This window comes from Sciurus vulgaris (genome assembly GCF_902686455.1).
Source record: "Sciurus vulgaris genome assembly, chromosome: 12".
NCBI classification, from domain to species: domain Eukaryota; kingdom Metazoa; phylum Chordata; class Mammalia; order Rodentia; family Sciuridae; genus Sciurus; species Sciurus vulgaris.
The window spans coordinates 109361199-109433287 of record NC_136473.1 but is presented as its reverse complement, the minus strand read 5'-3'; the positions used below and the strand labels follow the sequence as shown (position 1 = coordinate 109433287).

The following is a 72089-nucleotide window of genomic DNA, read 5'->3' as shown; positions in this document are numbered from 1 at the left end:
TCGCTCGCTCGTGGGAGCTGTAAAAGCTGATCTGAGTAGAGCCCAGCAGAGTCGTGGTCACAAGAATCTGGGCAGAAGGGAGGGTACTGACAGAGGATGAGTAACGGCCCCCAAATGCAGCTGGACAAGAGAGCTGGTGCTGGTGTTCTGCAGCACAGCAGGGTGGTCCACGGCAACCTACGACCCACAGCAAAATGACCGCAGGAGTCAGAGTTCTCCACCCGTGGAGATGGGACATGTATGCGGATGGAAATGCTGATTAAGCTGATTCGGTCGTCACACATTGTACACATATGTCGAATTCTAACGGACCCTATAAATAAGTATGAATATTGTTTGTCAAGTTAGAATTAATTGTTTTAAAAACATTAAAAATGTATAAGCCCTAAAAACCAGTAATTGCACAGTCAGGAATATATGCTACAGATTTACTCATGTTAAAATTTATGTACATGTATACACAAGGTTATTCACTACACTCTTATCTAGAAAAGCAAAATGCAATCTTATTTAGAGAAGCGAAATTTGGTCTGCACTCACATATGCAGCAGTACAGCACTGCTCACGTAAATTATCATGAAGACATCTGAGGGCGCAATAAGAGTAGTAAAGAAGGACTTTTGTGCGTGGATGTGGGATGATCTCCAAGGTACATGTTTAAGAGAAAAAGAGAACGTTGTGTACGGCATACGAAGATTTGAGTAGCAGTCAGTAGACAGAATGACTTCTGTGATTGGGGTCCTAGGCCACTCCAGTCACGAGGCACCTGTCACCCGCCATGGGCACCTTTCTGTGAGAGCCACCACCCTTGGGTTACCTTCTTCCCCACACAGAATGTCTTCCATCCTCATTTTTGACTTGTCAAAATTCAACCCATCTTTAGCTCTTCTGTGAATTAACATTACTCCTTGATTCTTCCAGCACAACCATCTAAACTTGGGTTCTTTTTTTTTTTTTTAATAAAAAGTAGTAAAATGTGTTAAGTCCACATAACACTGGAGGAAGAGGGGGCGATAAAAAGAACAGCCACTAAAAACACTCTGCAGAGCCTAACGCCCGATGTCACTTAATTCTGTAACAACCCTACCATGGGGGTCCGTTCCAGTCACAAACGTTGAGAACAGCTTGAGTAGATTAGAGAAAGTTCCCAGTGTCCCAAGTCTGGTCCTTGGAGGTGCAGAGGCTTAAACTCAGATAGCTCCCAAGATTTCTCATCCCACTGACAGCCTGTGCTGGATGGGATTCATGCCCCTGAACTTAAAGCCCAGACCTTTGAGACCTGAGTCCTGCACTCCTGATGCACAAACGAGGAAAAGCAGGCGGGGGAAGAGCTTGCGGATGGTTTGTGTCGTGGGCTGCAGAGCGGTCTGTGAAAACACGTGTGTGTGATTAGGGCCGGGACGGCAGGTCAGCTCGGTACTTCACACTTTTCTAATGGAGTTTAGAATTAACAGGATAATTGATAGTCTTTAAAATTAAAATGCTGGCACAAGCCGCAGCTGGGGGTGGGAGGAGTTGGGAACGGAAAGCACAAACATCTGAGAATGCACGACTATCTGTGAAAATTAATGACCACCCCTGACATTTATAAGAAGGCTTCGGGGTCATTAATTCTTTGCCAACCCTCCTTCTGTGGGAAAGGCACAATGAGTTTTTGACATTCTGATACAAAGTCCATGTGCCCTACAATAAAATCCCGAAGTCCCAGCACTTACTCGCCTCCTCCCTCCAGTATCTGGCTCCCATCCCGCAGCCTCTACCACACTGGCTCAGGAAGTAGGCAATTTCCTGCCCTGGCTGAGCCGGATATTAAGCCTTCTTTGTTCCCTTATCTCTGAGAAATAACACCTCTCTGTAGTGCTGCAATGGCCGCCCGGCTCACGCCCATACTTAGACTCTGCTGCTTTTTACCCGTCCTGTTGACTGGGGCAGAGGGATGCCCTCATTCTAGTTGTGAAATGCACGGGGATGTGGAACACACGGGACCATCCTAGTAGGTAGACTGGTGTCAGAAGTAGGGAGATACTTTAAAGAACTAAAACGCTGGGGGACCTTTCTCTCTGCCTCCCCACCAGCGCAGGCACAAGTCTGATTTGTGTTTCGGAAGCATTCTCTTGGTAACACTTCAGCGAAACATCCAGGCTGTGTAACGTGGGCAGCTGGACTCTTCCCCTTAGAGGCAATGCAAACAGAGATAACAACTGCTGACAACTTCCTGGTACATCCAATGTATAGAGACACGTGCGTATCGATCTGCGCACACAGGCTGTGTTCTCTGCCTGAGGATGCTTAGTAATACCATCTGTCACATCCGCCGCCCATCCAGTCTCCATGTTTCTTCCATTTGATGGAATGTTCTTAGAACAATGTTCCCATTCAACACTTCAAAGCCTTTTCAGACATTTCACTTTTCATGTAATGCATGCCCTACATTCCAGATTCTTCTCTTTGGAGCTCTGATAATAGACAAAGCTAAACAGAGTAAATAATGACAACTGAACACAGAAAATAAAATTTAGACGTAAATTTGCCCACAATCTGCCCTCCTTCACTGGAGGGCTTAAAGGAATCAAAACGTTCTTGGGCTAAAAAATCATAAAGATTCTAGTGTTACTGGCTCATTTGACAAGTGTGGAACTGAGGCTTGAGGAGAGGGACAGCATTTTAGTTTGTGGGATGGAGAAGGCTGCCCGTGAAGGAAACAGTAATGCCTAGACAAAGGGACGCTAACTGTGCCCCCAGGAGGACCTGGCTCGATGGACCCATGGGAAAGAAATAGAACAGGACTAAACCAGTAGCCTAGACAAGAGGACCTTGAGATTTCCACCCCCCACTTGAGAACCAATTTTCTGCTTTGCTGGAAATTTGGATATTGAATCACATAGGTTAGACTTGGAAAGGAACTTGGGATCTTGTCTCTCGTTTCTTTCCTTCACATCGCTTTATTTCATTGTGATTTATTCATTTATTTAACTTTAACATCTTTGCCAGACACTAGTTTGTGATCTACACAGCGTCTGGTACAATTAGAAGACAGACATCAAGTACTCAAAAACTATCTGCCGAGTGCCTGAGGTCATCTGAAGCGACCTTCTACAAGGAGACCTTCCTTACAGCCCCCGAAGCTGACTCTGCACCTGTGGTCTCTGTGCACATCCTCGGTGATGACATCTAGCTGTCACCAAGGTGTCCCGTGCCCCTGTCAGAACACTGTCACTGAGAAAGGCCTACTTCCTGTGGAAGAGGAGAGATGGACTCCAGGTTGACAGAATATTTTAGGCCAAAGAACATGAAAACATCGAATGTTTCTTATGGTTCTAGTAGGCACTGGGATTTAAGTGAGAGAGGAGGAAATGAAATATTTGAGGGCCTTTTTGTATTTATGAAAAAATCCCTGTGGAATTAGGCATGTCTATCCCCATTCCACACACGTGGTGACCGAGCTTTCAGTACTTTGTTCAAGGCCACACAGCACACCCTAGTGAAGTCGATTTGAAACCAAGTCTGGCTTCGAAGCTCAGATTCTTCCTCATTTATTATCCTGCCTCTATTAAAAAGTCTCAAACAGAATTGCTACTCTCAAACAAGTCCCCATCTAGCTGAAGAGACAGATTCATAAGCAATCATTTTATTAATTATCACCGGTATGTAAAATGCTCCAAGCACAGAGACGAAAGCTATTATCTTTGCCTGGAGTTTGGAAATGTCAGGGAAGGTTTCACATGGCTCTGTCCTGAGTCATGAAGGTGACTGTCAAGACTGAACTTGACTCATCAGAAGGAGTCTTTCAGAAGTCCCAGAACGTGGTGTAGTCCGGGAGTTTTCTCACGTCCTAGCAGGGCTGGCCTCTCAACCACTCAATAAGCAGTATTTTTAGGGAGTTTTTTGCGAGGTTTTGCTCCCCCTGCCTATGTACACCCCCCCCCCACCATGTCCCATTACCACTTACCACACCTGGACATGTGGCTTCAGTGTCTTTTCACTACACTCACTGCCTCCGAGAATTAATAAATAAAGCAATCAGTGTATGTAAATATAAAAGTATAGCAGAAAGAATTTTAAATGCCAGACATGGTTAATTTCACTGACTTAAATGCTGCAGACCCTTGTCTAGTACCAAAATTTTAGTATAGGGAGTAAATACTGTCTAGGCAGCAGTAGAGAAATTTCCTGGACTTCTCAAGTTCATAATAGAAATTGGCGAATGTCCTGCAATTTGCTTTTAATGTGAATGGAATTAGTCTCTCATGGAAACACATACCTTCCTGTACATTTATTGTATGAGAAAAAAAAAAAGGCTTGTCTGGCTTTAAGGCAGCCACAGACCACCTTGCTCTCTTAGTTAGAGAAAATTCAATTAGAGAATTTAAAATTAAAACTCTAACCTGTTCATCACACAGGAAATCATCCAATATTAACAGGGCAACAGCGAATCAAACTGACAGGTATTATGGTATTCAAACACCATAACAGGAGTTATTTGAGATATTCAGTAAGTGATTGATTTGTAATTCTTGCTTGGCCCTTAATAGATATTGTGAAAACAACGGCCTTTCAGAGAGAGCATAGCTACTCCTGAGTAATGTTTCTGGTCACTCAATAAAGTTTGAGTCTTTGGAAGAAAACATTAAACTTTAAGTTTCTTCCACCCAACATAAATCCTTGTAGCAGCCAATGAAGCAGGCAGAGACTGTGTCCAGGATGGATGCTCGTCAATGACAGTGAGGCTGAGGGTGTTGTGTGTCAGGGGCCTGGACTTGGTCCTGCTGCCAAGCTAAGGAAAATGTTGGAAAAGGATGGTGGGAAGTAACAGGAATGGTGTGCGGAGCGACAGCTGACTTGAGAGTGGACCTGATTTCCGTAGTCTTGAACTCGATGTGCCTCCAGTGTCCGTCACTCCATGGTTTGTATGGGGGTAGTCCTAATGAGATCATCGGCTACCATGTGGTAGTGCATTAAATCTTCCAGATGTGTCCTTAGAGAGCAAGTTCTGCTGTTGCTGCAGAGACCGAGAGTTTTCTAATGCACAGAGCTTTACCATGATCAAAGGAACCAAACATACTTTTGTACAAAAGTTCCCCAAAATGGGAACCACAGCAGTAAGTGTTCAAGAAGATGGGAAAAGTTCTGACCTGTAACGAAGGACTTAGGAAGAGAGGATAAAAGAGACTAGATCTGAACAAAACAAAACAAACGAACAAACAAAAACAACTCAGTTCTATCTAGATTTGCAGAAAGAAGCAGAGTATGAGCCCTGGAAGAAAAGGTTGAGAAAACTATGCCACACAGCGTGGTCTTCAGACTCTTCACATCCTACGGTGTGGGGGTTTCAAGACTGGATCTAGTCCTGGTTCCTTCGCCAACTAGCTATTGTGTATTAAGTAGACTCTATCAACTTTCTGTGCCCAGTTTTCTCATTTTATCTGCTTCATAGTTATTAGAATAAAATTAAGACATGGCTTGTATATTCTTTATAAAAGGCAAGTAGATCTATCCAAAAATAAAGTGTTCCTATCAGATGTTATCTCTTTTGAAGGTTGAGATGGGTATTAACTAGTGTAGACATGATAAAAATATCAAGGAAATAGACTGAAATGTCTTCCTTTATATTAACTCAGAACGACCCACTTGTATCCAACAGGGAACCATCCAGCAGAGTTGCCTCCAAGAGGCTATATTATGTTGTTAAAACAAATGTCCTCTTTAGGGAAAGCAATACCCATCTGCAACACAGTTCTAGATCTGGTGGTTATAAAAATGTATCGATAGAGAGCTGGATTGAAAAAAATTATTACAGTTCCAGACTTTGGAAACAAGCAAATAATTTTTAGCTATTAGGAAATTTATTTTCTTTAGTTCCCTATTTCAGAAGAAAAAACCTATTGAAACAATTTTTTATATTAATACACTAAATAAATCAAATCTAAAAATACATAGGACTACTCAGATGGTCTGGTTAATTCAATGAAATTAAAATCTACTTTAAAATAATATCAGCATTTACATACTGACTCAGTAATTAAATAACTTAGTGAAATTATAGTTCAGTTTAACCTTGGCAATTGAATTTTCTAAAAATAGAATCTACTCCATAGATACAACCCAACCTGGTTTCACTTGTCTAGTTTTAAGTGGAAGAATAGGTATTTGAATTCATAAAAGGTTGATTTTTAAAATGTTTTATTTCTATTTGTCCCCGCAGCTTCTTAAATATTTGTTGTTAATCAGGACATCAAATGAGTAATGCTAACACTTATTCTTTTGCATCATCTCAGAGGATATTTATCAGCAGCACATAAAAATGATACCCTCCCTCATTTCAGAAGTGGCTTAATTTCAATGGTATGTTTCCTGAAATTCAACTGTGCTGGAGCCAGTACTGTCAGAACAAAAAACTTGTCCAAAATGCCGGACTTGGCTTCACTTCTGAGCTCTAGAGTATAGCAACACAAGTTAACTTTTAAAGTTCCAGGACCAAATCCTACCAGGTGAAATGGCACTATTAAAAGGAAACAGGGTACCTGAAACATGAATTTGGTTCTCAGATTAGGTTTTCCTCACTAGAGGAAACTTCTAGACCTCATCAATGAATTCAGCAAAATAGCAGGCTATAAAATCAACACACATAAATCTAAAGCATTTTTATATGCAAGCAACGAAACAGCTAAAAGGGAAATGAGGAAAACAACTCCATTTGCAATAGCCTCAAAAAAAATAAAATCAATCTAACCAAAGAGGTAAAAGATCTCTACAATGAAAACTATAAAACATTGAAGAAAGAAATTAAGGAAGACCTCAGAAGATGGAAAGATCTCCCATGTTCTTGGATAGGCAGAATTAATATTGTTAAAATGGCCATACTACCAAAAGTGCTATACAGATTCAATGCAATTCCAATTAAAATCCCAAAGATGTACCTCATATAAATAGAGCAAGCAATCATGAAATTCATCTGGAAGAATAAGAAACCCAGAATAGCTAAAGCAATCCTTAGCAGGAAGAATGAAACAGGGGGTATCGCAATACCAGAACTTCAACTGTACTACAAAGCAATAGTAACAAAAACAGCCTGGTATTGGCACCAAAATACACACGTAGATCAATGGTATAGAATAGAGGACATGGACACAAACCCAAATAAATACAATTTTCTAATACTAGACAAAGGTGCCAAAAATATGCAATGGAGAAAAGATAGCCTCTTCAATAAATGGTGCTGGGAAAACTGGAATTCCATATGCAACAGAATGAAACTAAACCCCTATCTCTCACCCTCCACAAAACTCAACTCACAATGGATCAAGGACCTTGAAATCAGACCAGAGACCCTGCATCTTGTAGAAGAAAAAGTAGGTCCAAATCTTCAACTTGTTGGCTTAGATCAGACTTCCTTAACAGGACTCCCATAGCACAAGAATTAAAAGCAAGAATCAATAACTGGGATAGATTCAAACTAAAAAGCTTTCTCTCAGCAAAAGAAACTATCAGCAATGTGAAGAGAGAGCCTACAGAGTGGGAGAATATCTTTGGCACTCATACTTCAGATAGAGCGCTAATTTCCAGAATCTATAAAGAACTCAAAAAACTCTACACCCAGAATACAAATAACCCAATCAACAAATGGGCTAAGGATATGAACAGATACTTCACAGAAGAAGATCTACAAGCAATCAACAGATTTATGAAAAAATGTTCAACATCTCTAGTAATAAGAGAAATGCAAATAAAAACTACACTAAGATTCCATCTCACCCCAATTAGAATGGCGATTATCAAGAATATAAGCAACAATAGGTGTTGGAGAGGATGTGGGGAAAAAGGTACACTCATACATTCCTGGTGGGACTGCAAATTAGTGCAGCCAATCTGGAAAGCAGTGTGGAGATTCCTTAGAAAACTTGGAATGGACCTACCATTTGACCCAGCTATCCCACTCCTTGGCCTATACCCAAAGGACTTAAAATCAGCATACTACAGAGATACAGCCACATCAATGTTCATAGCTGCTCAATTCACAATAGCCAGAATATGGAACCAACCTAGATGCCCTTCAATTGATGAGTGGATAAAGAAACTGAGGTATATTTATACAATGGAATATTACTCAGCCATAAAGACTAATAAAATTATGGCATTTGCAGGCAAATGGATGAAGCTGGAGAATATCATGCTAAGTGAGATAAGCCAATCTCAAAAAACCAAAGGAAGAATGATCTCGCTGATACACAGATGATGACACATAATGCGGTGGGAGGGGGCAAGAATGGAGGAAGAGAGGACTCTATAGAGGGAAAAGAGGGGCAGGAGGGGTGGAGGGGTAGAGAAAAAATAACAGAATGAATCAAACAACATTACCCTATGTAAATGTATGATTACACAAATGGTATGCCGTTACTCCGTGTACAAACAGAGAATCAACATGTATCCCATTTGTTTACAATAAAAATAAATTTTAAAAAAATGTTCAGAGGAGGTAGGTCAAGTAAACTGATGGGCTCCAGAAGCATTCATTCAATGAGCATCCACAGAATGTTGTAAGATAATGGGTCAAGTGTCACTTCTGCGGGCTACATGGAACCTGCAGACTACCTCAGTGGGCTGCCATGAAGATCAAGGGACACGTGGGGGAGTGCTGGACCCAGTGCCTGGCACAGAACGGGAGCTGAGCAGATCCCTGCTCCAGGGGATCAGTGGGTGACCAAGGTTCTACTCAAGGTTCTGTGCACTAAGCAGAGAGCAGCAGTAGACTCTCATTACGAGAGGGTGTGACAGTCCAGAAACCTCATTTCAAGCATTCTTTAAATTTTTTTATTGGGGCGTACCACTATACAGAATGGTGGGTCTCACTGTGTGTATTTCATATGCATACAACATGATTTGATCGATCTCACTCCCAAACACTTCCTCATGCCCTTCTCCCTCCCTCCACCTCCTTCCTCTACCCTAAGCGTCTCCCTTCTACTTTAGCAAGATTCCTCCTTCTTTAGTGAGATTCCTCCTTTTACCCCCTCTTGCCCCCACTAGCTTCCACATATGAGAAAAAACATATGACCCTTGTCTTGATCTGGCTTATTTCACTCAGCATGACATTTTCCAGTTCCATTCACTTTCTTGCAGTTGACATAATTTCATTCTCCTTCAAGGTTGAATAAAACTCTGTCGGGTATATATGCCACATTTTCTTTATCCATCATCAGTTGATGGTTCCTTAACTTGGCTACTGTGAACTGTCCTGCAATAAACATGGGGTCATGTGCATAGCTAGACTGTGCTGATTTTATTTTAATTATAGCTGGGTCAGATAGTAGCTCCAGTTCTAGTTTTCTGACAAACTGGACTCGAAATGGTAATCATCAAGAATGCAAATAACAATAAATGCTGGAGAGGAGACTGGGGGAAAGGAACCTTTATACGCTGCTGGCAAGAATGTACATTAGGGAATCATCTCTTTCTCTAAGTGAAATGAGGGCTTTAGCCATATAAACCGAGTTCAAGACTAGACAAAGAAGTTGATTGCAGTAATAATTGGAGGTGATCCCAAGAACTCTGTGAGTAAAAGGTCAAGATGTGCTGTCATCAGGCAATAAAGAAGTTTATCAACTAAAGAAAGCAAAAATAAATGAAGGAACAGAGTAATAGCAGCCAGTGGTCAATGATAGTATCAAGACCTCCCAGGAGCCCTGGGGTTGTACTTGGCTACAAAGGGACAGTGATGCAGTGACTTTTCTCCTGTCTCCTGAAGCCACCAGCTCCCAAAGTCAGTAAATAGTTATAAACTACATTATAATATTGAGGTCTCAAAATCAAAAGTTTATAGCCAAATCAATATATTTATCCCAAAGGGACTAAAACATCCCCCCATTTGGTTTATTTTAAACATTTGAGAAACAATGCTACTTTATTTTTTAAAGACAAGCCACATACCTAGAAAGGACAATAGAACCTAAGAGTGAAACATAAATAATTTGAATAAAGCAAGTTCAATAGTGAATTTTTTTTATATTCAGAAAGATAAACAACAACAGTTTTTCCAAAGTAACAGAAAAAAAAAAAAAAAAAGGACCTTTTTCTGATGTAATCTTGACTGGTCGAGGGACCCAAGAAGCAGAAAACAACTGCAGCAAAGATCTCTCCCTATCTCCTTGCCCATCTTGGGTCTTCCTTTTCTGCAGGCAGGGAGTAAAATAATTTCCAGAGAAATATGAGATTCTTCCCTACCAGACAAGGGCAGAGTCTATAGGAAGGTCAAGGGACACCTCTGGAAGCCCACCAGCTGGGAGAACTGTTTAAGCATCCCCAGGGACAACATATTCCCCCATCAGCATGCTCAGGAGGAGGAGCGGAGGCCTGTCATCTCCCTTTGGTAAATGGAGCCAGCAAATCAGATTCCAAACACTGGAATACGAGCTCAAGTGGCTACACAGTGACTCTGCCAGACCTTCACCGTTCTCTCTTAGAGCTAGGGGCAAAAGATCCCCGAAGAAGGATTTGCTTCATTACAGAACTTCTAATTCTACAATTCTATAGTCACTTCAAAAGTGAAAATGGAAAAACAAGTGTACCTCTTATAATTGCCCACGTTACCCTTCTTTCTTTTTACTCTTCTTGTCATTCACTTAAGTCAATCTTGTACTTATCTGTCAATTTTGCAACAAGAACAAAGTATTTTTGTTTTGTCTATACTGAAACTGGCTGCCTTCTACTAAGAAGTCAGATACCCCTGATTATATTTTAATTTCTTGGTATTATTTGGGTATTTACTTGGTATGTCTTCAACCTCATTTCTTAAATATGGCCCCTCATTAATGTTCAGTTTTTTTAATTGCAATGATATTTCACCAAAAGAAAAAAAGTCACCTTTCTTTGTTAATAATGACCAGCTCAAGACTGTTTACACGGCTCTGAAAAGCCATCTTGGTTTCTTACCTGCCACCATATTCAGGAATGATTTAGAGAAGTTTGTTAATGACAGATCATGGTTATAAGTACAAAATAATACTGTCACAATTATCAGTTGGTACTTGAGCTTACTCAGGTTGGTACTTAGAACCTCTGCACTTTTAACTTATACAGTGAATAAGCATGCTAGAAGCAATTAACTCACATCGGTGTGAGTGATTGTTGAGTAGGTTGTGACAAGGGCTTTGGATATTGCTAGTTGCAGGACCTGGTTGATAAAACAGTTCTACTAAGGTTGGGCTTGAAGCCATGTGGATGTAAACAGTGTTCAGTATTTCCAATAGCAGTGAAGATTGCTTGTAGAGAAACGTAACACCAATGCTTCTGCAGTTCAGGGAGCCTGTGACATCTCCTTGCATAAAGATACATAAAGACAGTGCTTGCTGCAATTGCTAAAGCCCCACTGAGTATGTACCAAGGCTGGGACTGACAGACTGAAACTGCAGTGCACAGCCATTCTGCAAAAAAATGCTAGAAAAGACAGCTATGTTCATCCAGAAATGCTGAGATGAAGGTATGAAACCAGTCATGGAAAACAGATCCTTTGGATCATCTGCAGAAGCTGTGGTCATCTTCTCATCAAGTCCCACGGATAACTGCAAACTCCTTTTTTAAAGCAGATGCTTCGTCCCAGTGGACAGCATAGGACCAGGCAACAACCAAATGAAGTTCAAGGCAAACTCATGTAAAGGTCAAAAGCAAGTCACCTATATCCAATATATAAAGGCATAGAGTAAATATTTCCAATCCAAAAGGGAGAAAGAGGGGCATAAAAAGAAGTAGTGGGATGAAAGACTGAAATTCAGATGGACAAACAAATCCTGTAGCTGCATGTCCAACATCTGGGTCACATGGTATTGTAATGTTTTCTCCAAAGTGCTGTGTAGCTCCACCCCTACGGCCTTGCTGATTGCAGCTCATATGGCCTCTCCACTTTTTTCTGCTCAATTCCTACAACTTTCCTCATCAGACATTGCACATTACAGCCCCTCTTAATCTTGGGAGTCTACACTGCAGTTTCATCTTCCACCTCACTTCTTCATGCGTCATCCTTTCAGGGACAAACTGCAGGGACACCTACCTTGTTACACTTTGCCTGGCCCTGAGACCTTCCTTTGAAATCTCAGTTTAAGCCTCCATGACCCCTAACACCAGCCTCCTGTATACCAAAGAACCTGTACCACATGGTTGCCACCAAGGTCTGTCACCATCTCAAGCAGTAGCCAAGCCTCCTGGGACCATAGCGATCGCCATCTCTGAGTGCCTGGGTAATTGAATATGATGAAACAACTTCTTAGACCCCTGTATACAAGCAGGGTGCCCAATTGGGTTCTTCTCAATGAAATTTTTATACCTTTGAGCCTGAGATGGATGTGGTATTGCCAATTCCCAAGATGTCCTCATCTTTCCTATTGTCTCTTTGTAAAGTACTTAATGTCTCTTTAGTGGCTGTGATCTCTTTAATAACCATAACTTTCTTTGCCCCAATTGTATTTGCTCTTTTCTGGCCATATTGCAAGTTTTTCAAATCTTTATGCTCTGCTTTCTGCTCCCGATAATCACAGTAAGCTTGCATAAAAGCCATTAGCAATATCCATGCCACTGCATGGTGGAAGAAAGTATCTCAAGATATGGCAACTGGGAGTAGAGAGAGCTCTGCTTACAAGGGCAAAATACTACCCCAAACACATGCCTCCTCCAGCCATACCCAACCTCCTATAGTTACCAACTGGTTAATTCATATAGGTGGATTGATCCACTGATTAGGTCACAACTCTTGTAACCTAATCACTTCACCTCTGAATGTTCTTGCATTATCTTACATTTGAACTTTAGGGGGACACTAAATTATGATATGAATCTACTCACTAGCACTACTCCTGAATGGAGAATTAATTTGATAAAGTTTAGCTTGGTGAAGAAAGTTTAATAGTCTAGACTTAATTATTTCCTTCAGGATAGTGGTTTCAGAGAAGCATTCATGAATTTATGATAATTTCTAGATTTTCTTTGAATCCTAGGGAATCATTTCTAGCATTTTAATCTCTATATAACATAAAAATAACCCAAAAACTCTGAGATGAGAGAAACAAACATACATCTATTGGTTTGCTTTCAGAGAACATAGGCTGGATAAATCCTCTTTGGAGGATTTTGATGTCAATTTTTTAAACATTTAAATGTGTTTTTGTTTGTTTGTTTTCTTTTGTTTTTTTGGTACTGAGGATTGAACCCAGGGGTGCTTTGTCATTGAGCTAAATCCCCATTTTATTTTTTTTGTTTTGAGAGAGTGTCTCTTTAAATTGCCAAGGCTGGCCTCAAATTTATAATCCTCTCGCCTCAAACTCCTGAGTCTCTGAGATTACAGATGTGTACCACTGCCCCTGGCTTTGATGTCAGTTTCTGTATCTTCTGGCATGACTAAGACTAATATTCCATTTCCCCATTCCTTAAGATGTTTTCATTTCAGAAATGTAAGTTCTGCTTAACATTTAAAAACCTACTAAACCCAAAACACTGCCACTCGGAAGCAGGCAGATTTCAAGGGACAATAATCTCAGAGAATATGTTAACCTCTGAAGGGAATAGAACTAGCCACCTGTGGTACAGTTTATACTAACAAATACTTAGCTGTTCAAGGACAAATGCGAACTTTGGTGTGAATGTACTCTTCCCCTGCCCCCCACCCCGCCCCAAAAGGAACCCTAGCTTTCTTCAGACTAAAAATTGGTCAAGGCAATTGTTTTGCAGGATGAATTCTAGGCTTTATTTAAACAGCACCAGATATCTATTTCTCAGATAAGGAGTCTAAAAATTTATTATAATTATACCTTATAAAAAGAATAGTTGATAAAAATCCGAATAAACCTCCAGTGATTTTAGTTTAATAAACAATTTTTCTTGGAGGAACTGACCATAAAGTCGGCATTCAAATGTATTTGGTTTATTGCTTGGGGAAAAGAGAGAAAGGAAAAGAAAATTTCTTAAAACAGATTACAAGGAGAAAGGCCTTACAACATTAAAAAGCAGCATAAATTGCTTTTGTCAACATGGATTGGCCTATTTTAGAATGCATGTGCATACATCCCAGATACCACTGGAAATCCAAAGCCTCGGGGTATCCTTTTCATTTTACTATCAGCTTTAGAATGGCAGAATGGCAATCTTGGTAACATAAGCGTAAAATACACCAGCACTCTGAAATAGTAAAAGCCGATTAAAAATAGAAGTAATCAGAGTGATGGAGGCAATTTAATGAAATACAGTCACCTACCAGGCCTCAACCAAGTCAGGTTCTGCTATTTGAAATATTCCATGAATCATCTGGGCTCTTAGAACTAGAAAGCCTCATGTCCCCGGGCCCATGACATAGTAGGTGCTGGATAAGTGTCAAATGATCGGAGCCTGAAGGTTACACAGCTTGGCACCCTAGGCACTTGGTACGCCCTCTGCTGCAATCACAACCAGACAGCAGGTTCGGGTGTTAATGTCTGGGTTCTTAGATGGATCCCCAGATGTTTTCATCAGCTCTTTTGCTGCTGTGGCTAAAAGGATCTGACCAGCACAATTATAGAGGAGGAGAAGTTTACTTCAGGGCTCATGGTTTCAGAGGGCCTAGTCCATGGAAGGCCGACTCCATTCCTCTGGGCTTGAGGTGAGACTGAACATCATGGTGGAAGAGTGTGGCAGAGGGAAGCAGCTCACATCATCAGGAAGGAGAAAGGAAGGAGAGAGAGAGAGAGAGAGAGAGAGAGAGAGAGAGAGAGAGAGAGAGAGAGACTACATTCTGCAGATACAAAATACACACCATGTAGCCCCGCCCCCAATGAACCACTCCCTCCACCCACAGTCACCACCCAGTTAATGCCATCAGGGATTTATTCACTGATTAAGTTAAGGCTCTCACAAACCGATTATTTCTCTTGTGAACCATCTTGCATGGACATCTCACATCCAAACCACCACACAGAGAAGACAACTCTTAGCAATATTAAAACCAAGGGCAAGCTTTGTGGAGCTGAGTTAAAGAGGAGCAACCAGCTGGGGAACAAAGGGAAGAGCAGAGGGAGGGAACCTGAATATGCAGCTTGTGTGAAACCATTATGGGACACACAGACTAGCTACGTCCACAGTCGTCCATGCAAAGGGCCAGTTATGGGACACGCAGACTAGCTACGTCCACAGTCGTCCATGCAAAGGGCCAGTTATGGGACACACAGACTGGCTTATGTCCACAGTCACCCATGCAAAGGGCCAGTTATGGAACACGCAGACTAGCTACGTCCACAATCATCTGCGTACAGGGCAGAGTAGCTGACTCTCATGAAGAACTGCAGTGGTTCCTATCCTGTGTCAGCACTGGCATGATTTAGTAACTGCCTAAACGTGGGTTTTCCTTCCATGTAGATGCATGTGGATAAGGTGAGGCAGACATAACTCAGATTCCAACATAAATTCTACCCATAAAGAAGAGATATCCAACAGATTTATTAATCTTCAGTTAATAAAAGCGACTTTGCGTATGAAATATACCTACTCGCGTAGGTCACTCGCTTTTTCTTGTTCCTGGGAACGTGAGCAGGGTTGGCAGTGGAGGCAGCAGTGTCCATACAAGTGGGACCTTCCTCGTCCGATGCACGCTCAGTCCCCACGCGCCAGCAGTGAGCTGGGAGTGGGGAGCAGCCCGGCTGCCGGCGCCGGTCCCTGTGGCCTGCATCCTGGCCCTCACTAGTCTGCTAGCAGTGGAAACAGGTCCCTGCAGCTCCTCCAGCCCATCGTGCACTGGCCCCCAGTCAGACCCCAGCACTCATTACCAAGGCAACACGAGGCAAACCCACCTGCTGCGGCCCTCGCCCGGGGTGAGCTGCGCGTAGACGGGCATTCCGTGGGGCCTGGCTCACAGAGCCGCCCCCACTGGATCACTTTCTCACAAGCCCCCTTTGTCCCTGCCCTCTGCCACGACTACCCGCTGAGCAGTAGCCCCCGGATGTTCTCTATCAACGACCAGCCGCGCCAGCAGACCTTGGCACCTGCGAAAGTGCACTGGGTGCTAGCCCCCCAGAAGTGCCGTCCCCCTGACTTCTGCAAGTGTTTCTAAATGTTAATGGGTTCCACTCACCCACAACCTAGAGGAGGTCACAGGACAGGGCTCTGTGTGTTCAGCAAATCAGCAGCCTGAGGACACTGCTTGGCGCCTCGGTTCTGTCCCATCCTCCCGCACTGGCTGAGGCTCTCCAACCTTAAACTGTTGATGCCAGTTTGCCAGCACATAGCTTTCCAGTGACAGAGCTTAGGTGGGTCACTGGCAGGAAAGTTGCTTCAAGACACAAAACAGGAAAGGTCCTATCTTTCTCTGACCTTTCTGAAAGCAAGAGAGGTCATTAATCATTGCTAAAGAATTTGAAGTGTTTGTGTATGTGTGTGTATATGTATGTATACATATACAATATATAGACACGCACACACACACATTGTACAGTAAATAGGCACAGAATGGTTTTACCTTTGCTTGATAACTTTGGTTATCATGTCCCTTTTGAGTCCCACAATAATAGACATGAACAGAACCCTTGGTGGAAATTCTAACGAAATGGAAATTGGGATCTTCTGTTTGGAGGTGGGACAGTGGGATGCATGCGGAGCGGGAGGAGAAGGGTGGATATATGTGTTTTCCCAAGAGACACCAATTCATCTTACTTGCATTGTGCTAGCTGTTTCAGGTCCTGGCTGGAGGCCGGGTGAAAATGAATTTAGAGCCACCTGCTATAGGCTGATTATTTCTGTCCCCCAAAGTTTGCATGCTGAAACCCTAATCCCCACTGTGATGGAGTCTAGAGATAGGGCCTCTGGGAGAGGGCAGCTCATGGGTTAGTGTCCTCATGAGAACAGGCAGCAGAGAGCTCTCTGGATCCCTTCCCCTCCCTTCCTCCATTCCTCCTTCTCCATTCTCTCTCTCTTCCTTCTCTCTCTCTAACATGGAGGACACAAGAAAACAGCTTTCTACAAACCAGGAAGAGGGCCCTTACCAGAAGCCCAATCATGCTCGTGCCCTGATATTGAGCGTCCAGCCTCCAGAGCTATGAGAAGTAAATGCTATTTAAATGCATCTAGTTCCTGGTGTTTTGCTGCAGCAGCCTGGACTGAGAGGACCCTTGAAGAGTCTTCGTTTTTCATTCTGTTCTGATGACCACGCCAGTCACTCTGTGAACAGAGTTGTCATCCACTCAGCTCTGTGCCATTTTCCCATGGTGAAAGTTCCCTTTGTCACTTACAGTCATAGTGCTGCAGACAGGGGGCCTAGTGTCTTGCCTGGGTCCATGCTGGGGAGTGGGAGGCGGCTCTTACATCTTTGGTCTCCTAGAGCTTCACATCATGATCCAGAGACTTCAGAATATGCCATTTATATCAGTGGTAGTCCCTCTTGAGGTGAAATTTTATTCTAGAACTTTCTAACAAGGAGCAGTAGAAAATCAGGAAGATCCCAGTGAGATCTGATGGCGGAGCAAGTGCAGGGTCACACAATCCAGATAACTCTTAGGAACCCAAACCGACTACCCACACTCAACCTGGGCACTGAAAAAGGAAGCCCTGCCTTACTGCCTACGTTCACGCGGTTTTACTATGCCGCGACTTTATCAGCATTTCTTTTTCCCTCTTCCAGGACTGTCCTGACAAGCGAAGGATTTGTGTTATGGTTTAAATATGAGGTGGCCCCCGAAAGCTCAAGCGTGAGACAATGCAAGAAGGTTCAGAGGTGAAATGATTGGGTTACGAGAGAGAGCCTCGGCCCAATCAGGGAATCAATTCCCTGATAGGGATTAACTGGGTGGTAGCGTGTGGCTGGAGGAGGTGGGTCACGGGGGCCTGTCTTTGGCATATGTATTTTGTCCCTGGGGAGTGGAGCGTGTTTTCTCTCCCCCTCCCTCTCTCTCTCTCTCCCCCTCCCCCCCTCCCCTCCCTCTCTCTCTCTCCCACTCTCTCCCTCCCCCTCTCCTCTCTCTCCCTTCTCCCCTTTCTTCCCCCATCTCTCCCCCCTCTCCCTCCTTCCCTCTCTCTCCTCCCCCTCCCCATCTCTCTCCCTCCCTCCCTCCCTCACTCTCCCCCCACCCCTCTCTTCCTCCCTCTCTCCTCCCAGATGCCACGTTCCCAGCTGCTTCCCTCCACCACTCCCTTTCACCATGATGTTCTGCCTCACCTTGAGCCTCAAGGAATGGAGCTGATCATCTGTGGACTTAGATCTCTGAAACTGTGAGACCCAAATAAACTTTTCCTCCTCCTCTGTGTTGTTCTTTTCAGGTCCTTTGGTCACAGAAGCAAAAACAAAAACAAAAAACAACAACAACAAAACCACACACACACACACACACACACACACAAAACAACAGCAACAAAAAAATGACTAAAACAATTTGATTAATTTGATTATTCATTGCAGGAATTTCCCAAAAGACCCGCCGGCTCTTCAGTGGAAAGTACCAGGAGTTATGCCTTAGAGTCTTTCATTCCTTTGCCTCAAAATCTTCCCCTTGCTCTTTCTTCTGATCTTCCATGGCTGTATTGTGACTCTTCCACAATCCTAATCCAATCCCTACGCTGAAAGGGCGGAATCAAACCAAACTTCCAATCTGCGATGGATTCTGGTATGCCCTTCCCCTCCAGCCAGGGCCAAAACCTTGTGCGGTGGTGCTTACTACCTTACAGGAGTGGTCCTTTACCAACGATGGCGTCAGTGACCTGGGGAGCTGGCTCTTGATACTCGTGTTTAAATATAACTTGAGATGGTACTAGGATTTTTAGATTTTTAGTCTTATGCTTACGACTGGGGGAAACGAATTTTTTCAAGTCTCTGTCCTTCTTTCTCAAATAAAATGATTCTTCTCTGTCATTTAAGAAGTCATGGTATGACTGTTAAAGTTTAATTAAAAAGAATTTCTAGCAGAAGTTAATTCTACAATAAAATCTAAACAAACTTTAGAAGGAAAAATTCATTTAATAAACCAAAAATATAATGATGGGCCATGTCTTAAATCTCTGAATTTAACTCATAACTAACAAAAATACCTTTAAATCTTTGTCAATGTCAAATCGTCTGGACATTTTCAATATGGAAAACCATAACGTACAGAATTCTATTTTGGGGAGTCTCTGCAAGTGGGTCTATAAATGCTAAGGCTCCAAGACAGGAACTGTCTGCACATCAGGCAAAAGGGTACAACCAGACAGATACAACATGCCTCTGCCTTTACAAGTCTATCGCGGATTATTTTCAATCAACAACCAAACAAACCACAGTTATGTAGCAGAGGGAAAATATTTTTCCTACTACTTTTTTAGATTCTCAATTAGGATCACTTTAATAAAACACAGATTAACAAGAGAAACAACACAAATCTATTTAACATAAGTCGTGTGCGACATATTAGCTTTCACAGGGAATGGAGGCCCCCAAAGTGGGAGCATTTCTATGGTAACTTTGACAAGAGAAGAAAGTTTATAGAAACATGCGATAGGAAAAGGTATGAGCTCAGAGCAGGAAACAGGGAGGATTAACAAGGCCTGTCCACGTGGACTCCTCTTGCAGTCCCTCCGTCTTGGACCAGGATGTTCCTTTCCTCTGGGTTTAGGGGAAGTCCGTCTCTGTCACATGAGTCTTGTACATTTGCTTCAGGAAAAGTTGGAAAGTTATTTCTGTAACTGCTGTTTCTCAACTTCTTTTAGCTCAAAATAGTCAGTACACCTAGATGCCATATTTAGGGGTAAAATGTCTTGGACTCCATCAGTTATCAATGCCTAATATGACTACTCACCACCAAAGAATATGCTGTCGATTACACAAAACGAAAAAAAAAAAAAGGCTACCTGTGCCAATGGATAGCCAATAAAATAATGACAGCAAAGAAAAAAAACCAGAATCTTTCCCTGCAAAATTAGTATATCACAGAAATATACTTTAAAATGAATAACAGTGAAAATACTCCATATACAAATTCACTGAATATTTTCTACTTCTAGGGGACAATAGGGCCTTATATAAAGTTATTTATGATGAAAGATAAATGAATTAATTATTTACCTCAAAATGCTAAAAATGGTACTAATTCCAAAACCATCATATAAACAGGAGAGCTTCCCAACTCAACATATGAGGCCAGTATCACCCTGAGGCAAAGATGAGGACTTCTGCAAGGTCACTCAGAGAGAGGTGGTCAAAATTTTGTCTGTGTGTGAAGTAAAAACAGTCAAGACTCAATAATGAGCAAATATATAATCCAGTTTTAAAAATGGGCAAGAAGATTGGAATAGACACTTTGTCAAAGAAATGATACTTCTTGGTACACAAGCACATGAAAAGATACCAAACACCAGATGTCATTAGGAAATGTGAATTCAAATCACAATGAGCTACCAACACATACCCCACCATTAAAAATGTCCACCACAGACACTTCACAGAGGAACATATACAGGTGATCAACAAATATATGAAAAAGTGCTCATCATCTCTAGCAATTAGAGAAATGCAAATTAAAAGCACCCTAAGATTTCATCTAACTACAATTAGAATGACTATTATCAAGCACACAAGCAATAATAAGTATTGGCATGGATGTGGGAAAAAGGCACACTCATACATTGCTTGTGGGACTGCAAATTAGTGCAGCCACTCTGGAAAGCAGTATGGACATTCCTCAAAAAATTTGGAATGGACCCACCGTTAAACCCAGCTATCCCACTCCTTGGTTTATACCCAAAGGACTTAAAATCAGCATACTACAGTGATGCAGCCACATCAATGTTCATAGCTGCCTAATTCACAATAGCTAGATTGTGGAACCAACCTAGATGCCCTTCAGTTGTTGAATGGATAAAGAATCTATGGTATATATACACAATGGAATATTACTCAGCCATTAAGAAGAATAAAATTATGGTATTTGTTGGTAAATGGGTGGAGTTGGAGAATATCATGCTAAGTGAAATAAGCCAAGCCCAAAAAAATCAAAGACTGAATGTTTTCTCTGATAAGTGGATGATGATACATAATGGGAGGGTTTGGGGGGCAAGAGAAGAATGGAGGAACTTTGGATGGTGTAGAGGAAAATGAGGTGGGAGGGGATAGGGGAAGGAAAGATAGTAGACTGAAACAGAAGCATGACCCTCTGTATATGTATGATTACATGAATGGTGTGAATCTACATTGTGTACACCCATAGAAATGAAAAGTCGTACCCCATTTGTGTACAATGAATCAAAATGCAGTCTGCAAAAATAAAAAAAAATTTTAAATTGCCCACCATTTTTAAAAAGTGATAGTAACCAACTGCTCACAAAGATGCGGAACAACTGGAGCTGTTCTACATTACTGGTGGGAATACAAAAATTGTCAGAAAGGTAATCAGCTTCGTGGGGGGCACCAGCAGGAGATGAAGGCTGCGAGGAGGAAGAGGATGGGCTGAGCCCCCGCCCCTCCCGGCAGGCCACATGATGGCAGTGACCGACTCTCCGCAGAGGAACACTACCGTCAGGGTCCTCCTTCTACGACTTTACCAGCGGCCGTCAGGCTTCCGCGCTCTGGCTACCTCTCCCTGCCTTGCCCCTACAGACGTTGGTGGCCCTTGCTGTCCCCTGTCACGCTTCGTTCATTTCCATTAAGACAGCTCACATCTTTGTGAACGCTCCCTTCGGTACATTCTCCATGATCCAGTTTGATCATATTCTGTGTTACGTGCCAATACCTTGCTAATTATAGGAACTCTATAATTTTAATCAAGGAAATTTTTTCTTTCAGCGTCTTTATTGAAATCCTTTCATATTAAAATGTAGGAATTATTTCCCAGATGAAAGTCTATGACGAAAGGAGTGGCACACACTTACCCACCCGTCAATCTTTTAGTGTTGGGTAAAGCTGGATAGAGCTGATGCTACCTACCTAATGGGGCTGCCTGCTTTGGCCACTTTGGCCATCAGATTATGTTAATCACTCAGTGCTATTAAAAAAAAAAGCAAGGGCTGGGGTGTAGCTCAGTGGTAGAGGCCACGTCCCAGCACCACCAAAGTGAAACATGTCGTATTTTAAATTTGTTGACTATACTCTCGAATGAATTTGACAATATAATCATTACCATTCACATGGAACTCCTCCCTGGCTTCTTCCAAGTGCCCTGTTTTTTTCTGTATTTTAACACACAGAGCCAATCCTTTCCCCATCAGCCGTGGCTTTGGAAGGATCCAGTGAAGGTCACCACAGAGTTCTAGGAAGTGGTTTAGATCTTGGATCAAGGCTGTCCTGTGCTATCCTCACCTTCTGCTCCACTGGATTTTTGCTACTCTTCTTTTACCTTCAGTTAGATTTCCTTACTTCCCTGCATATAGATTACATGTCCCTGGGTGTGTGTGTGTACATACATGTGTGTGGCTTGTGGGTGTGTGTGTGTGTATAGGCACCTTAGATTCTTTCTGGTGTAGGGAACAACATATGAAGCACAAATTTATAGTTTCTTGACAGATGATTTATGTTAATTAAAGGCATAACCAAAGTAATAGCCACGTTATTATGTAATCTCCATTTTATTAATCAATCCAAAGATTATCTGACCCAGAATTGTTCCAATCTTAAAATGTTGACCCTATCAAACAATCTACCCATCTGAGCATCAACCACAGTTTCAGTGCTTTGTACACATTCAATTACCTTACAGAGCTATAAAGTATTCAAAATTACTCTTAAGTACTCTAATAACTAGACTTCTTTTAAAAAAAATAAATTAGTGACTTAGAGTATATTGATGAAGAGCACAAACTCTTGAATCAGACTGCCAAGGTTAATCACAAGCATTAGTTGTGGCACCTGGGACAAGGTACTTACACTCTCTGTTCCTTGATTTTTTATCATCTGGAAAAAGGGTAGATAAAGAGAAGGTGTGGGGATTCAATGATACTGCTCACAGAAAGCCCTTAGACGAGAGACGAGTGGAACAAAAACTAGACACAAGTATTTAATGAAGTATTGTCCTAGAAGTCATCTTTCCAGAACCATATTAACATACGAATGATGATCATTGAAGGCTCCAAATGAAATCTCATTCAGAACAGATTCTTCATGAGAATAAGAAACATAAATAAAAACACTGCTTTAATTTTGTTCTACTTATATGCATTCTGTCAAGCCATTTGCCCAACAGCTACTTAACTTTATGACTGGGCATTTGCTCAAAATGTTCCATTCCGTAGAGGGACTAAATCCTGTCAAAACTTTCCCAGTTGCTCTATGCCCAAAGCAGCAGTAGCCATTTCCCTCCTAAACTCAGGCCTGTATAACTGGTGGCTTTCATATCACATGTTTAGCAAGTATAAAAGAATCCCTCTTCAGTGACCTGATGAGCTGGTTAGCGTCAGCTGTTAAGACAGAGCTGTATGAATCCTTCTTAACTCTGCATTTCACATTTATATTGTGGAAATCGGCAAATCCAGTATGTTGCTTTCTTTCTGTGGGACCTTTTGTTAAACGTTACAGGCACATCGCTGCTGTAGTCCAAAAGAATCAGCCTTGTGCAGACCCAGAACCAGAGTGCCCACAAGACCTTTTATAAGTGCACCTTATATCAGGAGCAGATATCCTAGAATATCCTAATTGGTATATGTCAAAGACACGTGTTTCCTTCTGCAATATTCATATTTGTGAATCTAGCTTTTTGTTCCATCTAAAAATCTGAGCACAGATCTATAGTTGAAACAATAACTATAGTGGGAACAGTGAGGTTTATGTTTGCACATAGCAAATTAACTTGGAAATATTGATATGTGATATAAGAACTCTTAGAAATTCAGTCTGCTTTATTCAAAAAAGTTTAAATCCACAATATTTTATTTTGTTCTGTAAATTTTATAAAGGCATTTTGCCAAAAGCATTAAATATTTGATTTTACTTGTTAAGATTTGCAGGAACTGCTTTAAATTTATTATAAAAAAATAACAGCTACAGCAACACATTTTCCCTTTTCATTAAGGTAGTGAAAAAAAAGAACTTTAACAGCTTTTCCATAAAAATGCTCTAAAATATTCCATTAAAATTAAAAGGCAACTGCCATTTCACACGTGGTCAGATTTAACTATTCAAAGTTATTTTAGGTATATCAGTCCCCAAAGACCAAACTACCTGAGAGTCCAGCTGTGTTCAAAGGGGATTCTGATTTCCAAACTCGGCCTCCAAAGTTAGATGGGGCTGACACAAAGAGTCTAGAGCAGAGAAAGGGAGAATAATTCTGTGTTTTATACTAGTATTCTACCTCTCCCAAATCCTCACTCGATTACAGATTTCTTAAACAATCATCCCAAGATGGTCAGGGAAAAATAATGATAGAGCAAGGAGCTTGAGACAAGAGCCAGGATCAGTAGCACAGGATCCCATGTCAGCAATGCTGAATTGAGAACCCCAGTGGCACACCCTGGTCCAGGTTGTGAGAAATAATGTCAGTTCAGTTGAAATCTTAAATCTCATGATTACAAACAGTATATTTAAAAGTCTCAATAATATGCATATTTGTTGCTAACGCTTCGATTTCTTCTGGTATGGTTCTCCTTGACTCATTATGTTTTATAGCAATATTATGCATTTGTAAATATGGTTCGAACATTAGTAGTCATGAAGATTTGTAGTTCCATGCTTAAGTGACTTACTTATGTATGTTTTAGGGTGGTCCATTATATACATATTTAATTATCCTTGGAATCAAATTGTTAAATATTGGTTTTCATGTCCCAAATATCAAGACATAAGAATACCTTATTTTTTTCAGATATTTATTATTGACTTTTATACTTAAACTTTAACAATCTTTTACTGGAATCCTAGTTGGAGTATCCAAGAACCCCCACAAACTGACATAACTTACCTTTTCCTTAGCGCCAGATGCTGATGTCTGCGGAATTTGATCTTTTGTTATAAAAAGAGTGTTCCAAAAAAAGGGGGGGGGCAATGACTACAAAATTTTAAAAATAAAAACATGGACACAAATGATACAGTAACTAAAATAAATATTCAAAAGTTTACCAATGGGTGTTTGCACCTAATTTCCTGAACCAGTGTTATAAACAGGATATGGCAGTGGATATATTTTTGTTTTATTGCTTGTTTGTTTAGTCAAGTGAAAAATCCAGGCTTGAAGCCAAATGTGCTGTATAATAGAGTATAATTCTGACGCCTTCATTTACTCATTTGCTCCATCCTGAGAAAGTCAATGTCAAGTGACTTTTCATCAGATTTCCTTCAGGATCATCAAAAACTAGGAAAATGAAACAACACTTCAGGGATCTCATTCCTACAAATAGTGTAAATAACGGAACAGCACGGAGCCAGGGACGCTTTCAGATTAGACCCTGCCTCTCCTTGACCACCCCTGCTAAGACCTTCTCCGCCTTGCGTTAGAAGGAGAGTGATCACATTATTCAAAGTGAAAGGTTTCTTAGAACTCACAAATCTCTCCTCTGCTGCTGCCAAGCCAGTGGCCCCTGGCTTTTCCTCCACCTAAACCAGGGACAGGGCCGCTCTGGTGCGCTGGCCCAGCGGTTTACTGTGAGCGCCACTCTCCTAGTTGGACAGCTGCCACACATTTACAAGAGCCTAAGGGATATTGGGTGGTTGTCATCTCACTCTTGCTCCCCCACCATACCAAATGCCCTGGCAAGGTCGCTGCACCTGGACACTGCCTTCCCTGCAGAGCACCTTGTTAACCGGGATTATGGAAAACCTGGACCGAGTTCAGAGAAGAACTACTAAAATGGTTAAGTGACTGTGGGGGCCATTTTATAAGGAACTCAGAAATGTTTGGTTAAGTGGTAATTATTCTAAAAAAGGTGTGGTGACTTTGGCATTAAGTTTAAATTCCAAGCCATACTTAGCAAGGAGGACTCCTTGCAGGCCTCTACATTCTGAAATACTTTGAAGAAGGGGTAGAATCTTACTCATGCTTGGGCCTCCAACCACCACACAGGCTGCCTGGGTGGTCTTCATACTCACGGGCAGTAACCTCTACAAACCAGCATAAGAAGCAACGCAGCCAAAGCAGAGAGCCCAGGTAAGAAATGGAAGGATGCTTGAGGGAAAGTCTTCCTGGGAGTCAAGAAGAACAAACCTGGGCTGCGTAGGGTCAGCCTCTCCATCCAGGTAAGCAGTTATTCACACTCCACTGCCCCTTGTGCCCGATGGGTGGTACCATTTAATCAGAACTGCCCACTGAGTCCAAAGTGCACAAGTCTCTCCAGAGTGTTAATTGCACTCAGTGCCTGTAAGAAGAATGTGGGTTCCCCCTTGACCAGAGGGAAAACCCGAGCACAGCAAACAGTCAAGGAGGCTGAAAGACATCTGCCCAACTGTCTTTCAGGTGATGTTGCTACCTGTGGCACACATTTTTAAAATGCCTAAAAATGGGAATAAATGAGGCTGAACTCTGCGTGTGAGGTGTATGTCTCCTAGCTGTCAGCTCTCTACGAACCATTAAAATGCAGACGTCTATTGAGTGCGACAGTGGGTCAGTGTGCATTATTTCCACATTCAGAGTGGACAGGAATGCCTGATTCCTTCTGCACAGGGGCTTTAAACTCAGCCGCATCCACAGTGCTTTTTATAAGGCTGCACTCAATAAAGGAACAGTGGAATGAATGGCTCAGCCTAGGCTAGAATTCAGGGTGTGTATGTGTGTGTGTGTGTGTGTGTATGTGTTTGGTACTAGGGACTAGGGATTGAACCCGTCATGAACTACATCCCAGTTGCTGAGGGTCTAAGTTGCCCGGGCTGACCTCAAACTTGTGATCCTCCTGTCTCAGCCCCCCAAGTGCACCACTTTGCTTATAATGAATCTTTTCATTCTAAATAAATGAAATTAACTGTGTGAACCTGAAAGTAGATTGATGGGAAGTCGATCAAGACTGATTAAACCTGAGGGACTCTCACTTGTTGAGACTTTCAAGTCCCTGTAACTAAGGGTATATTGACAGTATTGCATTTTTTTTTCCTTCCTAACGGCCCACAAAACTATATAAGCCTTCATATCCTGCAAAACCTGCTGCTAGCATATTAGAGGAAATTGGGTTTTCACCAAATTTAAAAGTTGTGATTGAAATGCTCTACAATATTTTAAACTATGAATAAACACTCTGAACACATCACATTGTAAGTATTACCACAGTTGGAATTCTTTGCAAAGACCATCTGAAGTTCCTGCATCAATTTTTTTCCATGTAACAGGGATTGACATTTTTAAACTTGGATCTATAGTACCACAATTTGGCATTCCATTTCAATTCTTTAAAAATTTCATTTATATTGATCTTGTCTTCTGGAATTTCCTGTAGGCTGCCTGAGATAAAATAAATCCCAGTCTAATCTTCATCTTGTCTGCTTTCCATTTGAGATTATGCCTTCAAAATCAAATACTATTACTTAATCCAAAACAAAACACTCTATTACAAAACACAAAATCAATCACATTAACAAACTGACCTTGGTAATTCATTTTTATCATGATTGATACATCAATATTTAAGCTTTGACTACAGATACCCAAAGCTTTGTAGATTCCTTCCAGACTATTCATAATGTTAAAATATTCTAAAAACCACACACAAAAATCATTATTCAATCCCTTTGTATCTTAGTCCAAATCAGGTTTGTACTCTTTCATATTTTACGGCAAAAAAATTGCAAAACTAAGGCTACGTGTAAAAGTCAAGTTTTACCTTCCTCTCTTTTCTTACTGTGTTGAAGACTATCAAAATATGCTGAGCCCAAAATAGCAGTTGTGCACTGCCAGGTCAGCCTCAGCCATTTCCAAGCCAAAGGGGAATTGACAGATGTCCCCTTTACAAGTCTGGTGTTTGTAAATATCTAATGAAATGACTTCATTCAGTCAATTATTTCTGGAGAAAGCTGGCCGAATAACATGTAATTAAACTGAAGACTGATGGAAACTGTTAAACAGGAGAGTTATTTTGCCCAGCAGTTCTAGTTAATGTTTTTTATGTGTTCTCATTTTTTTAAAAATGCCTGAAATACTTATGCAATTAAAAGGAATTACTTCTTCATTGGAAAACATTTAAAATATTCCAGTGAAGATACCACATGGAAAAGAAAGGGAAAATTTAGTTCTCCAATATCTTCCTAAAGTCAGTATGATTTCCTTATTGTAAATATAAATTCTGAAGTCAAAACAATATAAGTAGAAAACATCCCAGACCCAAAATATCAATAGTCAGGACTCAATTGCCTGTGTGCTATATGTTTACTTCATGCTAAGTATACTGTCTGCTGCTTACTTTGCCTGCTCAGTCTCCCTTTGGTTTTTCCAGTTGGCCTTCATCATGGTCTGATTCACCCATCCATCCATGCATCCATCCACCCATCCATCCATCCATCCACCATCCATCCACCCATCCATCCACCCATCCATCCAATAATATTAATCCACCATCTCGGGCTTGCTCTAGTTACTTGTAATGCAGCAGTAAACAAATATTCTGATAGTGATTGCACTCAGGAACAGACAAAAGTTGTAATATAAGAGAACAAATTAGAATCTAAAAACTGGTGGACAAAGCTCTGAATATTTCCCAAAGGAAAATGTGAGCTGTTAACTTACTTGCAGCACTTCATCTTAAAAATCACTCTTATAACCATCTTTCCCAGTGACTGATGTCATAGATGGACACAAAGGTTTAAGAAAGGGAAACCAGGCATCTTTAACAGTCTGAGGAATGGATGTAGAGAAGTTGGCAAAAATTAGAAACATCTCAGGGAAACTAAGCCAGAAAATTCCAAGGTGGAGCAAAACTGGGAGAGTTAGTGACTAAAAGCAGCTTCTGCTACACCTCAAAAATATATCTCATTTCTTTTTGTTAGAATACACAAGATGTCACTTACTAAAGATCAATCAATAAATAAGCACATGCTTGAAAACACAAATATCATGGGGCTGTGGGGTTGATGATTATTAGTCATTCACATTCTGCTCACAGGAGCCACATAAGAATTTAGTGCAATGTTTGCCATAGTTCCTTACAAACCGAGGAATATTATAAAAGTAGAATGGCAGCATAGTGAAGATCACAGATCCTGAAACCATTCTGCTGGAATCTGAATGCAAGCTGTGAAAACTGGACTCTCTTGGTGCCTCTTTTTCCTCATGGGCAAAATAGGGGTAAAAGTTGGAACTGCTTCTTGAGGTGACTGAGAGACATAAATTAGTAAGGAAGAAAGAGAAGGAAACTAAAAAAAAAAAAAATTTGAAGGAACAATGGCCAGAAAAATTTCAAATTTGGCATGAATGATAAATGTGTATATCCAAGCAGCTCAAAGAACCTCAAACACGAGGAATATGGAGAAAACTATACCAAGTTGCATCACCTTCAAACTGATCAATAACAAACATAATAAAGTCAAAATCTTAAAAACAGAGAAAAAAGACTTTATGTATGAAGGAACAGAGATGAGAATGATAGCAGACTTCTCATCAGGAACAATGCAAGCTAGGGGAGAATGGAAAAGCATCTATAAAGTGCTAAAAGAAAAAAGTCACACTAGAATTTTATACCTAATCAAACACCTTTCAAAAGGAAAGGCAAAATACTTTTCATATAGACAGAAGTTTAAAGAATTAATCACCAGCAGACCTACACTAAAAGGAAGGTTATAGGAGTCCTTTAGGCAGAAGGAAAATAATACCTGATGGAAATAAGGATCTACAAAAAGAAATGAAGAGTACAGGAAATTGTGTCTCCATGGGTAAATACATGACTTTCTTACTTAAACTTCCTTAAAAGGTAATTGACAATTTAAACAAAAATAATAACGTTGCTGTGCAGGCTTTTTGATGTGTGTAAGAGACATGTATAAAACAACGGCATACAGGCTGGGCAGGGAGAAGTGGAAGATACACTAGTAAGGTTCTTGTGCTATACATGGTGTAATACCATCTACAAATAGACAGGTAAAGATGTGCACTGTGACCCTACACCAACCACAAAATAAAGAATTCATAATAAATAAAATCATACAGACTAGAGTAGGGAAATAGATAAAAATTATTTTAAAAAGGAGAGAAGATGCATCAATGCTGATATTTATTAAAAGTGACTCTATTAAAATAAAAATATAGATTTCAGATCAAAATTTCAGGGCAGGAGAAGGTCATTTCATCACGACAAACGTGTAAAAGAAAAAAAAAGATATGTAATCCTACACATCTATGCACTGGAAACAGAGCTTCCAGCTGCATGGATTGAAACTGAGAAAACTGCAAGGAGAAACAGATAATCTACAGGGTCTAACATTTCCATTCCCATCTCTGAATAAACAACCGAACAAGTAGACAGAAAATCATGAAGGATACAGAGGACTGAAACACAGTCAACCAAATTTGACCTAATTGGTGCTAACAGAAGGTTCCATCTATAATAGCAGAATACATGTTCTTTTAATTTACACACAAAACACTTTCCAAGAGCGATTACCTTATCTGCTATAAAAAAAATCTCAGTGAATTTAAAAGGATTCAGATTATACAAACTACTTGTTTGATCACAATGGAATTAAAGCAGGAATCAATAAGAGAAAGGACTGCAGAAAGACATCCAAAATATTTGGAAACTAAGTAATAGATTTTAAAAAATTCATGACTCAAAGAAAAAAAATCAAGAGGAATTAAAAAGTATTTTGAATTGAATGAAAAGAAAAACACGACATCAAAATTCATAGGATACTGCTAAACCAGTACTTAAGGGAAATCTTATTGCACTAAATATTTCTTTAGAAAAGGAGAAAATTTTTAAAGCCATGATCTGCTTACACCTTAGAAAACTAAGAAAACAAAAGCAAATAAAATCCAAAATAAGCAAAAGAAAAAAAAGTAAAGATTAGAGTAGAAATCAAAAAAATAAAAGTAATAAACAATAGAAAATTCAATAAAACCAAAATCTGGCTATTGGTGAAAAATTAATAAAACCAATACGGCTCTAATGTGAGTGATAGGAAGACAAAGAAAGAAAGAAAAAAAAGAAGACAAAACACCAATAACCAATATAAGGAATCAGAGAAGTGAAATCACTATAAAGTCAACAGATATTGAAAGGGTAACAAGCAAACCAGGCAGAATGGTGCACACATTTAATCCCTGCTAGTTGAGAGGCAGAGGTAGGAGAATGTCAAGTTCAAAGCCAGCCTCAGCAACTTAGAGACCCTGCCTAAAAAAAAAAAAAAAAAAAAAGAGCCAGGGGTGCACCGGAGATGTAGCATGGTGGTAGAGTGCCCCTGTGTTCAGTCCCTAGTAGGTGCCCGAAGGATATGTGTGGAGGGAGTTCCACCCTCAGGTTTGATGTTCTTCTAGAAATGACTCACAGAACTCAGAAAACTCACAAGTATAGTTTACACCAATGAAAGGATACAGATTAAAATCAGCAAAGGCAAAAGGCACATAGGGAGGAGTCCAGGAGAAATCAGGTGTGAGCTTCCAGTTGTCTCCTACCTTGTATTTGAAGAAACAGCACTTAATTCTCCCAGCAACGATATGTGACCATACAAATGAAGTGCTGCCAACCAGGAAAGCATACCTGGAACCTTGATGTGTAAGGTTCTTCCTGGGGGCGTCAGTCACATAGGCTTGCATGATTCTTACAACTGACTAGCTACCCAATATTCACCCCTCCAGACATCAAACTAATACAGCAAAGCCTAAGAGGGCAAACAAACAAAAACAGGTATTCACCATAAATTACATTATTAGCATAAAGTATCTAATAAGGCTAATGACCCCAGCTATAAGATAAGCTTATCAGGCATGGTTTTCCAAGGGTCTATAATCATCTCCAAAAAGCAAGTCAAAGGCTAGTCCTTTCTTTGGAACATGCTGGATTTGAGCATTCCAAGCCATCTGAGTTAACTCTTTACTGCATGATAAGAGAATATTATGAACTACTTTATGCCAATACATTCAACAAGTTGGATGAATGGACAAATATCTTGAAAGGAAAAACCATCTGGAAAGAGCTCCCAAGTTCATGGATAGGCAGAATATTGTTAAAATGGTCTTACAACCCAAAGTAATATTTAAATTCAAAGCAATTCCCATTAAAACACCAATGGTATTCTCCTCAGAACTTGAAAAAAAATCCTAAAATTCATGTGAAAATAAGAAATCAAGGGCTGGGGATATAGCTCAGTTGGTAGAGTGCCTGCCTCACGAGCACAAGGCCCTGGTTTCAATGCCCAGCACTGCAAAAAAAAAAAAAAAAAAAAAAAAAAATCAAAATAACCGAAGTTGGAGGCATCACAATACCCAACCTCAAATTATGCTACAGAGTCACAGTAACAAAAACAGGTTGGGCTGGGCACCATGGTGCATGCCTGTAATTCCAGCACCTCAAGAGGCTGAGGGGATATCTGTTTCTCAGTGAGGCAGTTTTTGCTGCTTAACATCCCCTGGTGTTTACCCTTTTTGTCTGCTGTGATGACCCACAGTCTGCCAGCATATCCACAACTTTTTTGAGAGCGGATTGCTCACTGTCAGGCGTCTATCATCCACCATTTGCCTGCCTCTCGCCTGTCCATCGCCTGCCATACACCTATCCATCACCCAACGCTCGAGGTTCACCTCCCGATCGACCGACAACAGTCAGCAAACTGATCACCAACTGCCAGTGGAGAACCAGCTGCCTGCTGCTGCCTGGAAGTTCACTGTTACAGTACCTGCAGGTTTGATTATATGTGGCTGCCGTTTTGAGACAACATCCAGGCCCCGTAGGACCCCTGGCCGGACTGACTGAGCCCCGCCTCCAGGATCCCTCATCCCGACAGATCACTCCCTGCCTCTGGGGCCCTCACATCGACTGACTGCTCCCTGCCGCCAGGACGCCCAGACCAACTGACTGCGCCCTATCACTGGGACCCCAGACCGACTGATTGCACCCGGCCTCCAGGATCCCACAACCACACCAAACACACTGGATCTCCAGGACCCCTGCCGGACGAACTGCCTCCCGTCTCCAGGACCTCCAGCTGACCACGTCCACCCCTGAGCTGCAGCTTCCCATTTGCCAACACATTTCGAAGCCAGGGTGTCTATCTTGGATAATCCTGGAAGCCGTAGCTCTGATCTTTGGGTGGGGCAAATCCCATCCTGTGGTGCCTGCTGGAGGCTTGAAGCTCATTGTCAGGTACCTCTCATGCATCAGGCTACTGAACACTGGGAGGTTTCATTAGTATATGACTCTTATACAGTAGATTTTCTTTTTTCTCCTTTTTAAAAATTTTGTTTTTATTTATTTTCTTGCTCTCTTTTACTTTTGTTTAACTGTTCCCTCAGAGTCTCTTTCTCCCTTTTTTGCATGCTAACATCCTATTTCTTTTGATTACACTCTAACCCTTTCTATTTTCTAGAACTTCTGTATATTCTTTTCTTATCCCATTAACAGCCACATTCTACATCCCTCTGCATCCTCTTTGTCCTCCATTAGAAACTGCAGACCTTATTGCAAACCTGTTTGTTTTACTGAAGATAATATTTGAACCCATTTTGTTTATTATGACAATTTTGTTATTGTCCCATAGGGGCTATTTGGTCTAGGATTGCATAGTGTCTGATTTGGGCACTGCTAATATTGATCTTCCCTTAAAGAAAGGGTTTTGGAAACCTATAGGGCCACTATAAGCCTATAGGGGGAAATCTGCAATACCCCAGATCTGCACTGCTAAAGGGGAAGATACATGAACAACATGAAAAAACAAGGGAAGAAAATGATCCAGACAAATCTAGATTCTATAGTAATAGAATCCAATGACAGTATGTTAGAAGAAATGTCAGAAAAGGACTTCAGATTATACATGATTAAGATGATTTGTGAAGCAAAGCATGAGATAAGAGAGCAAATGCAGGCAATGAATGATAATACCAATAAGCTGAAAGAGCACCTGCAGGAAGCAAAAGATCATTTCAACAAAGAGATAGAGAGTCTCAAAAAAAACCAAACAGAAATCCCTGAAATGAATGAGACAATAAACCAAATAAAAAACTCAATGGAAAGCATCACCAACAGACTAGACCACTTGGAAGACAGAACCTCAGACAATGAAGACAAAATATTTAATCTTGAAAATAAAGTTGCCCAGACAGAGAAGATGGTAAGAAATCATGAACAGAATCTCCAAGAACTATGGGATATCATGAAAAGACCAAATTTAAGAATTATTGGGATTGAGGAAGGCACAGAGATACAAACCAAAGGAATGAACAACCTATTCAATGAAATAATATCAGAAAATTTCCCAAACCTGAAGAATGAAATGGAAAATCAAATACAAGAGGCTTACAGAACACCAAATGCACAAAATCACAACAGATCCACACCAAGGCACATTATAATGAAAATGCCTAACATTCAAAATAAAGATAGGATTTTGAAGGCCACAAGAGAAAAGCATCAGATTACATATAGGGGTAGACCAATACGGATAGCAGCCGACTTCCCAACCCAGGCTCTAAAAGATAGAAGGGCCTGGAACAACATATTTCAAGCTCTGAAGAACATGGTTTCCAACCAAGAATCCTATACCCAGCAAAACTAACCTTCAGATTTGAAGATGAAATAAAATCCTTCCATGATAAACAAAAGTTAAAATAATTTACAAATAGAAAGCCTACACTACAGAATGTTCTCAACAAAATATTCCATGAGGCGGAAATGAAAAACAACAATGGAGGTCAGCAAAGGGAGGAACTGCCTTAGAGAAAAACCAGTCAAAGGAGAAACCAAGCCAACTTAAAAACCAAAAATAAGCCAAATGACTGGGAATACAAATCATTTCTCAATAATAACCCTGAACGTTAATGGCCTAAACTCATCAATCAAAAGACATAGACTGGCAGAATGGATTAAAAAGAAAGACCCAACAATATGCTACCTGCAAGAGACTCATCTCATAGAAAAAGACATCCACAGACTAAAGGTGAAAGGAAGGGAAAAAACCTACCATGCACATAGACTCAATAAAAAAGCAGGGGTTTCCATCCTTATATCAGATAAAGTGGACTTCAAGCCAAAGTTAGTCATAAGGGATAAAGAAGGACATTTCATACTGCTTAAGGGAACCATAAATCAGGAAGACATAACAATAGTAAATATTTATGCCCCAAACAATGGTGCATCCATGTACATCAAACAAATCCTTCTCAATTTCAATAATCACATAGACCATAACACAATAATTCTGGGTGACTTTAACGCACCGCTGTCACCAGTAGATAGATCTCCCAAACAAAATCCAACCAAAGAAACCATAGAACTCAATAAAACATTCAATAACCTAGACTTAATAGACATATATAGAATATTCCATCCATCAAAGAGCGGATTCACTTTCTTCTCAGCAGCACATGGAACCTTCTCGAAAATAGACCATGTGTTATGCCACAAAGCAGCCCTTAGGAAATGCAAAAAAATAGAGATACTGCCTTGTGTTCTATCAGATCATAATGGACTGAGAGTAGAAATCAATGACAAAATAAAAAACAGAAATTACTCCAACACCTGGAGACTAAATACTATGCTATTGAATGAAACATGGATAACAAAAAACATCAGGGAGGAGATTAAAAAATTCTTAGAGGTCAATGAGAAGGATGATACAACATATCAAAATCTCTGGGACACTATGAAAGCAGTACTAAGAGGAAAATTCATTGCATGGAGCACATTCCAGAAAAGAATGAAAAGTCAACAACTAAATGACCTAACATTACAGCTCAAAGCCCTAGAAAAAGAAGAACAGAATAACAGCAAAAGTAGTAGAAGACAGGAAATAATTAAAATCAGAGCTGAAATCAATGAAATTGAAACAAAAGAAACAATTCAAAAAATTGACAAAACAAAAACTTGGTTCTTTGAGAAAGTAAACAAAATAGAGAAACCCTTAGCCACACTAAAAAAGAGAAGCAGAGAGAAGACTCAAATTACTAAAATACATGATGCAAAAGGAAATATCACGACAGACACCACTGAGATACAGAACATAATGAGAAGCTACTTTGAAAATCTGTATTCCAACAAAATAGAAACCACTGAAGACTTTGACAAATTTCTAGAGACATATGTTCCTCCCAAACTGAACCAGAAGGACATACACGACTTAAACAGATCAATATCAAGCAATGAAATAGAAGAAGCCATTAAAAATCTATCATCCAAGAAAAGCCCAGGACCAAGCGGATTCTCAGCTGAATTCTACAAGACCTTCAAAGAAGAACTCATTCCAATACTTCTCAAAGTATTCCAGGAAATAGAAAAGGAGGGTACCCTACCGAACTCATTCTATGAAGCTAATATCACCCTCATACCCAAACCAGGAAAAGACACATCAAGGAAAGAAAATTTTAGACCAATATCCTTGATGAATATAGATGCAAAGATCCTTAACAAAATATTGGCAAACCGTATCCAAAAACATATTAAGAAAATTGTGCACCATGATCAAGTAGGGCTCATCCCTGGAATGCAAGGATGGTTCAACATTCGTAAATCAATAAACATAATCCATCATGTCAATAGACTTAAGGATAAGAATCATATGGTTATTTCAATTGATGCAGAAAAAGCGTTCGACAAAATACAACACCCCTTCATGCTCAAAACACTAGAAAAAATAGGGATAGTAGGAACATACCTGAACATTGTAAAGGCTATTTATGTTAAGCCCATGGCCAACATCATTCTTAATGGAGAAAAACTGAAACCATTCCCTTTAAAAACGGGAACAAGACAGGGATGTCCTCTTTCACCACTTCTATTCAACATTGTCCTTGAAACTCTAGCCAGAGCAATTAGGCAGACTAAAGAAATTAAAGGGATACGAATAGGAAAAGAGGAACTTAAGCTGTCACTATTTGCAGATGACATGATTCTATATTTAGAGGATCCAAAAACCTCCTCCAGAAAACTTCTAGACCTCATCAATGAATTCAGCAAAATAGCAGGCTATAAAATCAACACACATAAATCTAAAGCATTTTTATATGCAAGCAACGAAACAGCTAAAAGGGAAATGAGGAAAACAACTCCATTTGCAATAGCCTCAAAAAAAATAAAATCAATCTAACCAAAGAGGTAAAAGATCTCTACAATGAAAACTATAAAACATTGAAGAAAGAAATTAAGGAAGACCTCAGAAGATGGAAAGATCTCCCATGTTCTTGGATAGGCAGAATTAATATTGTTAAAATGGCCATACTACCAAAAGTGCTATACAGATTCAATGCAATTCCAATTAAAATCCCAAAGATGTACCTCATATAAATAGAGCAAGCAATCATGAAATTCATCTGGAAGAATAAGAAACCCAGAATAGCTAAAGCAATCCTTAGCAGGAAGAATGAAACAGGGGGTATCGCAATACCAGAACTTCAACTGTACTACAAAGCAATAGTAACAAAAACAGCCTGGTATTGGCACCAAAATACACACGTAGATCAATGGTATAGAATAGAGGACATGGACACAAACCCAAATAAATACAATTTTCTAATACTAGACAAAGGTGCCAAAAATATGCAATGGAGAAAAGATAGCCTCTTCAATAAATGGTGCTGGGAAAACTGGAATTCCATATGCAACAGAATGAAACTAAACCCCTATCTCTCACCCTCCACAAAACTCAACTCACAATGGATCAAGGACCTTGAAATCAGACCAGAGACCCTGCATCTTGTAGAAGAAAAAGTAGGTCCAAATCTTCAACTTGTTGGCTTAGATCAGACTTCCTTAACAGGACTCCCATAGCACAAGAAATAAAAGCAAGAATCAATAACTGGGATAGATTCAAACTAAAAAGCTTTCTCTCAGCAAAAGAAACTATCAGCAATGTGAAGAGAGAGCCTACAGAGTGGGAGAATATCTTTGGCACTCATACTTCAGATAGAGCGCTAATTTCCAGAATCTATAAAGAACTCAAAAAACTCTACACCCAGAATACAAATAACCCAATCAACAAATGGGCTAAGGATATGAACAGATACTTCACAGAAGAAGATCTACAAGCAATCAACAGATTTATGAAAAAATGTTCAACATCTCTAGTAATAAGAGAAATGCAAATAAAAACTACACTAAGATTCCATCTCACCCCAATTAGAATGGCGATTATCAAGAATATAAGCAACAATAGGTGTTGGAGAGGATGTGGGGAAAAAGGTACACTCATACATTCCTGGTGGGACTGCAAATTAGTGCAGCCAATCTGGAAAGCAGTGTGGAGATTCCTTAGAAAACTTGGAATGGACCTACCATTTGACCCAGCTATCCCACTCCTTGGCCTATACCCAAAGGACTTAAAATCAGCATACTACAGAGATACAGCCACATCAATGTTCATAGCTGCTCAATTCACAATAGCCAGAATATGGAACCAACCTAGATGCCCTTCAATTGATGAATGGATAAAGAAACTGTGGTATATATATACAATGGAATATTACTCAGCTATAAAGAATAATAAAATTATGGCATTTGCAGGCAAATGGATGAAACTGGAGAATATCATGCTAAGTGAGATAAGCCAATCTCAAAAATCCAAAATACGAATGATCTCACTGATAAGTAGATGATGACACATAATGGGGGGTGGGAGGGGGCAAGAATGGAGGACGGAGGGACTGTATAGAGGGAAAAGAGAGGTGGGAGGGGTGGGGGGGAGGAAAAAATTATGGAATGAATCAAACATCATTACTCTATGTAAATGTATGAATTTGCAAATGGTATGCTGTTACTCCATGTACAAACAGAAACGACATGTATCCCATTTGTTTACAATAAAAATAAATTAAAAAAAAAAAAAGAGGCTGAGGCAGGAGGATTGCATGTTCAAGGCCAGCCTGAGCAACTTAGTGAGACCTGTCTCAAAATGAAAAGGGCTGAGGATGTGGCTCAAGGGTAGAGTGCTCCTGGGTTTAATGTCTAGTTCCAGGGGAGAAGGGAGCTCAGCTTGGTACTAGCATAAAAATAGCCATATGACCAATGGTGCAGAGTAGAAGACACAGACAAACCCATGTAAATTAGGACAGCCTTGTTATGGTTTTGATGTAAGGTATTCCCCCAAATCTCCTCATGTTGATGCAAGAATATTCAGAGGGAAAATAATTTGATTGTGAGCACTCTGACCTAATCAGACCATCCTAGTTTGAATGGACTGACTGGGTGGTAACTGTAAGCAGATGGGGCGTGGCTGAAGAGGTCAGTCACTGTGGGTACATCCCTGTGGCCCGTTCACCTCCCCACTCAATACACAATGAAAGTCACTACACTATGTAATTAATATGCATCAAGAAAAAAAAATTTAAAGAGAGAAAAACAAAGTCCAGAATAAATAGAGCATATAGTTATATCCCTATAACTATTAATGAAATTGAATCTGAAGTAGACTTTCACAGAAAGGAAACTCTAGATGGCCCCAGATGGCTGGTAAATTGTACCAAGTATATAAGAAAAAAATGACTATCAATGGTACACAGCCTTCTAGAAAAGTGAAGAGAGACTATTTCTCAACTAATCTGTCAAAGTATTACCCTGATCTCAAAATCAAAGACATTACAAACAATAAAACTATAGATCAATGTTCCTTGTAAACATATGCAAAATGTCTAAACAAAATTTTGGTCAATCAAATCCAATGATATATAAATCAGATAATTAATCATGTCTAAGTAGAGTTTATCCCAGGAATGTAATACTGATATAACACTAGTGAATCAATCAATGTAACTGACCATATTAATATTCTGAAACAGAAAAATCATGTTATCATCTCGAAGGAGTCTATTATACATTCTGATCAAAGGTCTCTGCAAACTAGAAGCAGAAAGCAATTATATCAGCCTGGCAAAGGGCATTACAGAAAAACTGTTAACATTATATTAAATAATGAAAGACTTTGTGATTTTTCCCTGAAGACCAGAAGCAAACAGTGTTTGATCTCACTTCTACTCAACATTGTACTGATGGGTCTAGCCAATGCAATAAGGCAAGAAAGGAAATAAAATGCAAACAGATTGGACAAATAAACAGAAGTCAAACTGTTTATTTGAAAACAAGATTTTCTCTACAGAAAATCCAATGGTATCTACCCTCTGAAAAATGCTATCATAATTAATAAGTGTGTTTATCACAGTCGCAGGATACAAGATCAACAAATAAAGTGAATTTTACTTCCATGTTGTCTTAATACATTTGGATGCTATGACAAAAAAATCCTATACTAGGTTATTTATGCACAGAAATTTATCGTTCACAGTTCTGGAGGCTGGGAAGTTGAAGGTCAAGGCACTGGTGGATTTGGTGTCTGGTGAGGGCTGCTCTCTGCTTCGCACCTTCTCGCTGCAGTGCCACACAGGGAAGGGCAAGCAGGCTCCCTCAAACCTATTTACAAGGGCACGAATCCCATTCAGGAGGTCCCACAGCCCTCGTGACCTAATCAGTTCCTAAAATCCCCACCTCGCTACTAGTATCACGTTAGGGATTAAGTTCCAGTGTATACATTTTGGAGGGATACAAACACACAATAGTGTGTGTGTACACACAAAATAACAAATTAAGTTTTTTAAATATTAATATTTATATCAACATTACATTAAGAACCACTTAGGGATAAATCTGACAGATAAATTAGATCTATAACCTACGAAATATTGCTCAAGTACTATTCGGAGGCCTTACAAAAAGAAAAATGACACCTTGATTTTTTGCAGTTTATTTTTAAGGTTATTTGTTAACCAATGAGTTCGTAGCTTCAAGTAAAATGAATAATAAATGTGGTTAATGTTATTCACCATCATAAAAATTCACACTAGAAAGGAATCTAAAAATACACGGGGAAGTGTTTCAAGTTAACGTTTGGCTCAGAAGGGCTTATTGTTTCAATATTTATTCAGTGCTTACTTGACGTCACATATCTGTTTTACTCTGGGTAAATACAAGATGCTGTCCTAATCTTGAGGAGATATTACCTAACAGAGGGAAATAAGACATAAAAAGCCAACAAATACAAGTAATTTAGAAATTGTAATCAGCACTATGAAAGCAATAAGGAAATGGGGGTGCTATTCAGATAGGGTGATCATGAAAATTTATGTGGACACTGAGTTCAGAACCTGGGGCACAGGAGAAACCAGTCAAACCAGAGAAACATCATAGCTTAAGGAATAGCACTGGAGCCTGGCATGGCGGCACTCGCCTGTGATCCCAGAAGTTTCGGAGACTGAGCAGGAGGATGGTTAGAGGCTAGCTTTAGCAACTTACTGAGACCCTGTCTCAAAATAAATAGAAAGAGTGGGATGGCTCAGCGGTTAAACACCCAAGTTCAATCCCAGGTGAAGGAAGGGAGGGAGGGAGGGAAGGAAGCACCGGGATAGCCCTGGGTAGACAAGAAGGGGTTGGGGTGGGCGAGGGAAGATCTGGCAAATTCTAAAACTCAAAGGAAAGCCAATTTGGTTGGAGTTTAGGGAGTGCAGAGTAAAGGGAAAGAGGACCCAACATAAGAGGTAGGCAGAGGTCCACTGGGTCAGGGTTATGTAGACCCTGACTCACCCACAGTGTGACAAGGAGCTGTTTTATAGTTTTAGCTAGACTACAGATACTGTTGGATTTTTATATTAAAACATTACTTTAGCTGCCCTGGTGGAAAATCAACTGGAAGCAGTATTATAGTCTCAATTGTCACAGATGGTCCCCTTTCCATAAACACACAAAAATGCTCAGTAATATATAACGTCTTATTTAAGTGAAAAATAAATTACAGGACTTAAAGCAAAAGAGACACAGAAAAGAGGGGTCTTGTGTAATATAGGTCCCCAGGATTGGGACTCCCACGCATATTTGAAGACAAAATTTGAAGAACCTGAAAAAAATGAGGACTAGAAAAACTGCCTAATATTCTGGAAAAATAGTAAGAAAGCCTATCTGTGACTTAAAATAAACCCTGGACAGCACACTGCCTGGCCAGCCCGCTCCCCTCGCCAGGCACACCAGCCCGCCAGCGCCCACCATGGCCACCACTCAGCCGCTGAAGGCAGATGGGCCAGGTGGACAGCAAAGGCTTTGATGACGCTATGAAGGAACCAGGAGTGGGACTGACTGTGGAAAATGGGCGCAATGGCCAAACGGGATTGTGTCATCACCCTGCAAGGCCAGAAGCTCAACATAAACACTGAAGGCACTTTGAAAACAACAGTGTTCTTGTACCCTAGAAGTTTGAAGAAACTACAGTTGGTGGCAGAAAAACTTGGTCTGCAGCTTTGTCAATGGTGCATTGGTTCAGCATCGGGAATGGGATGGGAAAGGAAGTCCAGAAAGAAGAAAATTGAAAGATGGAAAGTTAGTGGTGGAGTGTGTCATGAATAATGTCACCTGTAAGCGGGCCAAAGAAAAAGTAAAACAGAAATTTCATCATCACTTTGGACAGGAAATAGCTGCAAGAATGAAGCTCAGTTCAATGTGCAAATCTCCAGACTGCTTTTTTTTTAATTACTGTGTTCAATTATCTCTATCGCAAACATTTTACATTCAAAGGGTTGGTTTAACCAAGATCATCCCTTTAGTTAGTAAATAAATGTGTTTGTGCTAATACAAAAACCAAACAAACAGAAAACCCTGACACCTGAAGCCTGTATTACATTTGAAGGCAGGATCCAAATTTATATTGTAAGCTGAAAAAATTATCTTAAATCTGGTTTAACACAATGGAGACATCTACAGCCCAGCAAAAACAAATGTAGAGACCCTCTCCACCCCGGATACTTAAGACCCCATGGAACGAAGACATTCTTTGAACATAAGCTCCCACTAAAATATTATACACCATTTGAAGCATCCAGCCACCATGAGGGAGAGCCAACAGAAACAACAAACACAAGTTTTAGAACATTGCAACTGGAAATCATAACTTTATACAGATGAGATTTTACTATCTTTTACTATATCTTGCTCATGCTTAGTTCTCATTCAGGGCCAATGCAAAACCTTTTAAAATACCACAATCACCATCTCTATTAAGATTATAGATAACTTGAAATTCATCCAGCTCGAACCAAAGAAAATTTGTGTAAAGTTCAACATGAGCACAGAAGTTGGTTTAACGTTGTTATCAGATGAACGAGGTGGCTGATGTCTGCAAACGGGAAACGGAATTCACTACGAGGATGCCACCGATTCCCACTTACTATTCTGGAGCTAATCTATGCCTTCCATGTAATGTATTTTGTCTATGTCCAAACACTGGATGGAACTGTACCCTTCCTTCCTTTTGGATGGCGTTTTACTTTTCAAATGTGTTGAAAACGAATGCATATTTAAAATTTAGTGTCTTGGCAACCCCCACAGAAAACGAGAGTTCCAAACATCCTTTCCCCTTCTGATCAATCATCTAGACCTGAAGTACTCGCTCCATTTTGTTTTTTTTCTTGGCGTGATGTCTTATTGATCAGTCTATTCCTTTATTTCAAATTTTTTTAAAAAACATCATTGACATATTAAAGCCCCAAGTCGCACCTCAGATTCTTAAAGATAAACCAAGATAAAGAGGTTTTGCTCTTTCGTTCTTAGATACGAAACAGCGAAGAGAAATCTAAAACTGGAGAGGCTGTCTCCTTCACCCCCGGCCCCGCGGGCCTCGGGACGCCCGCATCTCTCCGTCTCCTACGTGCCCCGGGGCGGGGGCCGGGAAGCCCAGGGGTTAGCGCCGAAGACCGCCCAAACCAGCCACCAGGCCCGCAGAGGACGCCCCGGGCACACAGACAGACGGAGGCGCGGCCGAGCGGCGCCCGAGGCCGGCGGGGAAAGGCCGCGGCGACACGGGCGCACGGGCACGCGGGCCTCGTCGGAGCTCCCCGGGGCGGTCTCGGGACCGGCCGGCCTCCCTGCCTCCTTTCCCCCTCTTCCCCACTTCACTGCTCCCGCCGTCTCCCGAAGACACCAGTCGGCGAGCGGAGGCCGGAGAGCGGGCGGCGGCGGGGCGGAATACCGGCCGTGCCCCGCAGCCGGCTCGGCACCGCCGGAGGCGGCCTCGGGGGGACCCGGACGCCGACCGCCGAGGGACCGCGTGCCCAGAGCGCGGCGCGCTGATTGGCTGGCCAGTCGCGGCCGCGGCGGAACCCGGATGTGCCTGGGCCGCCGTGCTGGCAGTCCGGGCGCTGCGAGCGGGGCGCGCTCGGGCTGCCGGCGCTGGGCCGATGGCGCAGGGCTGGGCGGGCTTCTCCGAGGAGGAGCTGAGGAGGCTGAAGCAGAACAAAGGTAGCGCGCTGTGCGTGCGGGGCGCAGTCAGGGCCGCGGCTCCCCGGGAGAAGGGGGCGTGGAAGCAGCGACGCGCCTCGAGGTGGAGGCGCCGCCGCGGCGCGGGAGGGGGCTGGGCGGGCCGCTCGGCAGGGTCCGGGTCCCGCGTGGAAGGCGGCCTGGGGAAGGAAGCGAGCCTCGGCCTGGTTGCCTCCCGTAGGAGAGGGAGGACAGGCCCCGTGCGCACCGTCGGAACGCGCGCCTCTGTGCAGGCGGGCGTGGGGTGAAGGGAGCCCCGAGTCCACTAGAGCAGACCTGGGTTCCCCGCATTTCGTCTGCAGCACCGCTTCGCTGCTGGTCGCCCGCTGATGTGTTGCACTTCTTTCCAGCTCTTGAGAGCAATCGCAAGGGTTTTCGAGAAGTTACACGTGAAGCCTGACTTACGATTGTATATGTACACATAAACGTGTGTATCTCTAGACACGCTCACACACGTACACACGTGTAACCGTGCTAACACGGCTCAGCTGGAAGTGTGTACCGCTCCCCCGGCTTTATGAAATAAGCATTGAATGGGTTCATGCTATTTTTAAATGTATTTTGATGAAGGAATTAAGTTTACAATGACTTTGTGGGGAACCCTTAGTGATGTAAAGTGCTTTACTAGTGATTGAATTTTCATGAAGGTCTGTGTGGTGATAGCGCACACCACTTCCCGTGAGAAGTTTGCACCACTCTTGGTACCATAATTTATTTGGGGTGTAATTAAATAAGTCTTACCAAGTCCTTTATTAGTTTGTGGGAAAACTGGATGTGACTCAGGTAACCTGTGCACTTCAAGCATAAGTGTGAGAATAATCCAGGACTGACAAGTGCAAAAGGAAGTAAATTAGTAAGGGAAAGCTGGTGTAGATTATTTAAATTGGGAAATTTTGACTCTTCCAGCATCCTTTAAAAACTGTGTCTTAAAGGTTGTGCTACAGTGTGTGGTTCAACTGACTCTGTCTAACTTGATGTACTGAAATTATTATAAACATGCAGTCACATGGGTGTGTTTTCAACAGCCAGTCACATATCCAGAGATATAGAGGACAAGTACCCTTGCTTCTGGTCTGAATTTCAAGTTCCAGGTATCACTTTTTGCACTAGGGATGCAAAGATAAACAAGGCATCCCATCCCTGCCTTTCAAAGAGCTTATAGCCTACTGAGAAACATCATGAAACTGTGTGATAGATTTTTTGTCCAAAAGTTGGCTGTGGCACTCAGAATTGGATGGAGTTTGGATTTTTCACAGATTAATGAGTTAGCAGAAGTGAATTTGCCAGGGCAAATAAGATTTAATTAATGTAGGAGCCCAAATTAAACAAAACAATTGTTCCCTAAAAGTATACTTTGAATTATTTCTGTGCTGTGGGATTGGTAAAAGGTGCTAAAGATCTAAACTTAAAGGTCCATAATATGGTAATGAAATGTGAGGACATGGACCCCAGATCACTATTCTGTGACTACCTTGATGACAAACATGGTAACTTTGTACCCATAGTCAAACATGAGATTGACATAAAGACCTCATGACTGCCTCTAAGTCTTCTCATCTTGTATATCTCATTTGTAAAACACTGAGAATTGGATATTTAATTTTAAGGGCCCTCCCAGCTGTTCTCCAGCCTTAAAAATGTAATTAAATAATCTAGGAGTGTGTGATTGGTCACTAGCAAAAGTGAGGACAATATACCCTGGATATACCTGAATGTACATTGAGGAACTTAGTCATCATCTTATTTATAATACTAAAAAGTTAGATGCAACCCAAGTGTTTTTTAACAGGGAAATGGATAAATAAGTTGTGCTCTACTCACCCAGTGTACTATACAGCTAGTAGGACTGTATTAACTATAGCCACATGCACTAATATGTGTAAGTTACATAAATACAGTGTACGGAAGGAGGAAGTTGGAGGCATATATATATATATATATAATCTGATAATTTACATAAAATTAAAATCATTTAAAACGTTTTTTAGGAATATAGGAAATCTCTAAAGAATGTCAAAGAAATATCAAGTTCAGGTTGGTGGGGATGCAAGGGAATGTGATTAGGAAGGGGTGAGTACATAGGGAAGTTCAGAGGTGTAGATAATTGTGCAGTCTGTTTATGGCAAGCTGGCATCACAGATAACCTTACAATAATAAGAATTGATTTTCCACTCCAATGCCATGTCTAACATAGGTTGCCAGGTGACTGTGCTATACATATCACTCCACACCATCTTCTGGTGCTGTCTTAAAGGAGTTCACCGTGGGGGTGGGGGAAGGAGATGGAAAAGTGCACACTGACAGTTAAATGCTTTCTCCAGTGAATGACATGTGTCACTCCTACTTATATTCCATTCAATAAAAGTAAGTTATATGATTTGGGGGATAGGAAATTGTTTTCTCATGTGTTCCAGAAGAGAAGGAATATAAGGAATGTCTATCCTTGAATAGTTGTGTGGGCTTTGGTTTTTTGGTTTTTTCCTGTTTTGTTTGTGGTACTGAGACTTGAGGCCAGGGTGCTGTACCACTGAGTTGTACCTCCAGCCCCTTTTATTTTTTATTTTGAGATAGGGTCTTGCTATTGCCCAGGCTGCCCTCAAACTTGTGATTCTCCTGCCTTACCCTGCTAGGTAACTGGAATTAAAGATGTGTGCTACCACACCCTGCATAGTGCTTCTGTCTTTGAAAATATCCTTTTTAACATATCTTCTTTAATTTTTATATTAACTCCATGAGTTAAATAAAGCAGATCCTTTTCAACTGGTTGACAGATGGAGAAACTGAGGTAATAAAATGGTTTGCCTGACAGATGTGGTCTGTAGCAAAACTGGGACTGTGACTTCAGAACTTTCAACTCTACTTTGCAAATTTAAATAGTTTGTGTTGCTTCAGAGGCTTGTATGCAGAATTTAAGAGTCCTATTTTTGTTGTTCATTTATAAGGACTCATACTTCCATTTTCAAGGTATTTTATGGAAAATAGTATTTATAGATCTTGTTAAATATAGGATGAATGTGAGTCAGATTCTGCATTTGTCTGCCCTAAGAGGTTAAGATTGGCCTGGACAGTCCAAAATATATAACAGAAGTATAATTATTTAGTTTATGCTTAGAAAAAAAAAATCATCCTCCAATTATTTTATATATCTCTACTGCTTTGTTAAAGCTACTGTTAAAATTAGTTTGAGTGCATTGATTAGAGCCTGACTAGACTTTGGGGAATACAACCTTCAGTTGTTTTGCAAGATGAAAGAAAAAATTCATTAATTAATTTCTAATTCCTAGAAATATGAGACTTTACTCAATTATATTTGTTGTAGTGTCCACCTGTGTATAAAATTACCCCTAAAACTGTTGAAAATGAAGAGAAGGGAATCCATTTGCAAACTAACCCCAATTTATTTCTGGAGAAGAGTGAGAACCATAAATCAAAGTCAGGACAAGACAGAATTTAGTTGTCTACCTAGTTTGATGAAAATTCTTTTAGACAATTATCAAATCAAGTTAAAAAAGAAAACTTGTTTTGTATTTTAAGGCCTAACTCTCAAAAATGGACTTCCTATTAAGATAAATTGAGAACTGTGTTGGCTTTTGTTAAATATCAGCAGTATGATGTCTGAACTATTGAACTTCATAGACTTCCCGGGTTTGGAGAATGGGGTGGAAGAACCTCTAGAATTTTTGTCAAGGTTAATGTCAGTATTTTATTTTCTTAAAGAAATTATAATTATTCTTTTCTCACACAAAATGATTTTCCTTCACCCCATTATATAGATCCATTTGAACCCCAACGCCGTCTCCCTGGGAAGAAAACGCGACAACCACTTCAGCGAGAAAAAGCCCTTCTAGAGCAGAGCCAGAAACTTGGACTTCAAGATGGACCAGGCTCATTACCTCCGGAGCAGCTGCTTTCTGCTCCAAAACAGAGACTTGTCACTCAGGAACCACATTCTCCCCCGCCTACTCTTCCTAGTCCTCTTACAGTCCCCTCTCCTGCTGGTGATGGAAAACCACAGGGTATTAAAAGTCAGGGAAGGGAAGCAGGACTTGAGAATTCCCAGGCTGGTCACAGGAAAGTCGAGCTCCTACCTCCAAAGCCAGATTGCAAATTGGAGAAAAAGAAAGTGGAATTGTTAGTAAGTCTGTGAGACTTCTCATTTTACCTCCCCTACCCGTTTGGACTTTGAGGAAATTTGGTTGGTTGGTCAGTTTTAACATTTTCTCTGTCCTATATTCAAGTCTTGAAATGTGATCAGTAATCTTGGAAAAGTAGCCACCACCTAAATGTAGTATAAGCCAGTCATTGTTAGCCATTTTTTTTTTTTTTTTTTTTTTTAACATCATTCAGTCTTCATAGTAGCCCTACAATGTATGTTATTTTCTGGTGCTCAGAAAAGATGTCATCTTCCTAAAGCTAATAAACAGCTAGTAATAGAGTTGAGATACACACATATGTCTGTATCCAATCTGTGACCTTAAACTCATCAAAAGTATTGTACCCCTTCCCCAACTGAACCCATTTTTCACTTTCCAGATGACATCTCCATTGTTTCAGAAAGGAGTATTTATGAAGAGATGTGGAGAGATGGTCCAGTGAGAGAGTAGGAAATTGAGGGACTAATTATATAATTCAATTGCACCATTAGATTTCTTTTCATTATTTACTTAATGTGGTTGTACTGGAGACAACATACATAATTTAGTTTAGCCACACTCTTGTCATTCTGTGACTTTGAATTCATCAAATAGCAATAAGAAGAAAGGATGACATTTGGTTTTGGTTTACTTTTTTGAGATTTTTTTTCAAAATATTTTGCATTTTTTTTCTAATCTCAGATATATTTCTATTCCCTGCTGATCCAGATTCTATCCTGTGAGTTTAAAAGTGTACTGCCCATTAAGGGTTTATAATTAAGAATTTATTTGGCAAGAGATATAGGATCACGTGGATTATGAAACCAACATTGAAAGAGTGTCTGATCTACCTTTGTTGTTAAACTGAAATCAGTGTGTGTGTGTATGGGGGCGGTGAGTTTGAATTAAGCAGGACACTTTAGATTGGGTGCCATTAGGAAGATTATTCTTTTTTTTTTAAACACTGAATATATTCATATTTTTAAAGAAGACAAGTAATCTGAGGAGCCATTAATGAAAAGGAGAAATTTTGAGGTTATGAGCAGGGAAAAGAAAAGCTCTATCCTACAGAATGCTCTAAGGTGACATCTCACTTTTCTGAGAAAGAAAAGGATAAACCAGAGACATTGTGTAGAGCTAAAGAAGTACAGAAGGGCTTGGAAGCAGAGGCTGCCTGTCTAGGGAGTTTGCTGACACAGCCTGGTCCTAGGTCCTCAGAGGGAGAACTGTTCTGATCAAAGTTACGGTTAGAGAAATGCTAGGAAGTGCCGGGTATTACCGCATTTCAGACCATTTGGGGGACAGTACCAGGTAAGATGGAACTAGTCACCCAATGAGATCTGCAGTAGAGAAAATGAGGGGTGACCTGTACCAGCACTAGGGCAGAGCTGGAGGAATGGAGAGAAGAGGTGTCCATTTGGAAGTGGCTACCACATTTGCGAATTGAAAATAATGGTGGTGACAATAATCGGAATAAATAGATTTGCTGTTGTTGGAGTTGACATCAAGTTCATGACTTTATGGTACACTTTATATGTTTTTTCAGAATTGTAATGTTTGGAAGACAATAGATGTTTTCATTTTTTTTTAGCCCAATTTCATTTGGCTTTAGTTCATAGCATATTACTCTGTTTTAAAATGTCTAAGAGTTGGAAAAAAGTGAGCAAATTGGAAGAAAATATATGAAATAAACATTGGCTATTGTCTTAAGGATGTTGAACTGGTGGGGACTTTTCATAGAACACTAAAAGGTATGACATGACCTCAGCTCCAGACTGATTTATTTGATCTCCATTTTGCATATAATACATAATTAACTTACACACATTTCTTTGTACTCTTAAAAAAAGTGCTACAGTACTCTGGCTTCCAGTTTGTGGGTTCCTGGATTATATACATATAATGGATTTCAAAGTCCAATTTATGTAAGCCTTTTTTACTTCAGATCATAGTCTTTGTTTCTTCTAGAACACAATAATGAGCTGCAGATGGGTTTCTTTTAAGAGGACTTTTGAAAGAATATATGTAATCTGATTAAATTTTACACATAGGAAACTGAGACTGGTGAGGTGTGGAATAGGGCAGCAGTCTCTTTCATAATTTGATCTTTATACTTTTTTTGCTCTCTAGGCAAGAAAAATCTCGTTGGGAAGTCCTCCAACAGGAACAGCGACTAATGGAAGAAAAAAATAAACGTAAGAAAGCTCTTTTGGCTAAAGCAATTGCAGAAAGGTGAGGCTTCTGAAGCAGGAGAGATTGTTTAGCCTACAGTCAATTCTGCCATGTTTTTTATTTTCCTATGCCCATTCTAATAAACTGGTATTTTCTCTACAACCATTACTTTTAATGTTAATTGAACAGTTCTACTTCATAAATGATATTGAAGTTCCAGTTTTAATTTATTAAAGGAGGCTTTTTAAGCATGGATCATACGAATTTATAAATGCAGTAATAATTAAAACTTAAGGACCCGCATCAGTGATTTCATTCGTAACCATCTACACACTCATCACGGAAGCAGTAAATAGCTATAGATACATGCAAAAGTGCAACAAAAGCAGGCTTTAATTTCGATGTGGAGAAACCTTAATTATCTGACCTGTAGAGGAGAAAGGTTAATCTGCATAAGTGTCTTACGCTTCAACCAATCTTGTGTTTCCTGTGATGTTTTTCTTGATTTATCCTTCTATTGATGATGCAAGGTAACCTTGATGAGCACTGTGTGAGATTTTCTAGCACCTCTAAAGTAAGAAGTGTTAGTCTGTCAGTGATCCCTTCTTACTTACTATGCTGAGTTGGGTACAGTGGCTCACACCTGTAATCCTCATGACTGTGGAGGCTGAGTCAGGAGGATTGCAAGTTGGAGGCCAGCCTAGACAATTTAGTGATAGCCTGTCTCAAAATTAAATTTTTTTAAAAAGGGGGTGGGGATGTAGCTCAGTGGTAGAACAGTTGCCTAAATGCACAAAGCCCTGAATTTAGTCCCTAGTACTACAAAATAAAACAGGTAAATAAAACACATCATTTGCTGTATGGTATCAGTCCCAAACAGCAATGTTTGTAGTTACTAATTTCCTGTGGCCTTAGGAAATAAAGCAGGGGTTGAGAACATGTGAACTTAATACAAGCAAGTATTCAGTGTTGTTTTCTTTTTAGACCTCTGGAAAAGCCTGACAAAACTTTTATCGCTTGAGGCTGGAGTATGTGTAGACACAGGGCCGGGAAGAGGTGAAAGGAAGGGGGTGGGTTTAAGAGTGAGTCAGAACTTGAGCAGCGGAGGGTGTATGTATTTGAAATGACTTATTTTCCTTCTTCTGGCGCACCTTCATCTTTCATGAAGCATGGGAGACGTGCAACTCCCTGATTTAACTGTGTTTCAAGAAAAAGAACAACTTGTGGAAGAGAAGTGCCCTCTTATTTTTCCCACAAGTGGTTATTTTCAGAAAAGCATTGTCGTAGGCTTCAATTTAGAGAAAGTAGGAAGACTTGAGGACTTTTGCGGGAGGGGGCGTGTATTGTTTTAACTTCTGGTACTGGGCTAAGTTGCTATCCTGCCTCTGCATCCCTGAGAGGACAAGGTGTGCCCTCGGCACCTGGTGGAAGGTTCTCAAGGCTCAGCACTGCTCTCGGTGCTTTTGACGTAAGATGGAGAGCACTGGTGCTGGTAGAGCTGAAAAGAATCACGCAGCATGGCTGGAGTATCATCAAACGGACTTTGAAGTATTTGATGGGAAGGTCATTCCTGTCACGTGGACTTCCGTGGGCAGACAGTAAGGGTGGTGCATGCACAGTAGACTCGGGAGACTGAGTCCCCGTGTCATGGTTTCATGTAGGGTTTTCTTCTCCATTGAGAATGTGTGGAATTTTGAAATGAGTGAATCAGAATTAAGGGCTTACATGTGTCTTTGCTACTCTGTTTCTTGGTATGGGAACTGAGAGATGATTTTATAGGTGTTCCACTTCTGGGAAAATGAAACTTAATGAGTTAGACAAAGAAAGAAGGAATATTTGGTTTCGAGCTCCACAGATAATTTTGAGGACCTGTAGTTTTACCTAGAGAACAAGAATCAATCAAGAAAAGTGGAGAAATGGGGCTTAAGACAATTAAAAACAAATAGATGTTAAAGAAACGTTTAATGCAGGCATCTGTTCTTCATGTCAGGTAAGACTCAAATGGAAATGGGCTTAATAAGTAGATGAATTCAATACTAGAATTTTAAAAAGCTGTGTTGGATGGTTCAATTGGAGGACATATAGATATGTTCTTTTAGATATATTCGTTTTACCTTATTTATGAAAAATAGCTTGTGCTTATAGAAAATTTGGAAGAATAAGCAGAAGAAACAAAATGTGGTCTTAGAGATATATCAAAATATTACTAACATTTATTTAAATTCTGACTTTTTCTAATTTAAAAAACCGTAACTAATTGTGTATTCAGTGTCTTTGTTTTTCACTTACATTACGTATGGATACATGGGTTTAAAACTCTTTTACCATGTTCCTGATTTTTCTAGATCTAAAAGAACTCAGGCAGAGACCATGAAATTAAAGCGGATCCAGAAGGAGTTGCAGGCTTTAGATGACATGGTATCTGCTGACATTGGAATCCTCAGGAACCGGATTGATCAGGCCAGCCTGGACTATTCATATGCACAGTAAGTGAGGGAATCTGAACCTTGATCAAGGGCTCTGTAGAATTCCTCTTTATTACTAGCCAGGCCAGTAGCTCTTAGGTATGTCATCATTTAAGTCTCCTGTCAACCCTGGTGAGTGATGTTTGTTCTCTCTTGTGCTGATTCAAGTGTGTCTTCTTCTGTGAAGTCTTCCTGTAATCTGCCTGACCAGTTTACCTTGTTCATGTTCTTGTTAGAGAGTTTTCTGCATTTTTGCTTTGCATTTTAGTGTTTCTTTGTATACCTCCAGCTACTTAATGTTTGGGACTCTTAAGAATCTGTCAGGATCTAGCAAAGAAAACATCTGAGTGGCTTGTCCCCAAACTATTACTCTGTAACACCAAATCTATGTATTTCCCATTAAGATCTGTGATGATTTGGTATGGCCTGTGTGGGATTGGAGCCTCGTTCTCTTAGTTTTCTTTGAAGTCAGAAGATCTAGTTTATTTCTTAAAAGCTTGTGAATATTTTAAGACAATATCACTCTTATCTTAGAATTTTTAAAGTCTGTTTTCTTTTTTTAATTATAATATGTACAAAATGGTTTGATTATTATATGTTTCTTAGGCTTCAACCATTGGCATTTTTATAAAGAGACAAAAATCATGGAGTATTTTTAAAATGAACTAACACATGTAAAGAATTACATGGAATTTGCAAACAGATAAAAGGGCAAAAAAAAAAAAAAAAGTCCAATTTCAGGGTTTTCCAGTCCCTTCAGCATTTCTTTAATCATCCTGGTTTGTCTTTTTTCACAAGGGAATGCTGTGTTAATGACTCAGTTCTGCATTTTCTCTGTAACACTAGAAATCAATCGGAATGCCTCATTAGTCCAGGGTAAACCACAACATCAGAATGTTTATGTAACAATTTAATAAAGTGGAAATGCTTGATTATGGTTTTTAATTCACTGTTTAGTGTTTAAGAAAGAGGTCTGTGGTTGTCCTTGTGATTTTTGTAATTGTTATTTGAGCATATGCTGTTAGACATAATAGATTGCCTTTATTAATTAATAGCTTAAATTAATGCCATCAGTAGCTGATAAACAGAGATTCCAGATTCCTATTAATAAGGCCATTGAAGAAGTAACCAGGATTTCAAGATTAAACTGTCTTGATTTTTAGCATCTTTTATTCTCTAATAGGAGTTTGCCAGAGGATCATTTTTATGCCTTTGTAGCCTTTTATCTGAATAATTCATAGTATAAGGTGCATTGCTGAGTATCTCAACAAAAACTAATTCTGTCCTCCTAGAGGGTAGAAAAGGACACCTTTTCATATTGAGTATTATAAAAGAAATGTGAGTTTTAATCTTCAGAGAACCATAGAGACAGAAGAATCACTAAGTTAAAGGAGAAAACATCCCATAATATATAAATATTCTTTATGAACCTTTAGTAAATTCTTACATAGTAAATATATTTTACCTAGTGTACTTTTACATCTGTAATGAGCCAAGGAAGTCAGTTCCTCCTGGCATTATGTGGTGGTGTGTAAGTGGATGCAGTGTGAAGCCGTTCTTAAAGCCTCAGCTCTCAGGTAAGTTAGAGAAAAGCCTAGAAAACTGTGACTGGATCCAGGGTGTGTCTTGTTAGTGAAGAGATTAAGCAGCTGTTGTAAGTTTGCATTTGGTTATAGGAAAGTTGTAGATTGGTACTCTAAGATAATGGTGCAGATTTCTCCTGGAATGTAACCCTCAGGTAGTTGATTTCTGTGGGAGATTTCCTTGACTTTATTTATTTATTTATTTTTTTCAATAAAAAATGATATCTTAGCTTTCTAGTTCCTAGTTGAGTGCTGTCTCCTCAAAATGTAAATAAGATTGGTAAATAAGGCAGAATGTGCTTTTGAATTGGCTAGTGTGAAGCAGCCTTGGGGCAGTCTCCTCTGAGAAGGCCCATGCTTGGCACCAACCTGAGACTGGCTGCTGCTGCTGTGCAGAGCTGTGGTGCGGGGTACCCAGGGCAGTACCCACTGCTGAGAACCTCACGTGGAGCCTGTCGTTGAACCTGCGTGCGCAGTGATTACCCCTGTTTATTATCTAGGCTTAAAGGACACCCCATGTAAACACACATGCGTGTACAAGAGGAAAATATTTTTAAATCATTTTATGAATAATTTATCGAAGTCAGAATAAAAGGTATTACAGAAAGGTATTTTATAAAAATGTGAGTGTAGTAAACCTCTTTATATCAAATAATACTTGATTTACAAACTGAAAAGAGTAGAGAGCTCCTTTTAGCAGCATAGGACAGCCCCATGCTTGTGAAATATTGACTAATTCTTCCTATTGAAGTTGTTAATTGTAGGGGGCTATCATATTTCCTTTTTGTCCTTAGAACTACTATCTTTTTCTTCTGCGGATTCTTGAGTTTGAGGAAGTTCACATAGGACGGGTTTTCCAAAGACTCGTAGTCTGAGAGTTCACTTAAATGTCAGTTTCGCCCCTGCACTCTGGAGTGGGTCTGCGTCTGTGGTAGTTTCTTAGAACTGTGAGAGCAAATTACCACAGACTGTCTGGCTTAAAACGTGAGAAGTTCTTCCCGCGCTTTCCTGGAGGCCGGACATTCGCAGGCGAGGCGGTGTTGGGCCATGCATCCCCAGAGCGCCGCGGTGCCTTCAGTCCTTCCTGTGCTGGATTCTGGTGGACGCAGAGGCTTCTCACTGCAGCCACACTACTCCATTCTGTGCCTCCAGGGTCTTTGCTTCCTCCTCTCTCCGACTTCCTCTGCTTTCTCGTTTCAAAGGATATCTGTGATTGATTTTAAGGCCCAACTGGACAATCTCAAAATAAGTACTCCCTAAATCCTTAACTTAATCACATCTTTCCTCCTGTAAGGTAGTTTTCCTGTGAGGTAACGTTGAAGATTCCAGGGATTAGCCCATTTGGGTGGGCTGCTGTTAGCCCACCACGGCATTCATCTTTTGATTTGTCTGACAGCACAATGTTTTGTTGTCAAATGTCTGTATTTGCCAATATGTGCAGATAATGAGAAACTATTAACTCTCAACTGTCTTCAGTGAAAAGTAAGAGTAGTTTATAAAGGTGGCGTTTCCAGTCTTCTCTGACACCCTCTCAAGGTGATATAGTACTTGAACAACATAGTTAGAAAATCCAGCAGTGATGGTTTTATTTCATTGTTACATTATCCTTGTAGATCATTCCATCAGTCTCTATTTTCTCATTGTTTACTTTTTAGCATAAATGGGAATAATCAGTAATGGTAAAACAATTCTCAGGGTAATGAGGTAGAAGAATGTGTCAAGATGACTCTTGAATTTCATAATACACCTTAAGTTTATGAAGGGCCCATTGAACCCATCTAATAACTGCAAACTACAATTCATTTTAATCTGTTTTAAAGCGAATTTTCTTTGTTCTTTTAAAGACTTTTAAAAGTCCTATGTTAATCTATACAAATAGTTAAAACTTCTCAAAACAGAAACTGAGAAAGTCAAAGTGCATCAGTGGAACCTAATGGCATAACAAGAGTTAATAATTTTTAAAAGTTTTCAGGGAAACCAAAACCAAAAGACAGTTTCTAGAATCCTTTAAATAACATTCATTAAATCTCTCAATATCCCTTTAAAATAACAAATCTGTTCTATAATTACATTTCCAGTGCAGTATGTCTTACTGTTATGTATAATGCTCTTACTATTCTGTTCTAAAGTGTGGCATCGTACTCTGATTTGATGTATTTGCCTGACCCCCAAACTGGTAGTGTAGTTTGTGAAACTAATCAATACTTTGAATATAAATCATTCTGTACAAGAATATATATGCATGTTTCTGACTAGGAGAATTTTAAATGTATTAAAAAAATATAAAATGTTTAGTGATTTATCTAGGTTGAAAGATCACTGGAAACCTAGGGACCTATTTGCAAATGTTAATTTCAATTCAGTATTCATGAACGCAGTCCGTAAATCTCTGCTAACTGACTTAGGCTGAGGGAGACCACAGACTCAAAGGGAAGTTTGAGTGGGGGAAAGGGCAGTTCTCTATAGAGAATGTTGTTAAAGCTGGCTCTTGAATTGATGTAAGAACATTCATAAACAGGATATGTTATAAAATATGAAAATAAGGGACCCAGATGTCCAGCAGAGCTCCTTAAGAACAGTTCTTTTAACACAGGGTGTATTGAAACACAGATGATTCTCTCATGTTTACTAGGTGATAGTAAAAAAAAAAGAAAGAAGTATGATAAGTGAACATTATAGAAATAAGAATTTTCAAGTGTAAATACTGGGTTCCTAAGTTTCCACAATTTTAATTTTAGAAACATATTTACTGGTACAGTAATGGCGCTCTGAAGGAGGCTCTGTTTCTTAGGCACCTACTGGGCACTGGGTAGACGCTTGGCCTGTTTGTGCTGTTGAATCTTCAGTCACTCTAGTGAGGTACTTCATCACTATTTTACAGACAGACCAGGCCGCCAGGTAACCACTCAGAGTTGCTGTGCTGGAGTTGTTGGTCCCTACCTGCCTCCTCCCTCGCCCCTGCACAGAAACCTGGCTGCTTTTCACTTCAGCTGCTGAGCTTGGAGCTCATCTGATCTGAACAAAGATGGGCTGCCCACTCCAGCATGCTGATCCATAGGCCAAACAGTGGCTCATGGCCCAAACACCAAGAACTCCATACTGAGATGAGCAAGCCTGCCAGGTTCTCCTGGCATTTACAGAACAGGATCACTGACAGATAGAGTGGCGTGCTGGCCATGTTGGACTGTGCGTGATGGGAAAACTTCCGGAAGAGGAATGGTGTGACCTCCAAGCTCCCAGGAAATAAGTTGCCTTGATTCTTAGGTTTGCCTGTGAAATTGCATCTTGTATTCTACAATAAAGTTCATTTTTTCCCCAAATTAGTTTGACTGGATAACTGTTCTTTGTAAACAAAGACCAAAGCAGGTGACACACAGCCAGCAGCAGAGGAAAGTTTCAAACCCTGGGTTTCTAAAATCAAAGCCTTTTAGATTTTCACTCTATGTCCTTAAGACAGAGACTCAAGCTAGGAGATGGAGCTGCTTTCTGCTGTAACCTTTCGCTAGAAGCACTGCCCGCCCGGAGCTGACGTAAGTGCGCAGTCGTGACTGGTGAGCCAACGTGGCCTTCACAGGTGCTCATGGAATTGCTTGAAGAACGAGTTGGAAATCAGTCTTTTCTCTCAAGAGCGGAAGAAACCTCTTTCCCTGTTGTAAAAAGAATAGTATTACATTATGTAGAAAAAGCAAAAGACAATGAACAAAGATTTTACTTTTCTTTTTTTACTATCCTGGTGCAAGAGAATAAAAAGGATATTGCAGGGTGACTAGCTTCCATGCTTGAACTGCCCGCCTTCGGTAAAACCGGCCCTGCTCATCTGTGGTCTGCTTCATGTGAATACCTGGAATTTCTTCATACAAGTGTACCAGAAGTCTTGCTGCTGAGTGAGAAGGGGGAGAACAATTCAACCCAGGATTCTTAGCCTGGGAACAGTTTTCCCCTTTACAGGATGCTTGGCAGTGTCCGGAGACATTTCTGGTTGTCACAAGCAGTGGGTGGTACTGGCAGCTCGTGAGTTGAGCATCCTACAATATACGGGCAACTTTTCACAAGACTGTGTGGCCCAGATTGCCAGGAGTGCCAAGTGCGAGAGATCCTGCCTGAACCTGCCTTGTTTTCTTCTCTACTGATGTTTACTTCTTGCCCTCACCTAGTATTTTGTTGGGTGCACTCTGTCCTGCTTACACTCACCTCCCAACCCACCGTCCATATCCTCCATCAAATTGTTTTTTTCCTTTATAATCCTTGAATTAAGAGATACAGATTTTCAGCTTTCTCCATCTCTTGTTTTATTTCTTATAAATTATAACCAGTTCTGTGCTGGAGCTATAGAGCAGATTTTGTACATCTCTGATATTTAGTGATATCACATTGGTGGCTTGAAATTGACCAGAGTGGTAGATTTATACTGGCAAATGCTACAAGTCAGAGCTCTCCGCAACCCCACTTCCCACACACACACACTTCAGAGCTAGCACACCACTGAGGTAACAGTCTGCCTGCCTTCACTCAAGCACAGCTTGGAATGAAAAAGTGAGCACAGTGTGTTGTTAAAGGATGTTGTGGAAGTTTCTGCATCCATCTCCCAGCTCACCTAACGTGTTGCCAGTGTCTGTGCAGTGTTGACATTCATGTCTTCATCATACTGTCCTTGCCCACTTTTGGAGTTCATTGGTTCTATCCTTTTTTAAAACATCTTTGTCAATGGAAAACTAATGGCTCGATCTTTGTCTTGTCCTGACAGGAAGCGATTTGACAGGGCCGAAGCTGAGTACATTACAGCAAAGCTAGATCTGCAGCGGAAGACTGAATTAAAGGAGCAACTCACTGAGCACCTTTGCACAATCATACAGCAGAACGAGCTTCGGAAAGCCAAGAAGTTGGAGGAGCTGATGAAGCAGCTGGATGTGCAAGCTGATGAGGAGACCTTGGAACTCGAGGTAGAGGTGGAAAGACTGCTTCGTGAACAGGAAGCAGAAGCAGGGAAGCATGAGGCCCTTGGAGAGAGGCCACGTCAGTCTGCTGAGGAGAATGCCAAAGAGGACAAAAAGCCACAGGAGCAGTCTGCTTCCCTGGAGGTAGACAAACAGCGTGAAAGTTCTAGCAGCTTCCCCCATGTGAGTCCAGACTGCCCAAACCAAGGGGTCAATGATGTGCCAGCTGCTCTGGCCACATGAAGGGCCAGTGTTCTTTTTAGCTAATATGACATTCAGTGAAGTATGTTCTCTGCAATAGATTATGCCCTGGTCTCTTAAAAGGGCCTCTTTAAAACTTAATTTTTGAATCTGTGATTAATTTTAGTAGGGTAACATGTTTGGCCATTGCAGAGTCCCAAATGATGATCGTCTTATAGCAGGGGCATATTTCACCCCGATTTCAACCAGTTGTTCCTTTAACCCTTACTACTGGGTTAAATAAGTGTCTTAAAGGATGAAGAGCATGAGACCCTTGACTCAAGCCCCAGCACCACAAAAAGAAGAAAAGGGTAGAAGAAAAAATACATGGTTAGAGTAATTTTAGACCAAGTAAATACAGAAAGTAAATTAAAAATGACACTTATTACCTAATGACACTCATTTAACTTCTCCTGGGAGAAGTGTTGAAAATGGAATGTAATCAATTAAAGACACAAAAATTAATGCGTAAAGAGTGGAAGATCAGGTCTTCCTGATCTTACTAGAGTTGTAAAATTCAACTTGGAAATAGTAGTTTATATACCAAACTACATAGTATGTGCTATAGTATAGTGCATGCTATGAAGAGTAGTTTTATATAAAGAACAAAACCACTTCAGGCAACATTACTTTTGTCTTTAATTGGCCTTTAAATGGTTTTAGTTTACCATCTGAATTTTTGTTAGTTGATACACACACATATATGTATATAAAAGTCCTATGTATGTGTAACTTTACTTTTAATGTATTCTCTTTTTAAATAACAAATTGATCAGGTTAATTTAGACAGTGAAAACATTTCTAACATAAGGCTGAAAATAATATGGAAGATCTTACTGCTATTTTTGATTTTTCAAAAAACTGATGTATTTTCTTTCTAATGTTACTTGTAAATGTATGTTTTGTATGTTGAATATAAATTATCTGGCATAAAGCATTTTATTACTTTAATACTTTGTTAATTACCTGTTGCTAATACTTGACCACTACATTGTGCTATACGTGAAGATGTATATAAATATTGTAGCTTTGTCATGAAATCTGTGAGTATTACATTAAATTATGATCTATTTATCAGAAATTCCCCAAAATAAAAATAATTTCATCTTAAGTTTTTAGAACAGGAACGACTATAAAAAGATAAGAAAGAATATGTTATCTATAATAGTTTCTTGGAAAGTTGGAACATACTATTTTTAAGTGGGTTTGGTTGAGGGTATTATCTTTTGGTAGTTTGGGTGATATTTGTACTTGCATGTAATTTAGTTAATAGTATAATTTTCATTACTGACCTCTCTCAACAGAAGCATTTATATAGGACCTATGTTTTTATTTATGGATATCATACATAAAAACTGAAAGCTTCATTGCCCAAGACAGTCTTATTTTTTTAAGGAGTAAATCAGTCTGATGTATTTATAGTATGACTTTTCATTTACCCTAAAAACATGAGTTTCAAAAGATGACTGTTGGGGCAGGGTGTGTCAGTGATGCATTTGGGATCTCCTAGTAGATACAGTCATCCACTTTTGTATGAGAATTTATTAACAAATAAAGTTCTGTAATATTGTTTAAATATGGTGTGTGCACTCTTATAAGCTGAATGGAGAAATGAGAATCATGAAGGAAATCTTATCATCTACTCATCTTATTTTACAGTGAGGAATTTAAGGGCCAGAAGTTTTGGCAGTGGCATTTTAAAGTGTCAAGAGAGTTCTGTACTCCTGACGTGTGTCCTGCGTACGTCACCTGGTGAAGTGCTGCGCATCCTTGTACTTGACAGTGTTTCTTATAACCCATTCAGGGTGTGTGTGTGTGTGTGTGTGTGTGTGTGTGTGTGTGTGTGTGTGTGTGTGTGTGAAAAGCTTTTCAAAGACAACTATAAAAGGTCTGCTGGAACCATTATTTTGAACCAAAAAATGTTATCTTGCCTGGCTTTCCTGGGGTGGTATCCGAGTGCTCAGGTGATGATATAAGTGACAAAACGATACTGCATCAGTTTCATACAGAGGCAGCTGCATCCCATGTGTGGAAGGAACAAGAGCAAATGAGTGAGAACTGGGGCTCCTAGAGAGGAGGACCAGTGCACTGGCTTTCTCAGTGTGACTCTGATGTGTGCATCTTTAAAGTAAAATACCTGTGAAGCCTTTGATATATAGAGTCACACATACTCAGTAACTGGTCATTTCTGTGAAGGAAATTATTGATCCCAAATTAGTGCCGTGTTGATTGGGATGCGTGGGAGAGCTGCCGTTCTGCTGTCAGAACTTCTCAGCCCGCTGAAGTGGAAGGCGGCAGAGTTCTGACGCGGTGAGTAACTGAGGAGTCGCCTCCTTTGGGGAGCTCACTGTGCTCTTTAAAAGATCGTCTTCTCCAAATGGTAGTTTTCACTTATTCTCTTGAAGCAAACTTTTTGGTTCAACTTGAATTTCCGGATTTAAAGGTTCTTAAACCTTGATTCACTCTTTGCTTGTTAAAATCGGAGTCATTTCTATGCATTTCAGAGAAGCTGGGTCTTTGAAAACACGGTTCTTTCACTGCAGTGAAACGGTTTCTCCTCCGAGTATTCACCTCAGGATGATTCTGCTGAACTGCAGCGTTGCAGGTGGTGGTACATCCTCGTGTCACTGAGAGCACAGCTGGTTTCCACGCCAGGTGATGGAAATCTGATTGGAATTCCATGAGCATGTGTCATTGCTGGATCGGCATTTGAATCATGGAGTACAGCTCAGCTATGAACGCCTCATCCTTTGGAATCGGCAGCGCAGGCTTGAGGAGCTTACCTGAGAAGTCAGCCACGGCCTCTTCTGTGGTGTCGGCACAGAACAGGCTCGGGACTCTGGCCCAGGCCATTCCCGTGACCTTTACAAATGATGTTTTGGGGTTTGTTTTTATAAGGAGCCAAAGTCAGCATTTTGAAAAAAGCCCTGATAGATATGATTCAGTCTGCCAGACGCTGGGGCCACTCTGGACCCAGGTAATGATACCTCTTCTCAACACAGATTTACCCCTACCCCGGTCCTGACTTGATCTACTCTCTGGAGGGATGAAGCAGAGCACTGTTCTCCAGTCTGTCTTTACTGTTAGGCTACTTTTGCAAGCTCCTAATACCAAACAGCTGTCTTGAAAATGCAGCATCATCTCTTTACACAGTTGATCAAACTTCACATAGCTACTTATATGGTAGTGCTACTTAAGAGGTCTGTGATCTGTGCCTTTGTCCTTAAGAAGCTTATAGTCTAATTGAGGAATAAGATTCACACTCACAAAAGGCCGATGGAGGAAATGCTATTAAAGCAAAATAAGAGGTTGGAAAGCTAACTGTGGATAAGCTTCCAGAACTCACAAATTTTTCCAACACTACTAATTTTAAATACTCTGTCCAGCTGTTTGGCAATCTATGAATGTGTCTAGGACAGCCATATTTTTTAGTTAACTTTCAGCACTGGGGAACAATGCATGTATAACCAAAATAAAACAAAACAAAAATCCATGTTGGACAATATGTACAGATTTTGAGTTTATAGTTGCCAGAGCAAGAGTGAATTGCAATGAGGGGAGGTTTGTGTGTGTTATCAATTTAAAATAGGGGACCCATGGGATTCACCAGTGCAAACCCCTTCAAGTGCTGGAAAAAAAGTAGACCTTCCTACAAGAATCGATGGTGTCTTACATGGAGGTGAGCATAAAGGTCAGAGCTCACAGTCATTCCATGCGTTGTTGAACCAAAGGGCAGTAACTGCTGCCTACGCCAGATCAGGATGGAAATGGAATGGTGTAAGTTCAAGGATAACTCAACAGGGAGTCTTGTTCATAGATCACACATGAGAGAGGTCTTTCCAAGCCCAGTGACTCCAGAAGCCTAAAATAGATTCATAATTAAGCAGTAAGACATAACAGGGATAATGTTTCTGGGTGGTTCCAGCATGCCTCGGATAAGTCACTGGGCCAAAGGCTCACAGGAGTAGTGAAATAATGACCTTGCAAGGTGTAGTGTCACTGCTGTTTCAGGGAACAGGACATAAAAATTGGAGTTGGAAGAGTCATTTCATGGGCTGTTGTTCCATGATTGGACAGTGCTGCCGTGTGCAAGTACACGTGGCCGGTAGTGGCAACCAGCATTCTGAAGCTGTGTATTTAATTGAGCTTTGCTCAATTAAAAACTCCACAGATGGGCTAGGGAGATAGCTCAGTTGGTAGAGTGCTTGCCTTGCAAACACAAGGCCCTGGGTTCTATCCCCAGCACTGCAAAAGCAAACAAACAAAAACAACTCCACAGAATTGGCCATCTCATCTACTTGGCTAAGCAAAAACCAGGGAACTATGGTTTGGTAGAACTTTGGTTAGTTGCTTAGACCTGGATTTTATAACTGAAAAATGGCTGAAGCAACCACATTTTCCATTTGTTGACTGATTTACCTGTGTTCCCCTTAGAAATTACTACAAGAGGTAGCCTCAATGTCACATAGGTCCAGAAGCATCACGAGTCTTTCTGTCTGAGCTATCTCTTCCTTACGACTCTGCCCCTGGCTGACCTCTGCTACATCAGCAGGTCTTTAACCAAGATGAGGGCTGAGTGAGATTCCCAGGGGCCACAGGGTGGAGTGAGAAATACCCAAACTCTGCAGGAGGCCCTCGAAAGCCCTGCAAATGGAAGCAGGAGGCTTATGGCTGAATTCTTCTCCAAGCTTCTGAGTCTGGTCACTTCAGAAGGTGGTTTACAAATCTGGATAAAACTGAGGGCAGGGTTTTTCATGGTCCTTAATCTCTCCCGTGGCACAGGGAACTCTTCATCCTGAACAGAAATCTGGACAAACAGTGACTTCTACAGACCCAGCCCCTCTTAGAAAAAGATCTGAAGAAGAATGTAGGAAAGTTCAAATTCCCACTGTAGCTTTGATCATTTTAGTGTATGAAATAAACTGGCAGTGGGCAGAGTAACAGGAAAAAGTGAACAATTTATTACCACGTAAAACCCAGGAGAGACAGCGTGTGATTCAGAGGAGCTCAGACAGTTGGGGCTTAGGTGCTCTTCCTGGGGCAGAAGGGGTGGGGCAGTTTTAGGGGGATAGTCAGTTGTTTAGGGCAGACAAATGGACCCCGAAGAATAAGCAGTGGCTGGGACAAGGTTCTGGTGGGCTCTAGATGTGATGCTGGACTTTCAGCCTTCCTCCCGCGGTGAGTGGACTTCCCCGGTCAGTGACATTTCAGTAAGAAGACTAAAGGTGACTGTGTTGCTCTTTTGGTGGATCTGGTCAAGTAGATAAGGAAGCTCTACGGAAAGCCTCTCCCTGTGCTAGGAGGCGGGGTGGGACGCGGAAAGCGCAGGGGAAGAGGTGGCTTCTGGGCCTCAGCCTGTGGAAGCACCAGTCTCTCAAATGTCATTTTCTGAGCCTCAACAGTTGTTTCTTAGTTCTCGAAGGAACTCTGAAGTTGGGAGGCTCCTTCTCCCCAGAGAGCGGAACCCCTCAGAGAAACATTCAGTGCACATGGGAGAGTTTTCCAGAATTGCGGAGTCGCCAACGTTTCTCAGGGTCCTGTTGGTGGTTGTCTGTCCAAGCTGGCATGCCCTGAGCTATACCCTTGTTGATGGCTCTCAATCCAGGAGTCAGTCTTCACTGTCCTTTAGATCGGACCACAGGTTTCTCCAATCTGCCTCTCTCCTGACCACTTCAACATGTCTCTCAGAGACCCAGGTGTGGTCTGTGTCAGTAATCCCAGCTAATGGCTGAGGAAGGAGGACTGAAAGCTGAGGGCTGCCTGGGCTCTGTGTGTGTGTGTGTTTGCTTCAAGTCTTTCAAATCAGTCTGGCTCCCTAAAGCTGTATCTCTGTCAGGGTCACAGAGAATATTAGGCTCCCCTCCCTGACCTCTCTGGGACCATGGAAATTTCTTGGAGGCAAGTCCAGACTCTTCCGCTGTGTCTGGTACAATGCAGTCTAAGAGATCTCGCTGAGGTTTACTGTCTTCTGGATTCCAACTGGGAAGTAAGGTGCAGGCCTCCTGATTCCCAGACCCGGAAAACCCACTCTCCAGGGCTGAGTCAGGGGAGGGCCAGAGACTGCAGAGCCCCTTCTCAGACTCAGCAGCTCCTAACCCTCTGGCTTTGCTTTGGAATCGCCTCTTGTATCCCAGCCAGGGGAATTTTTATCTACGTGGGCAGGAAAAAAATTGGCTCAAATGGATCAGATATTCTTCCAAATCTTTTTTGTCTGAAGCCTGAAGCTCAGCTTTTTAAACTCCGGAGCCAAGAATTTGTCTCCTTTGTTCTCTGGTTCTGCTGAGACAACCCTCCCTTGAGGCAAGGAGTGACTCATGGTCTAGCTGCCTGGTGGGGGAGGGTCAAGGGTGACAGGAAATCATGGGGAAAGCACACAGTTAGTCATCACGGTGGCCGGCTTCTCAGAGCCCCTCTCCCGTCCTCTGCTGAATGGAGACGAGCCCCTCCTTGCTTCCACAGCCTTCTGCCTTAGAAGGTTCCTTTGGGAAGAAGTCACAGAAGTGGACTCATTTCTGCCTGCCTCTTCCTTCGCCCTGAGAAAATGAAACAGGCAGGTACTGGGAGAAGGAGTGGAGCCAGGTGACTTCCTGGAGCCACCCAAGAGGGAATTGCCCTGAGCACCCGCCTGCCTGGGCTTCGCCTCCCCTGGACTGGGCTCACTCCCTCCACACACAGGCCTACATTCGTTCTCCCACCACACTGAGACTAACTCTCCTGCTGTGGTAGCAGAACTCTAGTAGAAGGGCTTCTGGAAGGCCATGTGGTCAATGGTCACTCCAGGGCAGCTGAAAGGGAGTCTGCAGGGAAGGACAGGATCCCACTTGACAGTGTCCGTGGGATCTTCCCAATGGAGGAAGGGAAACTCTGGAAAGAGTGAAGCCTGGGTGGACCCAATCTACCTTTCCCGAGGTGGGAGGGACTGCACCTCGAAGCCATCCTGGTGTCTTGTGTTCCTACCACCCCGCACCTGTACCGCTCATTCATAGAAATTTGTGCACGTCTTCCTTCTTACAGACCACCAGCAAATTATGCCCAAGAAGTTTTCTCCCCTTCCCCCAAGGCGCACACAAAGCCCTGCACACAGTTGGCATCCAAAAGTGTACATCGAATGATCAAGCGAATCAATGAATGGGAAGGAGGAAGGAGGTAATTGAACCCAGAAGTCCAAGCAGTCAATGGTTATTACACCAAGAGAAAGATAAGGCATTTATACGGTGGGTCTAATTTTGAAAAGCAGCACTGTTTTCTCCAGGCAGGGAAAGAGTTAAGCATTCTGCAGTGTTCATGGACTCCTGACATGATATAAAACACTACAATTTTGGCTTTTCCAGTTTAGCTGACATAGTTTAAGTTGATGAATATTTTGATTTGTGCCAGTCTCGGGCCGTTTTAAATGCTATCCCTGCAGGAGTCAAGAAGTCCAGTCATAATCATAACAATATGCTTGTCAGTCAAAAGCACCGGAAGATTGTTTAGGTGCAAAGAAAGCATTTTCCCCTGAAAGGAAACAGGGCAATTGAAATCACCTACTTTTCAAGACATTGAAGTCAAAACTGTTACCAGCTTCATGGTGTGAAAATCCAGGTCTCAGCACCCCCCGTCAGACTCCAGCATGTCCTGGGGCTATCTAGCCAAAAAACAGGTTACAGTCTAAAGTTCAGAAGAAATTAGACTAACGGGAAAGCTCAGCGATCAAGGTTGATTTCCCCATCATTATTTACAGGTCACTATTTCAGCAGGGAATGGATAATGAATTCTTCTCCATCTCTGCCGTCAGCGTACCTTGGGATAGATTTACTTTAGCCAAATAACTCAGAACTCACGCCATTACACAAGATCTGGGCAGAAAAAGGGGATTTTCCCCCCCCCTCGAACAGACTGAGCAAATAATACTTGGTCGAGTTGACATGAAGGTTAGACCATTGGAACCGTTTGCATCATAGCAGGCAAAAATTTTAAATCCACACGGAATTGGATTCATTAGATCAAGGGGGAAGCCGGAAAAGCACTGTGGGAGAGAGAAAAGGAAACACAAAGCCCAGAGAGATGGATTTCCAAATTGAAGGCAGCCCCAAATTATCCAGATCTTTGGGTATGTTGATGTCAGGACCTTGGTTTTTTTCAATGTGAGTGTGACCTTAACAATTCCAGCTGCTCAACAAATTTGCTCGGCAACTTCACCCCGCCAGAGGAACGTGCGAGCACAGCCTGCTGAGCCTCTCCCAGTGTGACTGCATCCACAGCAGCTCTGTGCAGACGGGAACTGGTTAAATGAAAAGTCACCGTAATAGAAAGTACACCTTTCACCCCCGAAGAATTCCATATACCCCATGCTGATATCAAAAGGATCTCCTCATGGGAAAGAGCAAGGCGGAAAGCAGAAAGGAGCACAAATCTGGTGTCCAGAGTCCACTGGGAGTTCCAGGCAAAGGCGAAGCAGTGACTTCATGCAGTAGATAAATTTCTCACATTCTTGCGCCTCTTTTATTAGCTTAATATTCGTGTTTCCAGTTCTGTGAACACCGAGGCTGCTCAGAGAAGAGCAGTGGCCACCACAAACATGCAGCTCGAGGGGACAGCCGACAGGTGCCAGTCCTTTGTCCATGGTTAGCAGAAGCCCTCACGGGCTGGTGAGTCCTGAAGTCACCCGAACTGCGTCAGGGGCTCTGTATTTCCCAGATGGCCAGGATGATGTTGAAGGGCGACATCACTGGTGTCACCACAGGAGCACGAGTGCTGTCACCACCCCAGTCCCCCCAGGTGCAGTGCAGGCTGGCGCTCGGGGCACTGGACTGTGTCCAGACCTGCCTCCGGTGAGAATCCTTCTCTTCCAGTCACTTCTGCTCAGGGTCCCTGGATGGGCCCCACGCAGCTCTGCAGCTGGTGAGCTGATTCCCTCCCCTCTGGTCTCAGCACTGACCTTCAGAGGCACAGCCTCTACGTGGAGCCTCCCTGAGGTTCTCATGGGCCTGTGCCACCTTCCTCTCCTCCACGGTGTGTCGTCGTGTGATTTCCTTAGTCTTCCAAGGCCCCGCCATGAGGTAAAATGTGCAGGCTTTGAGATCAGGCAGACTTGCTTGTAATCCAGGCTCTTCTCTAATAAGATAGGGTGACTTCACCTTTCTGGGGTTTCGATTTCTCAGGAATAAACTGGGCATAATGTTATCTAGTTTAGAGAGTCCTTGGGAGCATCGAATAAAGTCACGTACACAAGATGCCTGTCCTTTCCACGGCAAAGTAAACCAGCCAGCCTTGTGTTTTTGGCTCTTAGAAAACTGCCTAGTACAGAGTAGCTGCTCACTTAACTTTAATAAATGCATATTTAATGCACAGTAAATATTGACTCATGTCTATCTTTTATTATTTTTTATTTTTATTTGTTTAAATTTTATTTTTTTAAATTTTGATTCATCGTACACAAATGGGGTACAACTATCTTTTCTGTGGTTGTAGGTGAAGTAGAGTCATGCCATTGCATAATCATACGGTACCTAGGGTAATGATGTTTGTCTCATTCTATTACCTTTCCTTCCCCCCACTCCCCACCTCTCAATGCCCTCTACACAGTCCATCCTTCTCCATCTTCCCTTACCTCCCCCTCCCCGTTATGTATTATTATTATTCCAACAGCCTGTGATGCTTTGGAGGACAGGCTTATGCGACATCTCCTTGGCACTGCATTGTGAGCGGTCGTGATGGCCTTCCTCTTTATTAGAAAACCTCCCCCGGGATATAAAAGTCCGTTTATCGTGGCAGTTCACCCATTTGCCTGTGAACCTCAGTGCTACTCTCACTGAAGAAGCAGCGTCAGAGTGAACATGAGAATGATCTTAGGAAAAACAAGGCACTGGACTCGCCAGCCTCGGCCACCTGCGCCAGCATGCTGAGCACCACGGAACTCAAAAGTTCCAGTCGGTATGGAAGAGGGAGGAAACGGGGAGAGGCCAGGGAGAGTGGAGGCGGAGGGGGGAAGACGGAGAGGGAGAAGGAGGGCAGGAAAGGGTTGGAGAGAGGAAAAAAGAGAAGGGAGGGAGACGGAGCTGTGGAGACGCGGCAGTGGCCTCCACCGTGGCCTGCAGGCTGTGTGTGGCTCGGACCGCAGCGAAGTCTCTGAAGGAGAGTGGTGTTTAAAGTCAGAAATCTCCTAAGAGTCTCTCCTCAGAGACCAGCCCAGGCTGCCAGACAAGCAGCGTCCTCCCGCCGTCTCTCGGAGTGGAAGGGATCTGCCTGGATGACCCCCTCTTGGTTTTGACCCAGGGGCCTCTCCAGGGTGTAGACGGAGAGGCTCTGATGTCACACAGCAGTGAGGCAAGGGGACAGGCCTTCCCTTGGCCTAATGGAGACCACATGCACCATTATGGATTTCCAAGGCTCCACAGAGGTGGGTGCACGTTGCTTTGAAGAGAAGGAAGCCATTTCCACCCACATCTCTCCTGATTTATGCACCAGCCCCGGAAGGTCCAGACAAGTTGGAAAAGGTTTGGTAACTGGAGACCGCGGTGCGAAAGCGCATTTTGTAAAAGACCGAAAACTTGACTCTCACTCCAAATCCTGGCCTTGGGCAATGTGTGCCTTACAGAGTTTAAATCACTTTAGTAATTTCAGTCCGATTGAGGGTGAAAGACTACACAGCTCTCAAAGAATTAGGAGTGGATTGTTTTGGTAAGAACATTTTCTAAATTGGCCAAACATAAATCAATTCTAACGAGGCCTCTGTGATCCCAGGCAGGTCTAATGGCCTCTCTCCTTTCCAGTCTCATTTTTCTTTCCCTATTTGCATTTTTTTTTTCCAATCAGAAAATTTTATTTAAAAATATAAATGATTTTTTAAAACACACACAAAATTTGTTCTCAGCCTAAGAGAGAATGGAGGGGTCTAGAGTGACACAGGGGCAGAGCACAGGGCCCTGGAGACCGCTCGGGGTCAACGAGAGGCAGGGATGGACAGTGGTCACAGGCGAGCTCTTCACAGAGAGGGAGCGCAAGTCCTGGGTTCCAGGTGGTGTCCAAGAGCTGCAGTCAGCTGCCTCCGGCGCCGCTGGCCACCTTGTGTCCCCCGGGGTAAGACTCCTCTTCCTCCTCCTCGTCCTCATTAGCTTCTGCCAACCTTCTTGTTTAACAGATTCTGGTCCCTCATTCAGTGGCTGTGAGAAATCCTCAGTTGTTTCCTATTAAACCTTGAATTTTGATCTTCTTACATTTCTTCATGATTGTGGGTATAATCACATTGAGGAGGAGGAAGAAAAACCTGTGATACAGCAAAGCTATGCATAATTTTTATTCAAACTAAATATTATTATTATCATCATCATTATTATTTTGCTGCTGGGCATTGAACCCAGGGCCTGGCATGTGCTAAACACAAATTAGATCACTGAGTGACAGCCCCAGCCCTTTTGGGTTTTGCTTTAAGACAGGGATTTGCTCCGTTGCTGAAGTGGATCTCAAACTTGCATCCTCCTGCCTCAGCCTCCCACATTGCTGAGCTTATAGGTGGGCACCACCCTGCCTGGCCTATTTAATTTTTAATTGATAAAAACTATATAGTTATCGTGTAAACATAATGTTTTGATTAAGTGTATGTCGTGGATTGGCTGAATCTAACTATGCAGTCGGTGCATCCTTATCATATTTTGTGGTGAGAACACTGACAATCTGTTAGCAATTTTTAAGGATTCAATACATTGTTGTTAACTGTAGTCACCATGTCGTATAATAAATTTCCTAACTTATTTCTCCTATCTAACTGGCTAACATCATTCCAGCCTCTGGTAAGAGCCATCTACTCTCAGCTTCAAGGAGTTCGGCCTTTTTATATTCCACCCATAACTTAGCTCATGTGACATTTGTCTTTCTGTGTCTAGCTTTCTCTTTACATATTGATCTCAAGGTTTATCCCTGTTTTGCAAATAACAGAATTTCCTTCTCTTTAAGGCCAACTAGTCTTCCATTGTGTATGTGCCACATTTTCTTCACTCATTGACTGGTAGACAGACACTTGGGTTAATTCTGACTCTTGGCTAGTGTAGTGGAGACAGGAGTGTTCCTATCTCTTTGACATATTGATTTCATTTCCTTTTGGACATATACTTAGCTGAGTATGTACTGAATGTTAGTCATTCTCACTCAACAACGGCATTACAAAAGTTGGCTTTGGTCTAACTTGGTTTTCAGAATCAGTAACCCTTCCCTCAATCCTTTCCTCTTCCAAATTTCCAACTAGTTTTAGAACTTCTAAGAGATGTGTGTTAGTCAGCTTTCGTTGCTATGACA

At 41.2% G+C, this 72089-nt stretch overlaps 1 protein-coding gene across 1 annotated transcript; it reads left to right on the top strand.

Moving 5' to 3' along the window:
• Positions 1 to 43744: 43744 nt before the first annotated feature.
• GORAB (golgin, RAB6 interacting) lies at positions 43745 to 61230 on the top strand. Its single transcript, XM_079106571.1, has 5 exons — positions 43745 to 44271; positions 48063 to 48420; positions 50553 to 50654; positions 52940 to 53080; positions 59387 to 61230. Exons 1-5 carry the CDS (start codon positions 44211 to 44213, stop codon positions 59817 to 59819), a joined length of 1095 nt encoding a protein of 364 aa, XP_078962697.1. The 5' UTR covers positions 43745 to 44210; the 3' UTR covers positions 59820 to 61230.
• Positions 61231 to 72089: the final 10859 nt, after the last annotated feature.

Coding starts and splice junctions, on each gene's coding strand:
- GORAB (XM_079106571.1), top strand. CDS start 44,211: ATGGCGCAGGGCTGGGCGGGCTTCTCCGAGGAGGAGCTGAGGAGGCTG. Junction 48,421..50,552: donor GAGAAAAAGAAAGTGGAATT/GTTAGTAAGTCT, acceptor TTTGCTCTCTAG/GCAAGAAAAATCTCGTTGGG. Junction 53,081..59,386: donor CTGGACTATTCATATGCACA/GTAAGTGAGGGA, acceptor TTGTCCTGACAG/GAAGCGATTTGACAGGGCCG.